This window comes from Capra hircus, chromosome 3 (genome assembly GCF_001704415.2).
Source record: "Capra hircus breed San Clemente chromosome 3, ASM170441v1, whole genome shotgun sequence".
In the NCBI taxonomy this organism is placed as follows: Eukaryota; Metazoa; Chordata; class Mammalia; order Artiodactyla; family Bovidae; genus Capra; species Capra hircus.
Genome location: NC_030810.1, coordinates 17,639,429 through 17,711,517, shown reverse-complemented (window position 1 = coordinate 17,711,517; position 72,089 = coordinate 17,639,429). Strand labels below are relative to the sequence as shown.

The 72,089-nt window shown below is 43.9% G+C and overlaps 3 protein-coding genes across 4 annotated transcripts; 1 reads left to right on the top strand and 2 right to left on the bottom strand.

Annotated features, from left to right (window-relative positions):
- LOC102182372 (olfactory receptor 2A12-like) lies at positions 888-1,820 on the bottom strand. The gene has a single exon (XM_013962859.2). It carries the CDS (start codon positions 1,818-1,820, stop codon positions 888-890), a length of 933 nt encoding a protein of 310 aa, XP_013818313.2.
- Positions 35,590-36,537, bottom strand: LOC102182659 (olfactory receptor 2A5-like). The gene has a single exon (XM_013962860.2). It carries the CDS (start codon positions 36,535-36,537, stop codon positions 35,590-35,592), a length of 948 nt encoding a protein of 315 aa, XP_013818314.2.
- Positions 59,082-66,265, top strand: LOC102183203 (L-amino-acid oxidase-like). 2 transcript variants are annotated; one of them, XM_018042749.1, is made up of 7 exons: positions 59,082-59,116; positions 60,786-61,000; positions 61,443-61,555; positions 62,956-63,157; positions 63,676-63,741; positions 63,955-64,091; positions 65,125-66,265. In XM_018042749.1, exons 1-7 carry the CDS (start codon positions 59,101-59,103, stop codon positions 65,915-65,917), a joined length of 1,542 nt encoding a protein of 513 aa, XP_017898238.1. In that variant the 5' UTR covers positions 59,082-59,100; the 3' UTR covers positions 65,918-66,265. The 2 variants fall into 2 exon arrangements, with proteins under 2 accessions (XP_017898238.1, XP_017898240.1); XM_018042751.1 differs by having other exon boundaries at positions 59,102-59,116; positions 60,894-61,000.

Below are 72,089 nucleotides of genomic sequence, written 5' to 3'. Positions count from 1 at the left end.
GGCTCCGTATACCATTGGCTTAATTTTCAATGTTGGTCACACATATTTATTATTTTCCTGTACCACTCTCATTGCCTACTACGTGATGTTCTACTATGTCCATATACCACATCAATTTCGGGTACCATGTTTCACGTTAGCTACATGCGTACTATTGATCCCAGTGCCTCTGTTGTAGATTACATTATCACCCACAGTGTTTGCTCCTCTCACTGTAGAGGGAATACATATCCATCCCCATGCCACATGATTCGCATTACTTTTCTGTGGGAAGAAAATACATCCTGCCCTTTTGTCAGAAGGCCTACACATAGGACTTGCTTTGGTCAATAAGATGTTAGCAAAGAGATGTGTGTTCAGTTCAGTTCACTTGCTCAGTTGCGTCCCATTCTTTGCGACCACATGGACTGCAGCACACCAGGCCTCCCTGTCCATCACCAACTCCTGGAGTTTACTCAAACTCATGTCCATTGACATGTGTGTTACTTCTGAGCAGAAACTTTAAGAGTCGTCATGTATTTCAGCCATTGTTCCTTTCTCTTTCTCATAAGTCTGATGTGTTCCAGATAGGGCCTCCTCCTTCATGCTGGATCCGAGAATCCAGTGGCAGAAGGCCACAGCCTACTTACAACTGATTGGAACAAGACAAATAAAGGGACTTTTACTGTGTGATCCCATGAGATTATGGAGTTGTTTCTAACTGCACCACAATGTTGAAAGTTGATCAAGACAGCCATCCTTGGTTTCATGTTCCACATTTGTTCCACTGACCAAGTACTGTGTTGGTTCTATTGTATAATGTTGGTTTCATATGTTATAGATGCTGTCCTTTTCCTCATCAAGGAACACTTTGCCTCAGACTTCTCCTGTCTCCTCAGCAGGCCAGTCTACCTCCCCATCACTCTTAGAAAAGCCCTCTTCATGTCCTTATTCCTCAGACTGTAGACCACAGGATTAAGCAGAGCAGTGAAGACATTATAAAAGAGTGATACCTGCTTGTCTTGCTCAGGGGAATAGCTTGAATTGGGCCTCATGTAGAGGTAGGTGGCTGGAGCATAGAAGAATGTGATCACAGTCAGGTGGGAGACACAGGTGGAGAAAGCCTTGCAGCGGGCCTGCATGGACTTGAACTTGAGAATGGCCTGCACAATACGGATGTAGGAGGCCACAATGAGCAAGAGGGGGGCAACAACCATGAAGACACTGATGACTAGGTCCACCATTTCAATGACATGAGTATCCATGCAAGCCAAATTTCGTACTGAAGGGCCTTCACAGAAGTAGTGGTTGACCATGTTGGGCCCACAGTATGGCAGCCTCATGGTGAAAAAAGTGTGGATCAGAGAGAAGAAGAAACCACAGGCCCAGGTCCCAGCTGACAGTCGTGTGCACAGGCCCCAGCTGAGGATGACAGTATAACGCAGTGGATAGCAGATGGCCACGTACCGGTCAAAGGCCATGACGACAAATAAAATGCACTCAGTCAGGCCCACAGCACCAAAGATGTACATTTGTAGCCAACAACCAGCAAAGGAGATGGTCTGAGATCGAGAAAGAAGATGAACCAGCATCTGGGGCACAGTGGTGGTGACACAGCCTGTATCCAGCAGGGAGAGGATACAGAGGAAGAAGTACATGGGAGTGTGGAGATGCATGTCCAGGCATATCAGGGTGATGATGAGCCCATTGCCAAGGACTGAGCTCAGGAAAAGAAGAAGGAAGGCACCGAAGAGGGTCCTGTTGGCCGTGGGGTCACTGGAGAAGCCAAGCAGGATAAATTCAGAAACCCAGCTTTGGTTCTGCCCTGGAGGCATCCACATGGTGGGCCTATAGGAGAATGATATGCATTTAAATATCACCTAAAATATGATAGCTTAGTAAGATCTGGAGGGAGGCAGCTGTAGTATTAATTCTCAGCCCACTACCTACCTACTACTTTTTATATTTACTTCACTTTCTGAACCTCAGTTTCTTCTTCTGTAAAATGTGGCTAATAATACTCATCTCTCAGGGTGTTTAGGAGGAGTTGGGGAGTTGTGTGTGAATCATCTCCTGCAATGCCTTAAAACACTAAATAGTAGTAAATGCTCATTTGCAATCTCCCCAGGCTTATTCCCAATCCCTCAGAGGGAAAATTGGTCGCTCAAATGTCTAGTAACAATCAACTTGCACAGTATCTGCTCCAGCCACCAAAACCTGCAGATGTGAGCTTCCTCTCTACCTTAGAGATCATTTGTCTGGATGTGCGACAAGCCTTTCCTCACCCTGTAAATTTTCTCTTTGACAGCTGACGCTAAGACGCATTACCAATAGAGGGCGGGGCTTCCTTGTTGGCTCAGGAGGTAAACTATTTGCCTGCAATGCAGGAGACCTGGGTTCGATCCCTGGGTCAGGAAGAGCCCCTGGAGAAACGAATGGCAACCCACTTCGGTATTCTTGCCTGAGAATTCCATGGACAGAGAAGCCTAGCAACGTGATGATGGTAGGAGGGAGGCTCTGAGGTTGAAGCTTCAATTCTCCTTCCTCAGTTGCTCAACTAGAGAGGCACTGGGTTGGGAGTGTCCAACCACAGTCACATACTCAGGCCACACACACTCTCCCTGCCCAGTGGTCACTTCTAGGAGTGCTCTGGCCTGTGGCTCCACCTCCACTCCCAGTAGCAGACTGTATCCCGTGGCAGTCACACCCTTTTTGAAATAGTCTGAACTCAGTCTTTTTTTTTTTTCTGATCAGGGAAGATAGATAGTGGTGTCAAGGGCAGGGGGATGGAGGGAAGTAACTTCTAAATCCTTAGTCCCTGTGTACTCTTCCTTAGCCATAAGGCAGTAGCTGCTTTTTCTTTTTTTAATTGCTACTTCTGGATCACTTCAAGTTCTTTTTTAAGGCTTTTAGCAGTTGTCGACCTTTAACTAGCTAACAATTCTGTATAGCAAATTTTCCCTGTTCACATTACTGGCATGTTCTGTCTCTTCTCAGGATTGAACTGATACAGATGCTAAATCTATGCGGAATGAATTTGATAAGGAACAGACTGTTACATAATTACAAGCTATCTATCCATAAAGTAATTATTAATTACAAAAGTAAAAAGTGGTAGCTATCAGCGGAGTAACTAGACAACATCTTAACTGAGTGATTACAATTAATGACACCGATAAGGAACAGATGGACACCTGGTGTCTCCATATGTGAAAACCAACAATGACTTATATATTGTTTCAGACCAAAAAAGCAAAACCTGAATCTAACCATGAGAAAACATCAAAGAAACCTAGGTTGAGAAATATTCTACAAAATAACTAGCTTCTGAACGTGAAAGTCGCTCAGTTGTGTTGACTCTTTGCAACCCCATGGACTTCTCCAGGAATTCAGTCCTGGAATTCTCCAGCCCAGAATACTGGAGTGGGTAGCCATTCCCTTCTCTAGGGGATCTTCCTAACCCAGGGATTGAACCCAGGTCTCCCGCATTGCAGGCGGATTCGCTGAGCCACCCTAGTCTTCAAAAAATATCTATCATGAGAGACAAAGAAAGTTCTAATCTGTAATAAAGGCAAGGAGACTAAAAAATGTATAACAGCTATCGCAAAATGTAAAACCGGAAGAGTGGAATACTACGAATAACATTAATTTGACAACTGGTAAGCCTGGAATTTTAATTAGATTAGTTTAGATAAGTATCAGTGTTAAAATGCCTGAGTTTGAACTACTATGTGAGAGAATATCCTTATTCTCTTATATTTTAGAAACTATTCTCTGAAGTATTAAAGGGTAAAGGAACATGATGTTTACAAATTATTCTCAACTAGTTCTGAAAATTACAGTAACAGCAAGCTAAAAAATTAACACATCTTGTCATGGGATATACAGGTTTCTTTGTAGTATTCTTTCAGGTTTTCTGAGGGTTTTTATTCTAATCCCAAAGTTTTCATTCCAATCCCAAAGACAGTCAGTTCCAAAGAATGTTCAAACTACTGCACAATTGCACTCATCTCACACACTAGTAAAGTAATGCTCAAAATTCTCCAAGCCAGGCTTTAACCGTATGTAAACTGAGAACCTCCAGAGGTTAAAGCTGGATTTAGAAAAGTCAGAGGAACCAGAGTTCAAATTGCAGACATCCATTGGATCAAAAAAACAAGAGCTCCAGGAAAGAAATCTGCTTTGTTGACTACACCAAAGCCTTTGTGTGGATCACAAAAAACTGTGGAAAATTCTTCAAGATATGGGAATACCAGACCACCTTACCCACCTCCTGAGAAATCTGTATGCAGGTCAAGAAGGAACAGTTAGAATCGGACATGGAACAACAGACTGGTTCCAAATTGGGAAAGAAGTACATCAAGGCTGTATATATTGTCATCCCACTTATTTAACTTCTATGCAGAGTACATCATGCAAAATGCCAGGCTGGATGAAGCACAAGCTGGAAGAGGAGAGTGAAAAAGGCGGTTTAAAACTCAGCATTCAGAAAACTAACATTATGGCACCTGGCCTCATCAGTTCAGTTCAGTTCAGTCGCTCAGTCGTGTCCGACTTTTTGCAACCCCATGAATCACAGCACACCAGGCCTCCCTGTCCATCACCAACTCCCAGAGTTCACTCAGACTCACGTCCATCGAGTCCATGATGCCATCCAGCCATCTCATCCTCTGTTGTCCCGTTCTCCCTCAATCCCTCCCAGCATCAGAGTCTTTTCCAATGAGTCAACTCTTCGCATGAGGTGGCCAAAGTACTGGAGTTTCAGCTTTAGCATCATTCCTTCCAAAGAAATCCCAGGGCTGATCTCCTTCAGAATGGACTGGTTGGATCTCCTTGCAGTCCAAGGGACTCTCAACAGTCTTCTCCAACACCACAGTTCAAAAGCATCAATTCTTCAGCACTCAGCCTTCTTCACAGTCCAACTCTCACATCCATACATGACCACAGGAAAAACCATAGCCTTGACTAGACGGACCTTAGTCGGCAAAGTAATGTCTCTGCTTTTGAATATACTATCTAGCTTGGTCATAACTTTTCTTCCAAGGAGTAAGCATCTTTTAATTTCATGGCTGCAATCACCATCTGCAGTGATTTTGGAGCCCCCCAAAATAAAGTCTGACACTGTTTCCACTGTTTCCCCATCTATTTCCCATGAAGGGATGGGACCGGATGCCATGATCCTTGTTTTCTGAATGTTGAGCTTTAAGCCAGCTTTTTCACTCTCCTCTTTCACTTTCATCAAGAGGCTTTTTAGTTCCTCTTCACTTTCTGCCATAAGGGTGGTGTTATCTGCATATCTGAGGTGATTGATATTTCTCCTGGCAATCTTGATTACAGCTGTGTTTCTTCCAGTCCAGCGTTTCTCATGATGTACTCTGCATATAAGTTAAATAAGCAGGGTGACAATATACAGCCTTGATGTACTTCTTTTCCTATTTGAAACCAGTCTGTTGTTCCTTGTCCAGTTCTAACTGTTGCTTCCTGACCTGCATACAGATTTCTCAAGAGTCAGATCAGGTGGTCTGGTATTCCCATTTCTTTCAGAATTTTCCACAGTTTATTGTGATCCACACAGTCAAAGGCTTTGGCATAGTCAATAAAGCAGAAATAGATGTTTTTCTGGAACTCTCTTGCTTTTTCCATGGTCCAGCGGATGTTGGCAATTTGATCTCTGGTTCCTCTGCCTTTTCTAAAACCAGCTTGAACGTCAGGGAGTTCACAGTTCATGTATTGCTGAAGCCTGGCTTGGAGAATTTTGAGCATTACTTTACTAGCATGTGAGATGAGTGCAATTGTGCAGTAGTTTGAGCATTCTTTGCCATTGCCTTTCTTTGGGATTGGAATGAAAACTGACCTTTTCCAGTCCTGTGGCCACTGCTGAGTTTTCCAAATTTGCTGGCATATTGAGTGTAGCACTTTCACAGCATCATCTTTCAGGATTTGAAACAGCTCAACTGGAATTCCATCACCTCCACTAGCTTTGCTCGTAGTGATGCTTTCTAAGGCCCACTTGACTTCACATTCCAGGATGTCTGGCTCTAGATTAGTGATCACACCATCCTGATTACCTGGCCCCATCACTTCATGACAAATAGATGGGGATAAAGTGAAAACAGTGACAGATTTTATTTTCTTGGGCTCAAAAATCACTGTAGATGGTGACTGCAGCCATGAAATTAAAAGATGCTTGCTCCTTGGAAAAAAAGCTATGACCAACCTAGACAGCATATTAAAAAGCAGAGACATTGATTACTTTGCCAACAAAGGTCTGTCTAGTCAAAGCTATGGTTTTTTCCAGTAGTCATGTATGGATGTGAGAGATGGACTACAAAGAAACGGTAAGTGCTGAAGAATTGATTCTTTTGAACTGTGGTGTTGGAGAAGACTCTTGAGAGTCCTTTGGACTGCAAGGAGATCCAACCAGTCCATCCTAAAGGAGATCAGTCCTGAGTGTTCATTGGAACAATGCTGAAGCTGAAACTCCGATACTTTGGCCACCTCATGCGAAGAGCTGACTCATTGGAAAAGATCCTGATGCTGGGATAGATTGAAGGCAGGAGAAGGGGACAACTGAGGATGAGATGGCTAAATGGCATTACCGACGTGATGGACATGAGTGAGCAACCTCTGGGAGTTGGTGATGGACATGGAAGCCTCGCGTGCTACAGTCCATGGTGTTGCAAAGAGTCATACATGAAAGAGTGACTGAACTGAACTGAACTGAGGGTTTTTATTTCCAGAAAAAGGTTTTGAAAAAATTTAAATGTGAAATAAAAATTATTTCGGAAAAATATAAAGTAAAATAATTTAAAGGGAGTTCTTCAGACAGAACCAAAGTGACAGAAACACAAAAATGCAAAAAGGAATGGAGAGTCTCTCGAGGAAAGGGTAAATATAAAGTAATAATGAATATAAATCAAAAACAAGTTTTGTGAGATATAAGACAAAAGACTAGAGATTATGGCAACAGTACACAGCAACAAAAGGGGTAAATGGAGTTAGGGTCTAAATACTTAGCATAATTGGAAAAATGGTAAAACTAATATCTAGCCTTTTTTCTGCTCAGTTGTGTCTGACTCTTTGCAACCCTATGGACTGCAGCACGACAAGCTTCCCTGTTTATATCCTCTCCCAGAATTTGCTCAAACTCCTGTCATTGAGTTGATGATGCCATCCTACCATCTCGTCCTTTGTCACTCACTTCTCATGCCCTCAATCTCTTCCAGCATCAGAGTCTTTTCCAATGAGTGCTTCTCTGCTTCAGGTGGCCAAAGTATTGGAGTTTCAGCTTCAGCATCAGTTCTTCCAATGAATATTCAGGGTTAATTTCCTAGGATTCACTGGTTTGATCTCCTTGCAGTCCAAGGGACTCTCAAGCGTCTTCTCCATCACCACAGTTCAAAAGCATAAATTCTTCAGTGCTCAGCCTTCTTCATGGTCCAACACTCACAACCATGCATGACTATGGGAAAAGCCATATCTTTGACTATATAGACTTTTGTTGGAAAAATAATGTCTCTGCTTTTTAACATGCTATCTAGATTGATCATAGCTTTTCTTCCAAGGAGCAAGTTTCTTTTAATTTCATGGCTGCAGTCACCATCTGCAGTGATTTTGAAGCCCAAGAAAATAAAATCTGTCACTGTTTTCATTGTTTTTCCTTCTATTTGCCATGAAGTGATGGGATCAGATGCTATGATCTTCATTTTTTGAATGTTGAGTTTTAAGCCAGCTTTTTCACTCTCCTCTTTCACCCTCATCAAAAGGCTCTTTAGTTCATCTTTGCTTTCTGCCATTAGAATAGTATCATCTGCATATCTGGGGTTTTAATATTTTTCCTGGAAATCTTGATTCCAGGAGACTCAAGCTTGTGAGTCATCCAGCCCAGAGTTTCAAATGATGTACTCTGCAAGTTAAATAAAGAAGATGACAATATGCAGCCTTGATATACTCTTTTCCCAATTTGAAACTAGTCCATTGTTCCACGTCCAGTTCTAACGTTGCTTTTTGTCTTGCATTCAGATTTCTCAGGAAGCAGGTCAGGTTGTCTGGTATTCCCATCTCTTTAAGAATTTTTCACAATAGTTGAGATCCACACAGTCAAAGGATTTAGCCTAGTCAATGAAGCAGAAGTGGAAGTTTTTCTGGAATTCTCTTGCTTTTTATATGATCCAACAGATGTTGGCAATTTGGTTTCTGAGTCCTCTGCCTTTTCTAAATCTAGCCTGTACATCTGGAAGTACGGCTTAAAGGATTTTGAGCTAACATGTGAAATTTTGCAGTAGTTTGGACAGTCTTTGTCATTGTCCTTCTTTGAGGCTGGAAGAAAACTGACCTTTTCCAGTCCTTTGACCACTGCTGGGTTTTCCAAATTTCCTGGCATATTGAGGGCAGCATTTTCACAGCATCATCTTTTAGGATTTGAAAATGCTTTGCTGGAATTCCATCACCTCCACTAGCTTCATTCATAGGTGGCCTTCCTAAGGCCCACCTGACTTCATGCTCCAGTATGTCTGACCCTAGGTGAGTGACCAAACCTTGTGGTTATCCAGGCTATTAAGACCATTTTTGTACAGTTCTTCTGTGTATTCTTGCCACCTCTTCTTAATCTCTTCTCAGATCTGTTCCACCATCTCCCACTCTCAAACATTGATTAGATTGTTTCTCTGTTTCTTAGAACTCCTGTGGTTTTTGGCAAGGTATAACCCTAGAATGTTCTAGATTGTTCTGATATAAAGTTTGAGTTCTAATACATTGAGAAAAATTTCTCCCTCTCATGGTAACTTTATTCCCACTCAGTGAGTTGGAATATTTATCATAAAATATGGATAAAGGGGTGAGTGGCAGGCTCCCCTGTGGCTCAGTCATAAAGAATCTACCTGCAAGGCAGGAGTTGCAGGAGACACGAGTTCAATCCCTGGGTCAGGAAAATCCCCTGGAGAAGGGAGTGGCAACCAACCCAGTATTCTTGCCTGGAGAATCCCATAGACAGAAGAGCATGGTGGGCAATAGTCCATAGTGTCTCAGAGAGTCAGACATGACTGAAGCGATGGGCAGGCATGCACAAGGGAGTGAGTATATAAACTTCTTTCAGAAATATTAATAGCTAATGTTTAGTGAAGACTTTCTGTGTGTCAGGCATTGCTACGTGAATTGATCTCATCCTCATAGCAACCCATTGAGGTAAGTACTAGTACCTACACTTTTAAGATGGGAAAAAACAAAGCCATAGAGAAAGTAAGTGATTCACTCCAAATTATACTGTTTGCGTGGTCCAACCTGGGATTTGAACCAAGGCAGTTTGGCTTCATGGAGAAGGCAATGGCACCCCACTCCAGTACTCTTGCCTGGAGAATCCCAGGGATGGGGGAGCCCGGTGGGCTGCCGTCTATGGGGTCGCACAGAGTCGGACACGGCTGAAGCGACTTAGCAGCAGCAGCAGCAGCAGCAGTTTGGATTCAGAGCCAACTCTTAATCATTAATTTCTCCTGCTGCAGGTGAACAGGCTCTAAGAGGGAGAGGCAAAGAATGCAAACTGCTCCCATCTGCTCCTCAATTTGAGCTTCTTGAGGCTTGGCACAAGATACTATAGAATCATGGCCTACATGTTATAGCCACCAGATGAGAAAGAATCAGATCTCTCCTAGGATAAGGGAATAAAGTGGCAGCCACAGACTATCTCTCATGATAGTCTCCTCCATCTGCTCCCATCACTTGGAGGTGGGAAACCTGGGGTTGTACTGAAGCAGAAGGCATCCATAACAAGAGACTTGGGAACTGATTACCATACTAGAACGTGGTAAATCTTTGTCAAAGCCTCCCTCTTAGTCAACCTTGATTTCCAAAGGGAATGGGGACAGTCATTTAGTGAAAATAAAAAGTCTCCTAAGATTCCATTAAGCCAACAGTCTCTGTCCTAATTCTAGTGAAGAGGGGAGTGGGAACTAATCATTGTGGTTGCTGATGTCTTTGGTGAAGGCTTCTCCCAGCATAACCATCATTTCCCTTTCATAATGTCTCATATCTGGACTTGGAGATCTGGAGCTCAAGAAATTCATCTCCTGCATCTAACTCCTAGAACTTGACTTGGCAAAGAGGACCTGTCCATATATAGTTCCTAAATGAAAAAATGGAAAAAGGAAGAGGCCAAGGAAGAAAGAATGGGGAGGGGACCGAGATGTGAAGTGGGGAGGAAAGAAGAATGAGGAACAAGGGAGAGGGCTAGAGGGATGTTGGGGAACAAGCACGGAGAGGACCCAGTGGCTGAGTGACATGGCTACCTCTGAACCCCAGGCCCACAGATGCCCCGATCACACCCATAGCCCCAGCCCAGTGACTACCTCACCCCTCACTCATTCACACATCACAGAGAGACTGTTACTTGTCCTGAAGGGGAAGAGACTCAACAGGAAGTGCCCAGGGCAACTGAGTCCAGTGAGGCAGGATTCCAGGCAACCCAGTCTCCAAAAAAAACACTAGGCTTCTGAGAGGTGGAAGGATGAACCCCCTGGCTTTTCTCTATGATTCAGCTGTTTGCGCTTGACCTGGCCAGCCCTGGCTCCTGAAGGCCTTTTCTATCATGTCCTCAGGGTTAAATGGAGGGAGCCTTGGCCCATCCATGCTTCTCTCAATGGACCAATCTGTTGAGGCTTTATGTCCTGCCTCCTTACCAGGCTTTTCTGAGAGAGGGAGGGGAGGGCCATCCTCCTGCTTCCACCACTGTCTCTGTCCCTGGCGGGGATGCCAAGATGGAATTCTCTGAATGTTGTCAACAAGAACCCCACAAGAAAGAGTCCTTTGGGGTTAGAGCAGGAGAAAACCCACCCCACTGGGGAGACATAGGGATCTGTCCTTTCTTTTTCCAGCTTTCTGAGAAATATGACCAGCCCAGGGGAGAGGAAATTACACCTGGTCTTCTTGCAAAAATGTCAAGAACTAAAAGCCTCATGTTGATTCTCTTCTTACTCCCAAACCTCTGTGCCCCAAACTTGTCAATTAGAACATGGCTGAGTCATACTCCTATTCTTTATGGTGGGAGATTCTGAGCAAATCAAAGTCTTCCTCTGTTACTGACCAGAATAACAACTCTACCTGAACTCTAACTGAATTTCTTCCTGCTGTCCCAGAGCTGGTTCTGATCACCAGCAGCGTTGGGCCAGCTGGGGCATTGGTAGGAGGATGAAGACTGGGCTGAATTCTGAGCCAGGTGGGCCGCAGGCCTCAAGAAGATGAGGGTGGGCTGGAAAGAGGGAAAAAGCTAGGGCTGGGGCAGTCCTAACAATGGGGGACTCTCTGTGGAGGTTGAGAATACCTCTGGGAAGGACTCTGGCAATTATCTCTAGTTTGCTAAGAGAGGTGCCCCAGAAAGTTTTCTGATTTTATGTCTGGGGAGGGAGCTAAGGGAAATGGCAGGAGGTGGTGATGGTAATAATGATCAAGAGCATCTTAATGGTCCTCTGGAGTTGGTGATGGACAGGGAGGCCTGGCGTGCTGCGATTCATGGGGTCGCAAAGAGTCGGACACGACTGAGCAACTGAACTGAACTGAGGACAGCCCCATACACAAAGCACTTTCATGTGCCTTTTCTCATCAGGTCCTCCCAGTACTCCTTGGGGGGGAGGTATTATGGGAGGGCAGTGTTATGGTCCTGGTTTTATAGATGATGACAATGATGGTGATTCACTGAGCACTTGTGATGGGCCATGTAGTGAGGGAGTCAGCGATACAGGTTCTGGTCATTCACTGCTCTCTAAGTGATAAAGGGGCTTCAAAGTCAACATGTCCAGTTCCTTACTCTCTTTTACAGCCATGAAAATTACAGCTCAGAGAAAAGCAAAGTCATCGCCCTGCAGGAGTTAGTGTAGGTGATTTCAACTTAGAAGTCCTTTTTCCCAGTCAGAGACCCATTCAGTGGACCACAGGCTCCTTCCTCTGCTTCATTCTCTAGAAGTCTGAAGAAAAACTGTCCACCTGTCCATCTCATCATGGGTGCCCTCAACATTTCATCCCTGGGTGTTTGTATCCCCTGATTGCTGTAAATCTTGTTTGAGCCAATGAAAGTACACAAAGTTCAGATAAAGTAATGGGATAGTAATAATAATGATAAAGAAAAAAACCAACAAAACAATAGCAACAGTGGTGATAATTATTATGGGTGCATGCATGCCAAGTCACTTCAGTTGTGTTCAACTCTTTGTAGTCCTATGTATTGGAGCTGCCAATCTCCTCTGTCCATAGGATTCTCCAGGCAAGAATACTAGAGTGGGTTGTCATTTCCGTCTCCAGAAATTATTATAATAATAGCAAAACCTTATAGGTTTTATTACTTGTGTACTTTACTTACAATAACCCATTTATATCCAAATGTCTTGAGATGACTTCTCATCTTCAACTTCACTGGGAACATTGATTTGAAAAACTCCTTACTGGGACACTACGATCTCCAAGCTACAGAGTTCAGAGTTCCTGAAATAGGGAAAAATATTCTATGAGTGAGTTACTGGGTATGAGAGTCTCAAATTCCACTTCCATTTCACTGCTAGATTCCCATATTGATGCATTCTTGGATAGGAGGAAACAGTGCCATATAGTCTCTGACTCAAGCATAAACTTAGCATCATGTTCACTTTAAAGACATGTAAGATAGTCCCTATTCTTTCAAGGAATTTTTACTGACGTATAACAATAACTGAGTCTAAATAAGCCATTCCACCTTTCAATTAGGCCACCTTATCCTAAGTGTATGAAAAAAATCTTCATGGTCCAGATAACCATGATAGTGTGATCACTCACCTAGAGACAGCCATTCTAAAAGATGATGCTGTGAAAGCGCTGCACTCAAAATACCAGTAAATTTGGAAAACTCAGCCATGGCCAAAGGACTGGAAAAGGTCAGTTTTCATTCCAATCCCAAAGGAAGGCAATGCCAAAGAATGCTCAAACTACGAAGGAATATGCCATATTCATGCATGGATTGGACAATTGAACATTACAAGATACAAAATTGATTTATGCATTAAATGCAATCCTAGTCTTAATGCTAATAGGTTTTCCTACAGAAAATTGACAACCTGACTATAATGTTTATATGGAATCTTGAAGGAAAAAAACCAAAGTTGGAGAACTTACCAGATATTGACTTACTATAAAGCTGCAATAATTAGGCAAGTAAGAAATTGACACAAAAATAAACAAATGGATTGATGGAACAGGGTACAAAACAGATCTATGAATATATAGTCACCTAATTTATAATAAAGTTGATACTATATTTCAATGAGGACTTTTCAACAAATTCTGCTGGATCATGCAGATATTCACACAGGAAAAAAAATGTTGAAACCTACCTCAAAAATTATATTGTCATCCTGCTTATTTAACTTATATGCAGAGTACATCATGAGAAATGCTGGGCTGGAGGAAATAGAAGCTGGAATCAAGATTGCCAGGAGAAATATCAATAACCTCAGATATGCAGAGGACACCACCCTTATGGCAGAAAGTGAATAGGGACTAAAAAGCCTCTTGATGAAAGTGAAAGTGGAGAGTGAAAAGGTTGGCTTAAAGCTCAACATTAAGAAAACTAAGATCATGGCATCCAGTCCCATCACTTCATGGCAAATAGATGAGGAAGCAGTGGAAACAGTGGCTGACTTTATTTGAGGGGCTCCAAAATCACTGCAGATGGTGATTGCAGCCATGAAATTAAAAGACGCTTACTCCTTGGTAGGGAAGTTATGAACAACCTAGACAGCATATTAAAAAGCAGAGACATTACTTTACCAACAAAGGTCCGTCTAGTTATAGCTATGGTTTTTCCAGCAGTCATGTATGGATGTGAGAGTTGGACCATAAAGAAAGCTGAGCACCGAAGAATTGATGCTTTTGAACTGTGGTGCTGAAGAAGATTCTTGAGAGTCCCTTGGACTGCAAGGAGATCCAACCAGTCCATCCTAAAGGAGATCAGTCCTAAATATTCATTAGAGGATTGATGCTGATGCTGAAACTCCAATACTTTGGCCACCTGATGTGAAGAGCTGACTCATTTTAAAAGACTCTGATGCTGGGAAAGATTGAAGGCAGGAGGAGAAGGGGACAACAAGGATGAGATGGCTGGATGGCATCACCAACTCAGTGGACATAGGTATGGGTGAACTTGGGAGTTGGTGATGGACAGGGAGGCCTGGCGTGCTGCAGTTCATGGGGTCGCAAAGAGTCAGACACACTGAGCAACTGAACTGAACTGAACCTCAAAAATTATTCCTGGTATATTATAGTTTTAAATGGTAAAATAGAATAATAAATTTTTAGAATCAAATGCAGAAAAATATCTATGTCATCTTGCAATAGGCAGAAATTTCTTAAACAGGGCACATAGAGAAAAAGATGATAAATTATATATTTTATGTATTATATTATAGATCAGTTCGTTCAGTTCAGTTCAGTCACTCAGTCGTGTCTGACTCTTTGCGACCCAATGAATCGCAGCATGCCAGGCCTCCCTGTCCATCACCAACTCCCGGAGTTCACTCAGACTCACGTCCATCGAGTCCGTGATGCCATCCAACCATCTCATCCTCTGTCGTCCCCTTCTCCTCCTGCCCCCAATCCCTCCCAGAATCAAAGTCTTTTGCAGTGAGTCAACTCTTCCCATGAGGTGGCCAAAGTACTGGAGTTTCAGCTTTAGCATCATTCCTTCCAAAGAAATCCCAGGGCTGATCTCCTTCAGAATGAACTGGTTGGATCTCCTTACAGTCCATGGGACTCTCAAGAGTCTTCTCCAACACCACAGTTCAAAAGCATCAATTCTTGGGTGCTCAGCTTTCTTCACAGTCCAATTCTCACATCCATACATGACCACAGGGAAAACCATAGCCTTGACTGGATGGACCTTAGTTTGAGAAGTAATGTCTCTGCTTTTGAATATGCTGGTTATGACTTTCCTTCCAAGGAGTAAGCGTCTTTTAATTTCATGGCTGCAATCACCATCTGCAGTGATTTTGGAGCCCCCCAAAATAAAGTCTGACACTGTTTCCACTGTTTCCCCGTCTATTTCCACTGTTTCCCCATCTATTTCCCATGAAGGGATGGGACCGGATGCCATGATCTTTGTTTTCTGAATGTTGAGCTTTAAGCCAGCTTTTTCACTCTCCTCTTTTCCTTTTATCAAGAGGCTTTTTAGTTCCTCTTCACTTTCTGCCATAAGGGTGGTGTCATCTGCATATCTGAGGTGATTGATATTTCTCCTGGCAATCTTGATTCCAGCTTGTGCTTCTTCCAGCCCAGCGTTTCTCATGATGTACTCTGCATATAAGTTAAATAAGCAGGGTGACAATATACAGCCCTGACGTACTCCTTTTCCTATTTGAAACCAGTCTGTTGTTCCATGTCCAGTTCTAACTGTTGCTTCCTGACCTGCATACAGATTTCTCAAGAGGCAGGTCAGGTGGTCTGGTATTCCCATCTCTTTCAGAATTTTCCACAGTTTACTGTGATCCACACAGTCAAAGGCTTTGGCATAGTCAATAAAGCAGAAATAGATGTTTTTCTGGAACTCTCTTGCTTTTTCCATGATCCAGCGGATGTTGGCAACTTGATCTCTGGTTCCTCTGTCTTTTCTAAAACCAGCTTGAACATCAGGGAGTTCCCGGTTCACGTATTGCTTGGAGAATTTTGAGCATTACTTTACTAGCATGTGAGATGAGTGCAATTGTGCGGTAGTCTGAACATTCTTTGGCATTACCTTTCTTTGGGATTGGAATGAAAACTGACCTTTTCCAGTTGTGGCCACTACTGAGTTTTCCAGATTTGCTGGCATATTGAGTACAGCACTTTCACAGCATCATCTTTCATGATTTGAAATAGCTCAACTGGAATGCCATCACCTTCACTAGCTTTGCTCGTAGTGATGCTTTCTAAGGCCCACTTGACTTCACATTCCAGGATGCCTGGCTCTAGATGAGTGATCACACCATCGTGATTATCTGGGTGGTGAAGATCTTTTTTGTACAGTTCTTCTGTGTATTCTTGCCACCTCTTCTTAATATCTTCTGCTTCTGTTAGGTCCAGACCATTTCTGTCCTTTATCAAGCCCATCTTTGCATGAAATTTTCCCTTGGTATCTCTAATTTTCTTGAAGAGATCTCTAGTCTTTCCCATTCTGTCTTTTCCTCTATTTCTTTGCGTTGATTGCTGAAGAAGGCTTTCTTATCTCTTCTTGCTAGTCTTTGGAACTCTGCATTCAGATGCTTGTATCTTTCCTTTTCTCCTTTGCTTTTCACCTCTCTTCTGTTCATAACTATTTGTAAGGCCTCCCCAAGCAGCCATTTTTCTTTTTTGCATTTCTTTTCCATGGGGATGGTCTTGATCCCTGTCTCCTGTACAATGTCACGAACCTCATTCCATAGTTCATCAGGCACTCATCTATCAGATCTAGGCCCTTAAATCTATTTCTCACTTCCACTGTATAATCATAAGGGATTTGATTTAGGTCATAGCTGAGTGGTCTAGCGGTTTTCCCTGCTTTCTTCAATTTCAGTCTGAATTTGGTAATAAGGAGTTCATGATCTGAGCCACAGTCAGCTCCTGGTCTTGTTTTTGTTGACTGTATAGAGCTTCTCCATCTTTGGCTGCAAAGAATATAATCAATCTGATTTCGGTGTTGACCATCTAGTGATGTCCATGTGTAGAGTCTTCTCTTGTGTTGTTGGAAGAGGGTGTTTGCCATGACCAGTGCATTTTCTTGGCAAAACTCTATTAGTCTTTGCCCTGCTTCATTCTGCATTCTAGGGCCAAATTTGCCTGTTACTCCAGGTGTTTCTTGACTTCCTACTTTTGCGTTCCAGTCCCCTATAATGAAAAGGACATCTTTTTTGGATGTTAGTTCTAAAAGGTCTTGTAGGTCTTCATAGAACCATTCAACTTCAGCTTCTTCAGCATTACTGGTTGGGGCATACACTTGGATTACTGTGATATTGAATGGTTTGCCTTGGAAATGGATATCATTCTGTCGTTGTTGAGACTGCATCCAAGTACTGCATTTCAGCCTCTTTTGTTGACCATGATGGCTACTCCATTTCTTCTGAGGGATTCCTGCCCGCAGTAGTAGATATAATGGTCATTTGAGTTAAATTCACCCATTCCAGTCCATTTTAGTTCCCTGATTCCTAGAATGTCGACGTTCACTCTTGCCATTTCTTGTTTGACCACTTCCAATTTGCCTTGATTCATGGACCTGACATTCCAGGTTCCTATGCAATATTGCTCTTTACAGCATCAGACCTTGCTTCTACCACCAGTCACATCCACAGCTGGGTGTTGTTTTTGCTTTGGCTCCATCCCTTCATTCTTTCTGGAGTTATTTCTCCACTGATCTTCAGTAGCATATTGGGCACCTACTGACCTGGGGAGTTCCTCTTTCAGTATCCTATCATTTTGCCTTTTCATACTGTTCATGGGGTTCTCAAGGCAAGAATACTGAAGTGGTTTGCCATTCCCTTCTCCAATGGACCACATTCTGTCAGACCTCTCCACCATGACCAGCCCATCTTGGATTGCCCCGCAGGCATGGCTTAGTTTCATTGAGTTAGACAAGGCTGTGGTCCTACTGTGATTAGAACATGGCCGGCTGCAACCGGTACACTAGGCACAGCCATGAGAAGCTAGCCCACGTCTGAGGTCAGGGGCAGAAGCCAGGAGGACCCCCATGCCTGAAGGGCGGTGGCCAAGAGAAGTTACCCCACGTCCGAGGTCAGGGGCAGCAGCTGAGAGTGCCAGGCTGTGACAGCATAGGAACAGCCGAGAGGAGCTACCCCGTGTCCAAGGCCAGGGGTGGTAGCCGAGAAGAGCTACCCCGAGTCCGAGGAGCAGTGGCTGTGTGGGCGCCCGAGGGCCTAGAGGAGCTATCCCACGTTGAAGGTCATGAAGGGCCGCGGTGGGGAGATACCCTTCGTCCAAGGTAAGGAGCAGCGGCTGCGCTTTGCTGGAGCAGCCGTGAAGAGATATCCCACACTCAAGGTAAGAGAAACCCAAGTAAGATGGTAGGTGTTGCAAGAGGGCATCAGAGGGCAGACACACTGAAACCATACCCACATTATATATAATTGCATATAATTGCATATATATGATTACATGTAATTATACACACAGATTATAGTAAAATGAACTTAAAATTTATATCCAGAATAAAAAATTCTTTAAAATAAACAAAGGCTACCAAATATAATAATGAGCAAAAGATTTTAAAAGGCACTTCACAAATGAGGCTATCTAAACAGACAGTAATCGAATGAAACTCAACATCATTAGTCATCCAGGAACTGAAAATTAAGACCACAACACAACACCACTACACACTTACTAGAATGGCTAAGATGAAAAATACATGGTGTTGGCAACAGTAACCAGAATTTTCTTACACTGCTGATGAGAGATTACTTTTGTATTATTCCTCTGGAAAACATCTAATGGTATCTCTTAAAATTGAACATATGCATTCCGTATTGCTTAGCAATTCTATTTCTAACTATACTTCTCCATACTTATGGACACACATATATATTCTAGGAAAACATTAGCTGCTGGTCCCTTAGTTGTGTCTGACTCTTTGCAACCCCACGGACTGTAGCCCACTGGGCTCCTCTGTCCATGGAATTCTCCAGGCAAGAATGCTGGAGTGGGTAGCCATTCGCTTCACCAGGGGATCATCCCAACCCAGGGATTGAACTTGGGTCTCCTGCATTGCAGGAAGATTCTTTACTGTCTGACCCACCAGGGAAGCTCATATTCTTGGGAAGACATGTACAGAAATGTTCAAAACACTAGAAAAAAGGCCCCCAATAGGGAACTACCAAGTTTCAATCAACAGTATAATGGATAAAAGCACTGTAGTATGTTTCTATAGAGGTTACTCTTTGGGAGGATAAAACCTCACAGGAGACATCAGGCCATCCTCAGTCTTCACTATCCCCAGGCCCAGCTCCTCACCTGACCAATGGACCACCTACATATCCCTCAAAGCCATCCCTTCCTTTGCCCTGGATTAGGAGCCCAGCATTTCTCACCCATAATCCTGCAGAAGTCCCTCCTTAGTCTCCATGCCTCTGGACTCTTTTCCTTTAGTACATTCTCCATATGGACTACTACTACAAGTTATTGTTCAAAATATAACACTGACCTAGCTGTCTCCTGTTTAAAACACTTTAAGGGTTCCCAATGCCAGAGAATGTTTGACACCCAGGTAGAACCCTTCCTAAATGACCTACACCCTTCAGACTTCTTTAGCCTCAGCACCCAACTCTGTCCCTCATCCCATCTTTTCCATACAAGCATGCCCAGAGTCATGTATGTCTCTACCTCTATCACATCTTCAGACCCTTGCCTAGGTCTTTATAAAGCATGGAAGAACACCAACCCCTGCATCCTTGCCGCCCACACATACTCTGTCACACACACAATGTTTATTCCCATATTAGGACTCAACTCACTTATCATCCCACCAAGAAGCCTTCCCAGACCCACTCCATCTCCCACTCCCAAACCTTGGTGGGATGCTTTCTCTATTTCTCAGAATCCATTGTGATTATTGGCAAGTTATAACCCTAGTAATCCTAGAAGGTTCTGATATAAAGTTAGAGGTCTAATATCTTGCAAAAAATTTCTCCCTTTCATGTTAACTTTGCTCCTACTCATTGAGTTGGAATATCTATAATAAGGTATGGATAATGGGGTAAGTTTATAATGTGCCTTTCAGTAATAATAATACCTAATGTTTAATGAGCACTTTCTATGTGCCAGGCATTGCTACACTAACTTTATCAAATTCTCCCAACTCTTTGAGGTATGTACTAGCACCTCCACTTCTACAGAGAAAAGAAAACTAAATCATAGAGAAACTAAGTGATTCACTCCCAATTATATGATTTGTATGATGAACCCAGGATTTGAATCAAGGAAGTTTGGTTTCAGAGCCAACTCTTAACCAGAATCTTCTCCTGGTTCAGGTGAACACTCTCTAAGTGGGAAGGGTAAAGAATGCAAACTGCCCCCATTGCTCCTCAATTTGAGCTTCTTGAGGTTTGGAACTAGATACTATAGAATCATGGCCTATGTGTTACAGCCACCAGATAAAATAGGATAAGACCCCTCCTAGGATAGAGTGCTAACGTGGCAGCCACTGACTATCTCTCATGATAAAGTTTTCTCCATCTGCTCCCATCACTTGGATGTGGAAAGCTATGGGGTCGCACTGAAAGCAGACGGCATCCATAGCAAGAGACTTGGGAATGAAGTACCATACTAGAACTTAGTAAATCTTTGTAAAAAGCCTCCTTTTTATTAGTCAACCTTGATTTCCATGGGAAAGGGGACATCTTCTAGTGGAAAAAAAAAAGTCTCCTAAGATTCCATTAAGCCAACAGTCTCTGTCCTAATTCACAACAGCCCAGATCTCTAGGGGACAGGGGAGTGGGAACAAATCATTGTGATCCTGATGTCACTGTTGCAGGCTTCTCTGGCATAACCATCATTGTCCTTTCATAATGTCTCTTAGCTGAACTTGGAGACCTGAAGCTCAGGAAATTATTCTGTTATTATTTTCTGTTTCTAGCTCCTAGAATGTGGTTTGGAACAGAACAACCATCCATACATACTTACTACATGAACAAATGGAAGAAAGAAGGAGGTCTAGGAAGAAAGGATGGGATGTGAGGAGGGGAAGAAAGAAGAGTGAGGAATGTGGGAGGTGCCTGGAGGGATGTTGGGGCAGAAGCACAGAGAGGATCCAGTGGCTGGATGACCTGGCTACCGCTGACCTCCAGCCCCCACAGATGCCTGGATCCCACCCCTAGCCCCAAGCACAGGGACCACCTCACCCCTCAGGCATTCACAGGTAACAGAGAGACTGTCACTTGTTCTTAAGGGAAAGAGACTGAACAGGAAGTGCCCAGGGCAACTGAGTCTAGTGAGCCAGGATTCCAGGCAGCCTAGTCTCCAGAAAAGCACTAGGCTTCTGAGAGATGGAAGGCTGAATCCCCTGCCTTCTCTCCATTGCTCAGCTCTTTGCACTTGACCTGGCCAGCCCTGGCTCCCGAAGGCCTTCCCTGCCGGGTCCTCAGGTGCAGGTAGAGGGAGCCCCAGCCAGCCCAAGTTCTTCCCAATGGGCCAAGCTGCTGAGGCTTTATGCCTCCTTACCAGGCTTTCTGGGGAGAACAAGGGGAGGCCACCCCCTGCCTCCTGCCACCACACACCCTATCCCTTGTGGGGATGCCAAGATGGAATTCTCTGAATGCTGTCAACGAGAACCCTACAAGGAAGAGGCCCTTGGGGACAGAGCAGGAGAAAACCACATCCCGGTTGGGGAGGCATAGTGACATGTCTTTATATTTTTCAAGTACCTTGTCCACTTGTAGATATCCCAAGAACTGAAGGCTTCATGCAGATTTCTGTCTTCTCACCCAAACCCGTGTCCCAACTTGTCAATTAGCCCATGTCTGAGTCACACTCATTACTAAACTACCTTGAACAAATCTTCCTCCATTCCCCACCAGAACAACACCTTGGACACAATGATACTTATGAGTTGACCATGGAGAACTATACAGATCTTGAACCAGGTCCTGGAAGACAGCATCTGAAAAGTATCATCAGTCACATGTTACATACAACGAAGTTGGAGTCCAGTGCAGGCAGGAACCTGCCCAGGGATTCACGTCTTCTGAGGGCAGAAACAGAATCTGAATCAAGATCTCTCATATCCTAGTGCCCGTTCTAATAAACTGCTGTTATTCTGAACCTGTTTGTACATCTAAAAATGATAACAATATCTTAATAACCTTAACATTCTGGGGTTGCAGGAGAATTTAATGAGATAATATGTTGAAAGCCCTGCATAGGTCTTGCCCATGCCTCCCATGACTGAGCGCCTGTCTTGCCTTCTGTCTGGGCCTCGGTTCTCCATTTATTCAGGAAGAGAAGGTTGGATACAGAGGTCCTGCTCAGTCAACCACAGGTCACCAGAGTCAATCACTGCCTTTTCAGAAGTGTGTGGAATGGTATTAAATGAGGTCATTATTAAAGCTAAATTACATAAACAATAATTAAATCAAGTATGTTAAAAACAAACTTCAGTGAACCTTGAAAGCACAATGCGGTGTGAAGAAAGTCAGGCAGGGAAAGACAAACATTGTATGATCTCACTTATACGTGGAATCTGAAAACATGGAACTCTTAGAAACAGAGAGTAGAGTGTGGTGGCCTGGGGTTGGGGGCAGGAAATTGGAGAGAGGCTGGTCAAATGGGACAAATTCTCAGTTATAAGATAATAAGTTCTGGGGATCTAACCCTCAATATGGTGACTATCGTTCACAATACTGTACCGTGCACTGGAAAGTCGCTATGAGAGTAAAGCTTTAACATCCTCACTATAAGAGCAACAACGAAATGGTAGTGGTGCAGTAAGGTAATGCCTGTGCTGTGCTTAGTCGCTCACTTGTGTCCAACTCTTTGCAACCCCATGGACTGTAGCCCTCCAGGCTCCTCTGTCCATGGGGACTCCCCCGGCAAGAACACTGGAGTGCATTGCCATGCCCTCCTCCAGGGGATCCTCCCAACTCAGGGATCAAACACAGCTCTGAAGAGGCAATCCAGGCAGGACCTATCTGTCCATTGGATGGATGAAGAAACTGAGGTCCAGGGAGGTGCAGTGACTTGCCCAAAGTCAGAAGCAATCCAAGATCATAGATAAGATGAAACTCAGGCCATCCTGTCTCCTTAAATGACAGAATTACTTAAAGACTGCCAAGCTTCATCCTACCTTCCATATCCCAGTAAAGTGATGTGACCTGGAAGAAATGAAAGTGAAAGCGAAAGTCACTCAGTCATGTCCAACTCTTTGCAACCCCATGGAATTCTCCAGGCCAGAATACTGAAGTGGGTAGCCGTTCCCTTCTCCAGGGGAGCTTCCCAACCCAGGGATCAAACCCAGGTCTCCCACAATGCAGGTAGATTCTTTATCAGCTAAGCCACTTGGGAAGAATACTAGAGAGGGTAGCCAATCTCCTCTCCAGCAGAAGAAATGAGGGATTTGACTAAAACCATGCAACTAGATAATGTTTCTGGCCAAAATCTTGGCTTTGTCTTCCAAAGACAAATAAAAAAATACAGAGACAGGGATTGGAGGAAATAGAAAAGTGGCTTTAGTTCTCATCCAGCAGAGAGGGGAACGCAGTAGGCTCCTGCTTGTAAGACTCCCCTCCAATATAAAATCTAGGGGCTTACATAAGAGAAAAGTTTGCAGTCAGGAGTTAATGATGAGGAAGAGGGGTGTGAGGGTCTTGTCTTCTCTTCTTGTATTGTTTCAAAAACAGTCATAGGCTGGCACAGTAACCCAGTAATTGAGTCTGGCAGTCTGGTCACCTCCTTTCTGACGTCAAGGCTGTATATTGTCACCCTGCTTATTTAACTTATATGCAAAGCACATCATGTGAAATGCCTGGCTGGATGATTCACAAGCCAGAATCAAGATTACTAGGAGAAATACCAATAACCTCAGATATGCAGATGATACCACCCTAAAGACAGAAAGTGAAGAGGAACTAAAGAGCCTCTTGTTGAAGGTGAAAGAGGAAAGTGAAAAGGCTGGCTTAAAACTCAACATTCAAAAAACAAAAATCATGGCATTCAGTCCCATCACTTCATAGGAAATAATTGGGGGGAAAATGGAAAAGGTGACAGATTTTTAGATGGTGACTGCAGCCATGAAATTAAAAGATGCTTGCTCCTTGGAAGAGAAGCAATGACAAACCTAGACAGCATATTAAAAATACTGAGACATCACTTTAACAACGAAGGTCTGTATAGTCAACGCTATGGATTTTTACAGTACTCATGTACAGATGTGAGAGTTGGACCATAAGGAAGGTTGAGTGCCAAAGAATTGTGGCTGTCCAACTGTGGTGCTGGAGAAGACTCTTGAGAGTCCCTTGGACAGCAAGGAGATCAAACCAGCTACTCCTAAAGGAAATCAACCCTGAATATTCATTGGAAGGACTGATGCTGAAGCTAAAGCTCCAATAGTTTGGTCACCTGATGCAAAGACCCAACTTCCTGGGAAAAATCCTGATGCTGGGAAAGATTGAGGGCAGGAGGAGAAGGGGACAACAGAGGTTGAGATGGTTGGGTAACATCATCATCTCAAAAGACATGAATCTGAGCAAACTCCAGGAGATAGTGAAGGCTTGCCTGATAGCTCAGTTGGTAAAGAATCTGCCTACAATGCAGGAGACCCTGGTTCTATTCCTTGGATGGGAAGATCCCTTGGAGAAGGGATAGGCTACCCACTCAGTATGCTTGGGCTTCCCTTGTGGCTCAGCTGGTAAAGATTCCACCTGAAATGCCAACGGCAACCCACTCTTGCCTGGAAAATCCCATGGACAGAGGAGCCTGGTAGGCTGTAGTCCATGGGGTCACTAAGAGTTGGACATGACTGAGTGACTTCACTTTCACTTTTCACTTTCATGCACTGGAGAATGAAATGGCAACCCACTCCAGTGTTCTTGCCTGGAGAATCCCAGGGACGGGGGAGCCTAGTGGCCTGCCATCTATGGGGTCGCACAGGGTTGGACACGACTGAAGCGACTTAGAAGCAGCAGCAGCAATACCAGAGACCTGGGTTTGATCCCTGGGTTAGGAAGATCCCCTGTAGAAGGGAAAAGGCTACCCACCCCAGTATTCTGATCTAGAAAATTCCACAGACTGTATAATCCGTGGGGTTGCAAGAAGTCAGACACAACTGAGCGACTTTCACTTCAAAGGAGATAGTGAAGGACAGGGAGGGCTGGCCTGCTGCAGCCCATGGGGTCACAAAGAGTCAGACACAACTGAGTGACTGAACAATAACAAATAAGACGAAGAGTGCTATAAGCTGAGCACCAGATACAGGATGTATTTAGCAGAGTCAAAGGATAATTGGTGAGAAATGTAGCTCCCGTAGAGTTAGAAGGGCAGAAACGAAGACTTAGTTACAGACATGCAGAGTTGGAAGCAGTTAAATAAAAATCTAAGAATGTTCAGGCTTGCTCACTGGTCTCTTTATCTTCTTTGTTCTCAGGAAAAAGAAAGAAAATTCATTCCTCTTTTTTTCTAATGGGAGAGCCAGCAACAGGCCCGGTGTGAGCCTGTTGGGCTGGGACTGTGACCACAATATCACAGACTTTAGTGCTTGAGTCTATGGCTCCACCTGAACTCTAACTGAAATTCTTCCTGCTGTCCCAGAGTTTGTTGTGATTACAGGCGGCACTGGGCCAGCTGGGGGTTGGAATGAGGGAGAAGACTAAACTCTGTATGCTGAATTTTGAGCCAGGTGAGCCTACAGGCCTCAAGGAGAAGAGGGTGGGCTGGCAAGAGAGGAAAAGCTAGGGCTGTGGCAATCCTAATATCCAGGGACTCTCTGTAATTAGCCCCAGGCTGAGAGTGCCTCTGGGAGGGACTCTGTGAAAATTAGCTTTCCTTTGCTAAGACAAGTCCCCCAGAAACTTCTTTGGATTTAAGTCTGCAGCAGGAGCTGAGGGAAATGGCAGGAGGTGGTAATGATCAAAAGCGTCTTAGTGGTCCTTTGGGACATCTTCACACACAGAGCTTTTTCTTCTATGTGTGAAAAAGCTTTTCTGACCAGGCCTTTTCTCACCAGGTCTTCTCAGTACACCTGGGAGGGAAGTGTAATGGTCCCCATTTTACAGATGATGGTGATGATGACAAACTCTTACTGAAGACTTGCTATGGGCCAAGTCCTGAGGGAGTCATTGATGTTGGTTTTGGTCATTTCACTGCTCTCTAAGTCATAAAGGGCCTTCAAGGTCAACATGTCCAGTTCCTTACTCTCTTTTACAGCCGTGAAAATTAAAGCTCAGAGAAGCAAAGTCATCAGCCTGCATGAGTTACTTAGGCAATCAGAACCTAGAAGTCCTGCCTCCCAGCCATGGGCTCATACCATTGGCCCATGCTCCGTCCTCTCCTTTGCTCTCTAGGAATTTAAGAAAGGCCTGCCCATCTGTCCAGCAATAATGAGTTAATGTAGGCATCTTATCATGCATGCCTGCCCTCAGCATCTTCATTCCTGGGGTTTGTATCCCTCAAGACTATAAATCTTGTGTGAGCCAATGAGAGTACATGTTGGTCAGACAAGCAAATAGGATAGTAATAATAATGATAAGAACAACAATAAAAAATGATGATCATAATTATAATAATAATGATTCATGCTCAGTTGTGTCTGGCTGTTTGTGATCCCCTGGACTGTAGCCCTCCAGGCTCCTCTGTCCATGGAATTCCCCAGGCAAGAATAGTGGAGTGGGTTGCCATTTCCTCCTCCAGGGGATCTTCCTCACCCAGGGATCTAACCTGTGTCTCTTGCATCTCCTGCATTGGCAGGTGGACTCTTCACCCTCTGGGCCACCTGGGAACCCATAATAATACTAGCAGAACCTTACAGGTCCTGTTTCTTATATGATTTACTTACAGTAATCCATTTAATATTCAAACGCCTCAAGATGACGTCAAATTGCAATTCAATGAGATCATTGTTTTGTCCACCAGCGGAAACACTCTCTACTAGGGTACGAAGATCTCCAAGTTAGCAGAGGTCAGAGTTCCTGGGAAAGGGAACAAATATTCTGTGAGTTATTGGATGTAAGACCAAGAGAATCCACTCCCATTTCACTGTTTGATTTCCAGGTCCATGAATTCTAGCTATGGAAGAACCAGTGTCATATAGTCACTGACTGAAAGTATAAACTTCATCACTTTATTTCTTACTCTTATTTTTTAAATTTATATTATTTCTGGTTGCATCGGGTCTTCATTGTTGCACAGGCTTTCTCTAGTTGCAGAAAGCAGGGGCTACCCTCTAACTGCAGTGCATGGGCTCTTCATTGCAGAGGCTTCTCCTGTCGTGGAGCAGTCTCCAGCAGTTGCAGCACAGGGGCTCATTAGTTGTGACTCTCGGACCCTAGAGCTTGGCAGGTGTCAGTAGTTGGGGATGCAGGCTCAGAAGTTGCAGCTCATGGGGCCTAGAGCACGGCCTCGGTCGGTAGTTGTGACTCATGGGCTTAGTTGCCCCATCATGGCATGTGGAAAATTCCCAGACCAGGGATCAAACCTATGTCCCCTGCATTGGCAGGCTGATTTTTACCCACTGCACCACCATGGAAGTCCCATGCTCACTTTAAAGGAGAATGTAAGATAGGGGCCTATTCCTTCAAGGCATTGTTAGCCATGAACAGCAATAACTGAATCTTAATAAGCCATTCCACCTTTTAGTTAGGGCAGTTTATTCTAAGTGTTAGAAGTTACATAAGGCCATTGAGTCTATAATTATGAGGCCAAAGCTGTAAAATGAGTTCTTTGACCAGATGCAATGCTGTGGGGGTTCCTTGATAGTGGATTAGGCACTCTGACTTCATAGATAATGATGCTAGCAAAAGCTCTATAATCAGGGGAAGGAAAGCATATCTAGAATCTACCTGTTCTTATGAAGACAGATCATTGCCCCCTCCATGATGAAAGAGATCCAATATAATCAGGTGGCAGCCTGCTCTCCTGGGGAATGGTGCTGTAGAGCTGACCTCTGCTATTTGCAGAAGAAGCACTCAGCAGCAGTGGTAGCCAAGTCAGCCACAGAAAAGGGAAGTCTATGCACCGAGCTCACATGGACAGCTTCCATCCTTGCCTTCACGGACATTTGGTTCACATGCCTACTCAGTAAATGTCTGGGGAGAAAGCCTGAAAGACATCCAGAGAGCGTGTCATTTTTTCCACCTGATTTATCTCCTCTGTAGCTGATCCCCTTCATGAACAGTCACAGGGAACACACACAGCCGATGTCCACTTGGAAGTTCATCCACATACGTCTGCCCTCTCCCCAGACTTTCTCGCCACCAATGTCTGAATCTTGTTATGGGGTAGTTACTTAATAGCTTTCTCTTGTTTTCTTATTTTCCTATGCAAATTAGCTGGTTTAAACATTCTGTTCTTTAAAAGTTTCAATTTTGGTAATCTACATTTCCCTAAGAAGTTGTTCATTTCATCTAGTCTGCAATTTTATTTGCATAGGGATCAGCAAACAGAGAAAGCAGATTTGTGGGACTTAAGTTTCTTGCACAGCAAAAGACAGCAAAAACGTGGTAGTTTACCAGTCTGCCCATTTACCAATCTACCAACCAATTTAATGATGTCAGAAACCTTGAGATCATTAGTGTAGAAATGGGTCAAAGGCGCAAAGAATTGGAGAGGCTGACATTTCAGGTTATCAGCAAAGTATTTCCCCCAAAGAGAGGACCTGAGTCCCACCAGACAGAATGGTGTTATGACCCACTTTGCTGTTTTCTTTCAAGGGAACAGGGGGAAAAGTAAAAAATAAAAATAAAACAAAAGCCAACAACTCTCATAAAGTCCAAGTTAACAGAGAATTAATTAATAACATTTTTAACCTTAAGTATCTATACACTATATACTCCCAAGTATCTATACACTTCCCAAGAACGGCTGGTTTGTGGACTGTAAATTCCATGAGGACAAGGGCTGTGACTTCCTGTCACCAGTGCCAGGGATCGGTGACAACAGTTGACAATCAACGGCACCCATCAGTGGACTGCAAGCAAAGACAGTGGTACAGGTAGTTTAAAATGTTGATAACTTCCTTGATTTCTCCTCTTTCCACCTACAAGCCAAGCCATCACATGCTCTTACTTCTTTCCTCAAAACATCTTTCAGCATCTCCGCACTCACTGCCCCATCAAGTCTAGCACCTTCAGAAATTATGCCTAGCTCTCCTCTACTGAGTGTTCCTCTTCAATCCAACCCCCTCATTGGTACTCTACAAATACTGTATTACCCTCTCTTGTTTACTCCGTTCCTTATCCCTCATTCTTAAAAATAAAGGTTGCTTCTATTTAAGATAAAATCTATCATCCTGAATTACAAACTCTCTTACTCTCTATCCTAAGTGAAAGAAAAATAAAACCACATCACACTTTAGCCACAAGACTCATCTCCCCACTACCCTGGTCCCTGGGACCAGGTAGACTTTGCACCTTCTGGAAGGAACTCCAAAAACCAGGAAGACCTCCTCCCCATTATCCAGGCAGCCACCTTCTCCACAAAGATAAACCAGGAAACTTTCAATAGTTGGAAGTCCCTTCCACCAGCCACACAGCTCCCTATCCTTTCCCCAGATGGAGGGAACACCAGCAGCCCACGGGACCCTTCACTTTCTGCCTGAAACCCTCTGGAACTGCTGTCTGGAACTTTGCCACCCCATTGACGCAGCAGAAGGCTTCCATTCAAATCAACACCCAGCCCAGCCCTGTTATAACTCTCAGTAAGTGCTTTGGAACCATACTACCACACAAATTTGTGCCTAAGTGCTAGAGGCAAAATTTCAATCCCACCAAAAGTTCACAGCTCTCTAGTCATTCATTATTCCTAGATGCCCACATGTCATTAAAACCTTTACTCATCCCTCAACTGCCCAAATCCCTACTTCTGCCTTTCCCCAGTTTTCTCTATCTTCTCAACATCAACCCCACCATCAGCAATCACCTCTCTCAACATCCTCTTCCTAGAATTCTCCCTGGGATACCGCATGCCCTACAGCTCTCCAAGAGGGAAGTTCTTTTTCCTCACTCCTGACCTATGAGTTCCCAAACATTCTCTTGGGGCTTCCCTCATAGTTCAGAAGGTAAAGAATCTGCCTGCGATGCAAGAGACCCAGGTTCATTTCCTGGGTCGGGAAAATCCCCTGGATAAGGAAATGGCAATCCACTCCAGTATTCTTGCCTGGAAAATCCCATGGACAGAGGAGCCCATGGGGTCGCAAGAGTTGGACACAACTTAGCGACTAACCACCACCTCATACCCAATGACCTTTTCTCCCACCCACTTTCCAGGCACCTCAAGTCACACTCACAGCAGAGCTGATCACCCATAAAACTGCTTCACTTCCCCAGTAAGAATCTAAGCATTCCCACTGCACTTTAGTAAACACTTCTCATATAGATCTAATAGACTGTCCTTCGCCTACCTCTCAGTGTTATCTCTGCCTCTCCTGCTCACTTGCCTGTGACCACATGAGCCTTCTTCCAGAGCTGCAAACAATGCAAAGTCCTTTCCGGACTTGGGGCCTTTGTACCTGGAGTCCTCTTGCCAGAAATGCCCTTCTCCTGGCTCTCTTTGGGTGACACTCATCCCCAGGTATGCTACATCTGAATTCCTGACCAAGACCTTAGATGTCAGCTCTTGGTAAGTAGGTTTCCTTCCTCCATTTTCTCTATATCCATAGAACACTATTTGTTTCCTAAGAGGTCTACAACTTCATTTTTCAGTAGCTAAGCTTAATTTCTATTTTGACCTATTATTCCACTGATTGGGGAAATAAAAGTAACTAGCATGACATTTCAGAGCAATTATATTCCAATTTTTTTAAAGGGGTAACCAGGGTTAGCTGCTGAGAGAGAAAAAGAGACTTCCCAGGTTTTGCTTCCTCTCTCCCTGATGTTAAGCTCTGGGGAGAGTACAAAGTGCGGAGATGTGCAGTGGTGATGGGGGTGGGGTGAGGTGTAGCCTGGTTCCTAGTGTCTGGCACCCACTGAGAGTCTCCCTCCTATGAGGCCATCAGTCCCCACAGGTCACTGTGGCACCTTCATTAGTTATGATATTATAATTTCATGACTGTAAACCTCTCTATGTATCTGTCTTGGTTTCCATGGGGCCTGGTACCGATTGGATCCCTCTTAATGAATGCTGAAGAAATACTGAAATTGACTCATTCCAAAATCTGGGTCACCAATGATGCATGAAAGAAAGTTGGATGCCCATGCTAAGTCTGAGGCTCAGAGCCCCAAGTGGGCTGCACCCAAGCGATAACATTTATTTTTCTATGCTTTTCTAATATATTTTAGGGTTCACAGAAGATTCACAAGTTTTTCTTGTGAGAAGAATCACACAAGATTCACAAGTGAATTCACAGAAAATTCACAAGTCACTCTACCTACTGTAACATAGAATTTTAGAGACACAGATGTCTTAAAGACCTTTCGACTTGAGGTGTTCCGTAAAGTGAGATCCAGAGAAAGGAAGTTTGTTGCCTTAAGTAACAAAAGAAGTTAGCAAGATTGGGACTAGAACCCAGGTCAATTAATGTCAAGTTCTGTGTCCTTCCACAAGATGATGCAATCAGCCCCATTAACTGTATTGGATCCATGCACCAAGTCCAACCCATGGGTTACTTTGGTCTCATATACCACTGGCTTAATTTTCCTTTTTTTAAATATAAATTTTTATCTGAGTATAATCGATTTATAATGTGTTAGTCTCAGGTACATAGTAAAGTGAATCAGTTATACATATAAATGTATCTACTGTTTTCTAGAAACTTTTCCCATAAAGACCATTACAGAGTATTGATTCAGTTCAGTTCAGTCGCTCAGTCATGTCCGACTCTTTGCCACCCAATGGACTGCAGCATGTCAGGCTTCCCTGTCCATCACCAACTCCCAGAGCTTGCTCAAACTCGTGTCCTTTACATCGGTGATGCCATTCAACCATCTCACTGTCTGCCATCCCCTTCTCCTCCTGCCTTCAATCTTTCCCAGCATCAGGGTCTTTTCCAGTGAGTCAGTTCTTCACATCAGGTGGCCAAAATATTGGAGCTTCAGCTTCAGCATCAGTCCTTCCCATGAATATTCAGGACTGATTTCCTTTAGGATGGACTGGTATGATCTCCTTGCAGTCCAAGGGACTCTCAAGAGTCTTTTCCAACACCACAGTTCAAAAGCATCAGTTCTTCAGTGCTCAGCTTTCTTTTTGGTTCAACACTCACATTCATACATGACTACTGGAAAAATCATAGGTTTGACTAGATGGACCTTTGGTGGCAAAGTAATGTCTCTGCCTTTTAATAATACTGTCAAGGTTGGTTGTAGCTTTTCTTCCAAGGAGCAAGCATCTTTTAATTTCATGGCTGCAGTCACCATCTGCAGTGATTTTCAAGCCCAGGAAAATAAAGTCTGTCACTGTTTCCATTGTTTCCCCATCTATTTGCCATGAAGTGATGGGACCAGATGCCATGATCTTAGTTTTTTGAATGTTGAGTTTTAAGCCAGCTTTTTCAGAGTATTGACTAGCGACTTGATTTTCAAAGTGTTGGCCACAGATACTTGTTGCCTACATGTACCACTTGTAAATAAATACCACTTAATTGCTTACCTTACCTTGATGGTTTACTGTGTCCATGTACCATGTCACTCACAGGTACTGGGTTTCATGTTGATTGCATGTACCCCATTGGTTCCAGTGCCACTAGGTTATATTATTTCCCCCTTTATTTGCTGCTCTCACTGTAGAAAGAATGCACGTCCATCCCGACCGCCACGTGACCTGCATTAGTTTTCTGTGGGAGGAAAATACTTCCTGCCCTTTTGCCATCAGGCTTAAGCATAGGACTTTTTTGGCCAGTAGGATGCGAGCAAGGAGATGTTTGTCACTTTTGAGCAGAAGCTTAGGAGGTACCATACTAATTGAAGTAAGTCACACAAAGACAAATATTATATGATATCACTGATAGTGGAATCCAAAAAATTATACAAATAAGCATATTTACAAAACAGAAATAGATTCACAGACACAGAAGATAAACTTATCTTTACCAAAGGGTAAAGGTCAGGGGAAAAAGATAAATATAGATCTTGGAATCAATATATGTCCGCTACTATATATAAAATAGATACCCAACAGGGGCCTACTTATAGCACGGGGAACTGTATTCAATATCTTATAGTAACATATAAAAGAAAAGAATCTGAAAAAGAGTAGACTTATACCTACATACATATAACTGAACAGTTTGTTGTATACCTGAAACTAACACAACGTTGTAAATCAACTGTGTGCTGTGCTTAGTCACTCAGTCATGTCCGACTCTTTGTGACCGCATAGACTGTAGCCCACCAGGCTCCTCTGTCCATGGGGATTCTCCAGGAAAGAATACTGGAGTGGATTGCCATACCCTCCTCCTGGGGATCTTCCCAACCCAGGGATTGAACATAGGTCTCCTGCATTGTAGGTAGATTCTTTACCATCTGAGCCACCAGGGAAGCCGAAATCAACTATACTTCAATTCAAAAAGAAAATAATACCTTCTCTTGTGCCTTCCTGTTTGGAAGTTGGGAGAAATGTTCCCTATCTCTATTTTTTCCTTGGTAATCATCACCATACATCCATTCACACTTGAACGAAAGTGAAAGTGAAAGTCACTCAGTCATGTCCGACTCTTTGTGACCCCATGGATTATAAAATCCATGGAATTCTCCAGGTCAGAATACTGGAGTGGTAGTCTTTCCCTTCTCCAGGGGATCTTCCCAAACCAGGGATTTAACCCAGGTCTCCCACATTGAAGAATGTGGAATTGAAGAACTGCAGGTGGATTCTTTACCAGCTGCGCTACAAGGGAAGCCCATTCACACTTGAACAGACTCAGTGTAAACATATTAGAGAATGAAATTAAATAACTAAAGACCAATTTTTATACCTCCATTTAAATATTGAGGCATCTTAATTTCTAAAAATTTTGTAACATAAAAAGTATAATTTTACCTACCCCTAAAGATGGAAATAGATGGGGAAACAGTGGAAACAGTGTCAGACTTTATTTATTTGAGCTCCAAAATCACTGCAGATGGTGACTGCAGCCATGAAATTAAAAGATGCTTACTCCTTGGAAGGAAAGTTATGACCAACCTAGATAGCATATTCAAAAGCAGAGATTACTTTGCCAACAAAGGTCCATCTAGGCAAGACTATGGTTTTTCCAGTGGTCATGTATAAATGTGAGAGTTGGACTGTGAAGAAAGCTGAGTGCCGATGAATTGATGCTTTTGAACTGTGGTGTTGGAGAAGACTCTTGAGAGTCCCCTGGATTGCAAAGAGATCCAACCAGTCCATTCTGAAGGAGATCAGTCCTGGGATTTCTTTGGAGGGAATAATGCTGAAGCTGAAACTCCAGTACTTTGGCTACCTCATGCGAAGAGCTGACTCATTGGAAAAGACTCTGATGCTGGGAGGGATTGGGGGCATGAGGAGAAGGGGAAGACAGAGGATGAGATGGCTGGATGGCATCACTGACTCGATGGACGTGAGTCTGAGTGAACTCTGGGAGTTGGTGATGGACAGGGAGGCCTGGCGTGCTGTGATTCACGAGGTCGCAAAGAGTCGGACACAACTGAGCAACTGAACTGAACTGAAAGACACGAAGAGTTGACTCATTGGAAAAGACTCTGATGCTAGGAGGGATTGGCGGCAGGAGGAGAAGGGGATGACAGAGGATGAGATGGTTGGATGCCATCACCAACTTGATGGACATGAGTTTGAGTGAATTCCGGGAGTTGGTGATGAACAGGGAGGCCTGTCATACTGCGATTCATGGGGTCACAAAGAGTTGACACGACTGAGCGACTGAAATGAGCTGAACTGAACTGAACTGAAAGATGCTTTCACAATGTGGTGCTGGTGAAGACTTGAGAGTCCCTTGAGCAGCAAGGAGACCAAACCAGTCAGCCCTAAAGGAAATCAACCCTGAATATTCACTGGAAGGACTGATGTTAAAGCTGAAGTTTGGCCACCTCATGAAAAGAGCCAGCTCACTGGAAAAGACCCTGATGTTGGGAAAGATTGGGGGCAGGAAGACAGAACAGGATAAGATGGTTAGATGGCATCAGCAACTCAACAGACATGAGTTTTATCAAACTCCAGGAGACAGTGAAGGACAGTGAAGCCTGGGGTGCTGCAATTCATGGGGTCGCAAAGAGTCAAACATGACTTAGTGACTGAACAATGACAAAATATAATTTTATATAGGATATTGCCATAAGTTTTTTTCTCCTATGCATACATATTTTACTCACATGGTTCTATGCTGTATATTCTTTGCAGTAACCTGTTGTATAACATATTATTCTATTGTTTGTCTGATTATTCTATCAGATTCTTCAAAAAAACGTATTAAAACATTAGGGAGGAAGGTGGGAGGCAGGTTCAAGTGGGAGGGGACATATGTATACCTATAACCAATTCATGCTGATGTATGGCAGAAACCATCACAATATTGTAAAATAATTATCCTCTAATTCAAAAAAATTTTAAGGGAAACATGAATTAAAACACTAACAAATATTTGAGAATATTAATACAAATCATGTATTAATATTTCAGCCATTATTCCTTTTTCTCATTCATAAGACTGGCATTTCCAGATAAGACCTCCTCCTTCAGGCTGGATCCAAGAATCAAATGGCAGAAGATCACAGTCTACTTACAACTGACATGGAAATTGAACAATAAATGAACTTTCACTGTTGTAAGCCACTAAGACTAGGGAGCTATTTCTCATTGCACCATAATGTAGCAAGCTGATCAAGATAGCTACGTTAGTTTCATTTCCCACCTTTGTTCAACTGACCAAATACTACACTGGTTCACATGTATAATGTTGGTTTCATACATTATAGATACTCCACCTTTTCTCAACATTGGGCATTCTACCTTAGATTCTGCCTGTCTCCTAATTCAGCAGATCACTCTGCCCTTCCCCATCACTTTGAGAAAAGCCACCTTGATGTCCTTGTTCCTCAGACTGTAGACCACAGGGTTGAGGAGGGCAGAGAAGACATTATAAAAGAGTGATACGTGCTTGTCTTGCTCAGGGGAATACCTTGAATTGGGCTTCATGTAGATGTAGGTGGCTGGAGCATAGAAGAACGTGATCACAGTCAGGTGGGAAGCACAGGTGGAGAAAGCCTTGCAGCGGGCCTGCATGGACTTAATCTTGAAAATGGTCTGGGCAATACGGATGTAGGAGGCCACAATGAGCAAGAGTGGGGCAACAACCATCAAGACACTGATGACTGAATCCACCATTTCAATGACATGAGTATCCATGCAAGCCAAATTTCGTACTGAAGGGCCTTCACAGAAGTAGTGGTTGACCATGTTGGGCCCACAGTATGGCAGCCTCATGGTGAAAAAAGTGTGGATCAGAGAGGAAAAGAAACCACAGGCCCAGGTCCCAGCTGACAGTCGTGTGCACAGGCCCCAGCTGAGGATGACAGTATAACGCAGTGGATAGCAGATGGCCACGTACCGGTCAAAGGCCATGACGACAAGGAAAAAACCCTCAGTCAGGGCCAGTGCACCAAACATGTACATCTGCAGCCAACAACCAGCAAAGGAGATGGTCTGAGATCGAGAAAGAAGATGAACCAGCATCTGGGGCACAGTGGTGGTGACACAGCCTGTATCCAGCAGGGAGAGGATACAGAGGAAGAAGTACATGGGAGTGTGGAGATGCGTGTCCAGGCATATCAGGGTGATGATGAGCCCATTGCCAAGGACTGAGCTCAGGAAAAGAAGAAGGAAGGCACCGAAGAGGGTCCTGTTGGTCGTGGGGTCACTGGAGAAGCCAAGCAGGATAAATTCAGAAACCCAGCTTTGGTTCTGCCCTGGAGGCATCCACATGGTGGGCCTATAGGAGAATGATATGCATTTAAATATCCCCTAAAATATGATAGCTTAGTAAGATCTGGAGGCAGAAGCTCTAGGATTTTAATTTTGAGCCCAGTGCTCATCTAGTGCCTCGCAGTTACTTAACCACTCTGAGCCTTAGGCTCTTCATCTATTCAGTTCAGTTCAGTTCAGTCGCTCAGTCATGTCTGACTCTTTGTGATCCCATGAAGTGCAGCATATCAGGCCTCCCTGTCCATCACCAGCTCCCAGAGTTTACCCAAACTCATGTCCATTGAGTTGATGATGCCATCCAACCATCTCATCCTGTCGTCCCCTTCTCCTCCTGCCCTCAATCTTTCCTAGCATCAGGGTCTTTTCAAATGAGTCAGCTCTTTGCATCAAACGTGGCTAATAGCACTCTAGGAGCTGGTGATGGACAGGGAGGCATGGCGTGCTGCAGTCCACGGGGTCGCAAAGAGTCGGACACAACTGAGCAACTGAACTGAACTGAACTGAATAACACTCATCTCTCAGGGTTTTTAGGAAGAGTTGGGGTGATATATATGAAGCATCTCATATTAACACAATGCCTTAAAACCCTACTTAGTAGTAAATGCCCATTTGCAATCTCCCCAGTCTTACTCCCCACCCCTCAGTGGACAAACTGGTCACTCAAATGTCTAGCAACAATCAGTTTACAGCTCTCCACTCCAGCCCCCAACCCTGCAGAAATGGCCTTCCCCTCTGCCTTAGAGATCATTTGTCTGGATGTGCTACAAGCTTCTCCTTACCCTGTAAACTTGTCTCTTTAGAAGATGACAATGGGAGGCATTTCCAAGAGAGGGAGATACCAGGACAATGAGATCATGGCAGCAGGAAGGCACTTAGTTTGGGACTTCAGTTCTCCTTCCTTAGTTATTCAGGTGGAGAGCCAGCTGGCTGGTGTGGACCAGTCATGTTCCCTACTCAGGCTACACACACTCTCCCCACCCGGTGGCTACTTCTAGGAGCACTCTGGCCTGTGGCTCCATCCCTACTCCCAGTAACAGACTGTATTCTTGTGGCAGTCATACCCTCTTTGAAAAAGTTTGAGCTCAGTCTTTTTTTCTCTGGTGGAGGAAGATAGAAGAGCAGGAGGAAGGAGGGAAGTATCTTCTAAATCCTTAGCCCCTGTGTATTCTTCTTAAGCTACAAGGTAGAAGCTCCTTTATATATAAATTTATATATATATATATATATATATTCCTACTTCTGGCTCTCAGAGGCTTCTCTTTTATCCCTTTCAGCAGTTATCTACATTTTACCAGTTAAAATTCTATGTATTAAATTTTCCCTGTTCACATTACTGTTGTGTCCTGTCTTCTGCCAGGATCCTAACTGATGCAGATGCTAAATCTATGGGGGGTGAATTTGATAAGGAATAGAATTTACACAGTTACAAGACATCTATCCATAAAGCAATTATTAATTACAAAAGTAAAAAGTGGTAGCTATCAAGGAAAAACTGGACAACATCTTAACTGAGTGATTAAAATTAATGTCACCAATAAGGAGCTCAGCCAAAAAAAAACAAAATCTAATCATGAGAAAACATGATTAGAATCTAATCATGAGAAAACATCATAGAAACCTACACTGAGGAATATTCTATAAAGTAATTAGCTTCTGATCTTTAAAAAATAACTATCCTGAAAGACAAAGAAGGCTAAGAATGTATAATAGACACAAGGCAATTAGAAAAATAACAACTAATGCAAAAGTAGACCTGCCAGGGGGAATGCTACAAATATAAAACTGGAATATGAATTAGATTAGTTTAGATAAGCGCATCAGTGTTAAACTCCCTGTGTTTGATAACTACTATATAAGAGAATGGGCTTCCCAGGTGGCACTAGTGGTAGATGCAGGAGGCGTAATAGACAGGGTTCAGTTCCTGGGTTGGGAAGATCTCCTGGAGGAGGGCATGGCAACCCACTCCAGCATTCTTGCCTGGAGAATCCTATGGACAGAGGAGTCTGGCAGGCTATGGCCCAAAGGGTCGCACTAAGTCAGATACAACTGAAGCAACTTAGCACAGATGCATGTAAGAGAATAGGATATTCTATTCTCTTACATGTTGGGAACTATTCTCTGAAGAATTAGAGGGTAAAGGAACATGATAGTTGTAAATTATTCTCAGAAAGTTCTGAAAATTAAAATAATAACTGCTAAAAATCAATAAATCCAAGTATTAGGAACATACAGGATTTCTTTGTAGCTTTCAGCTTCTTCGATGGTTAAGTCATTTCCAAAAAAAAGTTTTTAAAAATAATTTTTGATGTTACATAAAAACTTTTTCAGACAAACAAAATATGAGCTCATTTAAAAGGGACTTCTTCACACAGAAAGAAAGTGTCCGAAACAAGAATGCAAAAAGAAATGAAGAGTCCCTCAGGGAAAGGATAAATATGTGTTAATAATGAATGCAAATCAATAATAAAATTTTGTGGGATTTAAAACAAATCAAAGACAAGATATGGCAAAGAACAAAAGAACAAGAAATAGAAGGGGTAAGTAGAGTTAGTGTTCTAAATATTTAGCATAATTGGAAAAGTGGTAAAATGAACCACTTGCGTTAGACTGTTATAAGTCAAAGATTTATGTTAACATATCTAGGAAAAATCAATAAAAGAATAAATAATATATAGCCAACAACCTAAAATAGGAGAAAATGAACTAATAAAATATTCATCAATCCAGAATAACGCTCTTTTGAGTGAGGAAAAAGATCAAATATAAAATAGGTAAGTCAATAGAAAATAGTGGAATTTAGTATGTAGTTAATCACTTTAAATGCAAAAGGACTAAATATTTTCATCAAAGGTTATTTTCAAATGGAGTTTTTAAAACCTACATGTTATCCGCCAGAAATAGTATTTGCTCATTCTGCAACATGTAAATATGTCTAAATAACATGTTGCTCAACTTAACAATGTTACATCAATTATATCTCAATAAAGTTGTATTTCTTTTTGAAATACACCTTAATATAAGGTGAAGACACTCCAGGAAGAAAAATTGTCCTGAAAACATTAACCAAAAGAAACTTTGTAGCTTCATGAAACATTTATAGAAATTGACTGTGTGCTACATCATAAGTGTAAATTCAAAAAAATCCAAAGGGTGAGAATCATTCAGAGTATACTCTTAACCATGAGATAAGCTAGAAGTCAAAGTAAATATAACAGATAAGTACCAGATTCGTTCAAAATTATTATAGCATATACTTCTAAATAATTTATGGGATAGAAAAAAGCAAAATGGAAATTAGTATATGTTAAAATAAATAATGATGTAAATAACATTATCAGAGCTTAGGAGAAAGTCTATAGTCTTAAATGCATATGTTAGAATATGCTTAAAAGGCTAAAAATTAAACAACTAAACCTTCATCTCAAGAAACTAGAAAAGAAGTCCTAAATCAAAACCAAAAGATAGTTGAAAGAAGGAAATAATAAAGATAAGAGCATAAAACAAGGAAATAGCAAACAAAACTACAATAAATAAAAACTGACGGAGCCTGAAGTTCACTTTTTGAAATTATTTGTAAATTATTAGCAAGACTAATAAAGAAAATTATATAAAACACAAATCACCATCATTAGGGATGAAGAGGGGAACATCACTATACATTCTACTGTCATTTTAAAGCTAATTTTTAAAATTACAAACAATTTTATAACAATAAATTTGATAATGAAACAAAATGGACAAATGAAAACACAAATTACCAAAGCTGACAAACAAGAACTCAGAAGTTCTTCTGAAAACTTCAGAAGAAAAAAATCAGAAGAATCCACTATCTTTCCAAAAAGGTGAATCTATAATTTTAAACTTTCCTAGAAAGAAAACTCTAGACTCAAGATAGATTTACCGGTGAATTTTTCTAACATTTAAGAGAGGAATAATAGTAATCATAACAAATTCTTTCAAAGCATTAAAAAAAAACGTGAATATTAACCAACTCATAAGACTAGTTGGCACAGAGTTGGACATGACTGAAGCGACTTAGCAGCAGCAGCAGTATAAACGCAATACGAAAAATAAAACATATAAGAAGGAAAAAGCATAAATAAATCTCATGGGGACTGCTGCGAGATTCCTTTACAACATATTAGCAAATTTAATTTAGCAATATATTAAAACGGATTATATATCATAATCAGATTGGGTTTATTATAAGAATTCAAGGTTTATTTAGCAAACAATGTAATTCATCTGATTACAGGAAGTAAAGTAGGAAAATTAGGTGATTAACTTAGATATAGAAAAAGCATCTGGTAAAAAAAAAGTCAACCATCAATAAAGATTATAAATAAACTTTTTAGCTAAGTAGAAATAGAAGAGAACTTTCTTAATGTAAGAAATTCCTTAATAATAAATATTATCTCCAGTAAAGAAGCAGCAGCCTGCAGCAACTATCATACTACCTGATGAAACACTGATAACTTACTCTCTAGTACTAAAGTGAAACAAAAATGTTCACTATTACTATTTATTTTGACTATTCTATTAGTGGTCCTAGGTAGTGAGATAAATCAAGAGAAATAAGCAAAAAACCAAAGGATTGGAAAGAAGAACGATCATTATTTGCAGAACACCTAATTGTAAGGCAGAAAATTTTTACAAACCCAAAGAGAAATTGGAATTAATAAGTATACAAAAATCCAACATCTTTCTCTATACCAGGAGCTAGAAAATTACTTATAAGAGCATTTTAAAAAAACAAACATGTATTAATAACTTTAATAAAATATGTGTAGAAAAACATTATTTAGAGAAATAAAGGTAGAGCCAAGTAAATGGAGGAATATGCCATGTTCGTGCATGAGGGGTATGTAGGACCATGATTTATTGATTCAGTTCCCATCTAAACCTCGACAATTTTTTTCCACAGAAAACTGACATGTTGGTTGTAATATTCATATGGAAATTCTAAAGAATCTTGAAGGATAAAACAAAACCTGAAGGACTTACCAGATATTAACACTTACTATAGGGCTTCCCTGATAGCTCAGTTGGTAAAGAATCTGCTTGCAATGCAGGAGACCCCAGTTTGATTCCTGGGTTGGGAAGATTCCCCTGGAGAAGGGATAGGCTACCCACTCCAGTATTCTTGGGCTTCCCTGTGGCTCAACTGGTAAAGAATTCACCTGCAATGCAGGAGACCTGGGTTTGATCCCTGGATTGGAAAGATTCCCCTGGCGATGGGAAAGGCTACCCACTCCAGTATTCTGGCCTAGAGAATTCCATGGACTGTATAGTCCATGGGGTTGCAAAGAGTCAGACGTGACTGAGCAACTTTCAACACTTACTGTAAATCTGCAATAACTAAGCTAGCATGACATTGGCACAAAAATAAACTGGAGATAATATTTATGGAACGAAATAGAGTCCATCACAGACCTGTGAATATAGAGCCATCTGATTCATGACAAAGCTGGTTCTACAATGCAATGGGGAAAGCATGGTCTTTTCAACATATTCTGATGGATCCTGTGGATACTCACACAGGCAACAAAAATTTATTAAATCCTGCCTCACATGGTACACAAAAGCTAATTCCAGATATACTGTAGCTTTAAATGGTAAAGACAGAACAATAAATTTTTAGAATCAAACACAAAAACATATCTATGTCACTTTGTAATAGGCAGAAATTTCTTAAACAGGATGCAAAAAGCACTAGCCATAGAGAAAAAAAATGATAAATTATATATCTTGGTATAATCATATATACCACATAGAATTACATAAAATTATATATAGAGAGATATATAATTATATATCTCTATATATATATAGGCTTCCCTGGTGGCTCAGATGGCAAAGAATCTGCCTACAATGCAGGAAATCGGGTCTTAATTCACAACAGCTCAGATCTAGCCATAGAGAAAAAAAAAGATAAATTATATATCTTGGTATAATCATATATACCACATAGAATTACATAAAATTATATATATATAGTTATATATATATATATATAATAGATATAGGCTTCCCTGGTGGCTCAGATGGCAAAGAATCTGCCTACAATGCAGGAGATTGGGTCTTAATCCACAACAGCTCAGATCTCTAGGGGACAGGGGAGTGGGAACTAATCATTGTGGTCCTGATGTCATTGTTGAGGGCTTCTCCCAGCATAACCATCATTGTCCTTTCATAATGTCTCTTAGCTGAACTTGGAGACCTGAAGCTCAGGAAATTATTCTGTTATTATTTTCTGTTTCTAGCTCCTAGAACGTGGTTTGGAACAGAACAACCATCCATACATACTTACTACATGAACAAATGGAAGAAAGAAGGAGGTCTAGGAAGAAAGGATGGGATGTGAGGTGGGGAAGAAAGAAGAGTGAGGAATGTGGGAGGTGCCTGGAGGGATGTTGGGGCAGAAGCACAGAGAGGATCCAGTGGCTGGATGACCTGGCTACCGCTGACCTCCAGCCCCCACAGATGCCTGGATCCCACCCCTAGCCCCAAGCACAGGGACCACCTCACCCCTCAGGCATTCACAGGTCACAGAGAGACTGTCACTTGTTCTTAAGGGAAAGAGACTGAACAGGAAGTGCCCAGGGCAGCTGAGTCCAGTGAGCCAGGATTCCGGGCAACCCAGTCTCCAGGAAAGCACTATGCTTCTGAGAGATGGAAGGCTGAATCCCCTGCCTTCTCTCCATTGCTCAGCTCCTTGCACTTGACCTGGCCAGCCCTGGCTCCTGAAGGCCTTGGCTGTCAGATTCTCAGGTGCAGAGAGAGGGAGCCTCAGCCAATCCAGGCTCCTCCCAATGGGCCAAGCTACTGAGGCTTTATGGTCCTGCCTCCTTACCAGGTTTTTCTGAGAGAGCAAGGGGAGGGCCATCCTTCTGCCACCTGCTACTACCATCCTTGTCTCTGGTGGGGATGCGAAGATGGAATTCTCTCACTGTTGTCAACAAGAACCCCACAAGGAAGAGGTCCATGTGGACAGAGCAAGAGAAAACCACACCCTGGTTGGGGAGGCATAGTGACCTGTCTATTTCCTTTTCCAGCCTTCTGAAGGATATGACTGGCTCAGGGGAGAGGCTGTTATACCTGGTCACCTTGTACAGATGACAAGAACTGAAGGTCTCATGCCGATTTCCCTCTTACCTTCTAAACCGCATGTCCAACTTGTCAATTAGACCACGAATGAGTCAAATAAGGAATCTTATTGAACCACCTGGGGCAAATCAAAACCTTCCTCCATTCTGCAGAACAGCTTGGACATGACGATACTTATGAGTCCACCATGGAGCACACACCTTATGCAGATCTTGAACCAGGTCCTGGCAAAAGGTATCTGGAAAGCAGCATCCGCTTCATGTTACATCCAAGGAAGTCGAGGGCCAGTGGAGACAAGAAGCTGCCCAGGGACTCATGTCTTCTAAGGGCACAGAGAGAATCTGAATCAGGATCTGTCATGTTCTAGTACTCGTTCTCTTAAACTTGCTGTTATTCTGCCTCCATTTTCACCTCTGGAAAATGACAGGAATAATATCTTAATAACCCAGCTTTCTGGAGTTGCTGAGAGAAGTCAATGAGACAACATGGTGAAATTCCTGCACAAGTCTTGCCTATGCCGCCCATGACTGAGTTCCCATCCTGCCTCTGTCTGTGCCTCGGTTCCCCATCGCTTCAGGAAGATAAGTTTGGGCTCAGAGGTCCCTCTCAGTCAGCCACAGGTCATCAGAGTCATGCACTGACTTTTCAGAAATGCTGTGGGATGGTGTTAAATGAGATCATTACTAAAGTTGAGTATATAAACTATAATTAAGTCAAGTATGTTAAAAATCAATGGACCTTGAAAGCACTATGCTAACTGAACTAAGTCAGGCATAGAAAGACAAACACTGTATGATCTCACTTACATGTAGAATCTAAAAACAGAAAATTTATAGAAACAGAGTAGAGTATGGGTGCCAGGAGCTGGGGGCAGGTGGGGGGGCGGGGGTTAGGAAATGGAGAGGGGTTGCTCAAAGGGCACAAAGATAGTAAGCCCTGTGGATCTAACCAGCAGCATAGTGGTTCCAGTTAACAATATTCTATTGTACACTGGAAAGTTGCTATAAGAGTAAAGTTTTACACCCAAATAGCAACCACATGTAATGGTGAAGTGAAGGAATGCTTAAATTAACCTTATTGTGGTAACTGTTTCACAATATGTAAGTGTATCCATTCACTCATTGTACTCCTTAAAGTTACACATAGTTATATGTCAATTAAATCTTAATAGTTAGGAGTGAAAAAAGAAATGAAAAATCAGTTTATAAAATGAAACAAACAAGCAAACAAAAAGGGTAGAAACAAAAGCTCAAAATTCTTCACATCCTGATCATTCTACTACAAAATGCAAACATCTGTTTCATGTGTTTTAGAAGTTGTCTGCACCACGGGATTTTGATAATGGAAATGCTCTAATAATGGAGAGCTCCATAATCCCTCCCTGCCTCTGAGTTCAGTGACATCTTGTTTGCTTGACATCTGGCCACGATGGGTATATCTACCCAACACAGAAACCAGAAAACAATACAACTCCGAACTCCTCCCTCCCCTCCCAGGGTGGATTGCTAGGTGTTTACCAGCACGCCGCTGCTTCCAGTCCTGAGTCCTAAGAAGCCAGACGTCTCAGGGTGACCTAGTGCTGGAGGCTACCCACTCTGCTCTTGGCAGGGGTTGGGGGAGCCGGCAATGAGCAACCCTCGTCCAGGAGGAGCCCAGCCCAGCAGCTCAGACCCTCTCAGTGCAGTCCTCTTGCCTGGCCCTGCCACTGTCCACTGGACCCTCGCCAGCCTCCTCACAGCCCTCAGCAGGGCCGACCATGGTCGAGGCCTTCTTATGCAGAGCACGTGGAAGACCAGCTCTGCACTCAGGGAGCTCCCAGGCCCCACTGGCCCCCCCCACCTTTAGGGATGAAGGCCAAGCGCACTCAGAGCCTACTTTGCACAGGCCTTGGGAGGCAAGGATTTGACAGTTGAGAAAACAGTGTCAGAAAGGGTAAGGAACTTTCCAAACAAGATCAGAAAGGCTGATAACAGGAGGAGCCCAGAAGCACATGGAGGCCACTGCTACCCCACTTGGCTCTGTCTTCTGAGGCAAGATTCAGTTTCCATTTCTCTAAAATGCAGAGGACTCTTTTCTTCTCTCACAGGTGATGATGCAGCTCCAGTGATGGCTCACGTGAGCCCGATGCTCAGCGCAGAATAACCACTTCATGAAAGTTAATCCCCTCCCTGTGTCTACTTCCTGATCCCCCTTCCCATTCCTTCTTCCTGGAATCACACCTTACAGGGAGAGGACACATTCCCTCCTTCATGGCATCTCTGATCCGCTGTGTGCCCCTGAACTGTCCCTGAAGTCAGAAATACCTGAGCATTCCATCCAGGTTCTTCTGGTTCTTCATGAGGCGGAGGCAGGGGGCCTCTGATCCCAAGGCTCCCTGCAACTGTCAGCTCTTCCTCAGACTCAACTACAGTCTCAGAGGACTGCCCTGTGGGCATCTCCTCCTGTACCCCAACTTCCTTACCGCGCACCCCACACACACACACACACATATGTCCTCCAGCCTGATGGGCCTAGAGATTCAGGGAAGAGAGGGTGTTGGGCATAGAACTCTGGACAGATGAAAACTTGCCTTGTTAATCCTTTTCTTCAGAACCAGAATGGCAATGATAACCAACTCTTCCCTGAGCCAGGCCCTGACTCCTCTTTCCCCATGTCACTGACCCTCACTTCAGCTCTGAAGAGATAGCCCATGCAGGACCCATTTGTCCATTGGATAGATAAAGGAATTGAGGCCCAGGGAGGTGCAGTGACTTGCCTGAAGTCAGAAGCAATCTAGGATCAAAGATAAGATGAAACTCATGCCATTCTGACTCTTTAAATGACAGAATTACTTAAAAGACTGTCAAGCTTGGTGCTACTATCCATCTACTCTCCATACTCCAGGTGAGTGATACAATCTGGAAGAAATGAGGGATTTGGCAAAGACCACGCAGCTAGATAGTGGGAGAGCCAGCAACAGAGCCCTGTTACGAACCTCTTGGGCTAGGGCTGTGTCCACAGTATCACAGGCTTCAGTGCTTGTGTCTAAACTAATGGCTGTACCTGAACTCTAACTGAAATCCTCCCTGCTGTCCTGGAGCTGGTTGTGACCACCAGTGGGGCTGGGCCGGGGGATGGGAGTGGTTGGTATGAGGTGCAAGACTGGACTCTGGATGTTGAATTTTGAGCCAGGTGGCCCTGCAGGCCTCAAGGAGAAGAGGGTGGGCTGCAAGAAGGGAAAAGCTAGGGCTGTGGCAGTCCTAATATCCAGGGACTCTGTAATTAGCCCCAGGCTAAGAATGCTTCTGGGAGGGGTTCCATGGGAATTAGCTCTCCTTTTCTAAGACTGGTGTCCTAGAAAGTTTCTGGGTTTATGTCTGGGGAGGGAGCTGAGGGAAATGGTAGCAGTTGCTGATGGTATAATGATCAAGAGCATCTTAGCAGTCCTTTGGGACAGCCTTGCACACAAAGCACTTTCATGTATATTTTCTCATCAGGTCCTCCCAACACACCTGGGAGGGAGGTGTAATGGTCCCTGTTTTACAGATGATGACAATGATGGAGACAGAAACTCACTGAGCACTTGTCATGGGCTAAGTCCTGAGGGAGTCACTGATGCTGGTTTTGGTCACTTCACTGCTCTCTAAGTCACAAGAGGCCTTCAAGGTCAACATGTCCAATTTCCTACTCTCTTCTACAGCCATGAAAATTGAAGCTCAGAGAAGGAAAGTCACTGGTCTGTATGAGGTAGTGTGTAGGGGATTAGAACCTAAAAGTCCTGCCTCCCAGCCATGGACCCATTCCATTGACTCTATGCTCCTTCCCTGCTTTGTTCTCTAGAAATTTGAAGGAAGAGCTGTCCATCTGTGTAGTACTAATTAGTCAGTTGCAGGTATCTTATCATGCATGCCCTCAGCATCTTGATTCCTGGGTATTTATATCCCCCAAGACTAAATCTTGTGTGAGCCAATGAAAGTACACGTAGGTCAGAGAAGATAATAGGATTGCTACTGTTTGGTCTCTAAGTTGTGTCCGGTTCTTTTGTGACCATGTATACTATAGCCCGCCAGGCTCCTTCTGTCCATGGGATTTCCCAGGCAAGAGTGCTGGAGTGAGTTGCTATTTTCTTCTCCAGCAGATCCTTCTGACCCAAGGACCAAACCTAGGTCTTCTGCACTGGCAGGCAGGTTCTCTACCACTGAGCCACCAGAAAATCTCCTGAAAGCATTAGTCACTCAGTCATGTCCGACTCTTTGTGACCCCATGGACTATAGCCTGCAAGCCTCCTCTGTCCATGGAATTCTCCAGTAATGTCAACAACAAAATAATAGCAATGATGGTGATACTAATAATAAGAGCAAACCTTATAAGCATTGCCTCTTACGTGTTTTGCTTACAATAATCCATTTAATATTCAAAACATCCATATGAGTTAATATACAAAATATATAAACAGCTCATATAACTCAATATCAAAAAAATCCAATCAAAAAATGGAAGACCTGAATAGACAACTTTATAAAGAAGACAGATTGATGCCTAACAAGCAAATGAAAAGATGCTCATCATCACTAATTATTAGGGAAATGCAAATCAAAATATCAGTAAAATATCACCTGTTAGAAAGAATATCATAAAAAAATCTACAAATAACAAATGTTGAGGAGAGGAGAAACAGAACACTTGCACACTGCTGGTAGGAATGGAAATTGGTGCAGCCACTGTGGAAAGTAGTACGGAGGTTCCTTTAAAAATTAAAAATAGAACTGCCATATGGTCTAGCTATTGCACTCCTGGGTATATATCCAGAAAAACATGAATTTTAAAAGATACATGCACCCTCATGTTCAGAACAGCATTACTTATAGTAACTAAGATATGGAAGCAACCTAAATGTTCATGTACAGATGAACTGATAAAGAAGAAGTGATGTATATATACAATAAAATGTTATTTAGCTTCAGCCATAAAAAAAGAACGAAATTCTGCCATTTAGAGCAGCATGGATGGACCTAGAGAATATTATGCTTACTGAAATGTCAGACAAAGACAAATACTGTATGATAACACTGACATGTGGAATCTAAAAAGTAATACACATTAATGCATATGCAAAAAGAGATAGACTCACAGTTATAGAAAGTGAACCAGTTTTCTATGTTAAGAGGAAAGGGAGATTAGGGATATGAGATTAAGAGATACATATTATGTATAAACTAGATAAGCAACTAGGATATACTGCATAGCACAGGAAATTATAGCCAATATCTTCTAATGGCTTTTATTGGAGCATGATCTATAAAAACACTGAACCACTTTGTTGCACACCTGAAATTAATATAATATTGTAAATCAATTACACTTCAATTTTTAAAAATTCCTATGACAGGTGCTGTAATCTTCATGATTTTGCAGATGAAGAAACTGAGTCATAGGGATTTAGTAGTGTGACAGAAGTCCTATAGCCACTAACTGGCAGGTTAGGACTATAAACGGTGTGATGTTACAAGTTTAACAACTGGGACTTCCTGGTGGTCCAGCAGTTAAGAATCCACCTTCCAATGAAGGGGACATGGGCTTGATCCCTGTTTGGGGAACTAAGATCACGCACCTCAACTACCAAAGTCCATGTGCTCTGGAGCCCACGTGCCACAACTATAGAATCTGTGCACTGCAATGGAAGATCCCACATCCAGCTGTCCTGGTTCTGAGTCAAGGGCTTGTTTCCACTGCACCAGTCTCTCCCAGAACACATAACAGGAAAAGAGGAACCCCACATCTGTTGAGGCTCAGAAAAGTGATGTGACTTGCCCACCAACACAGCTCACAAGTAGTAGATACAAGAATTAAATCCTAGTGGACTGACTGCATTACTTCTGTGTTCCCGTCTCACCTGCAAAGCTCAGAGGAACCATCAGGAGCATACACAGCAGTGTTTTGAGATTCAGGATGTAGAACTAGGAGGGACAGGGGAACAAGAGCCCTGGGAAGTCAGCTGTGATAGGGTCACAGCTGAAGAGTGCTAGTGCTCAGACCTGTGCTGCCCAGAAAACCAGGAGGTAGAGTATATTAGTTTCCTGTTGCTGCTGTAACAAACTGTCACAAACTTGGTGGCCTTAAATGACACAAATGAATTCTCTTACAGTTCTGGAGGTCAGACACCCAAAGTGAATCTTGAGCTAAAATCACGGTGTTTGCAAGTTTGGTTCTTCCTGGAGGCTCTGGAGGAGAATCTGTTCCTTACATCGTCCAGTTTTTAGAGGCTACTTCGGTGTCCCTTAGGTTGCAACCACATCACTCCAACCTCTGCTTCCATGTTCGCATCATCCTCATCCCCTTCGACCTTCTTGCCTTCCTTCTAATAAAGACCCTTGTAACTATATTTAGAGCCCACCTGGTAACCCCAGGATCATCTCCCCATCTCAGAAGATTAATTTAATCACACACACAAACTCCCTTTTGCTATATAAGATAACATTCACAGGCTCCAGGACTTAGGACATCCTTGAGGAGCCATTTTTCAGCCTACAACACAGGGTCTCCAAAAAATCCCCCTCAGTCAGCTCACTCCCCGAGACCTTTCCTGGTTTGCTGAGGCCCCAGCAAGCTCATCAGCATGAAGCTAATCCAGCAGGTGAATGTGCTCTCTAGAAAGTACATGGAGTGGGTGTAAGAGACCCATGGTAACTCAAGGCTCCACCAGGATTTCCAACCCAGACTCTACTTTTGAGTGTGGGGCCGCCTCATCTCTTTGTCAGTGACAGTAACAACTGCAAAAGTCCCCAATCTCCCAGGAATGCAAGATTAGTTTAACACTTGAAAATCAGTTCATGTAATATACCATATCAATAGAATAAAACACAGAAACCACATAAGCTCTTACCATGTATTTCAATAGATGGAATAAACAATTTAAAAATGAAATTAAGCAAAGTCTATTTATAATAGAATCAAAATAATGAAATCCTTAGGAATAAATTTAATAAAAGAAGTACAAAACTATACTCTGAAAACTATAAAACATTGTTTAAAGAAATTAAGATGATCTATATACATGGAAAGACATCTCAGGTTCATGTATCAGAATAATAAACTCTGTTAAGATGTGAATATTTCCTAAATTGTCTACAGATTCAACACAATCGCTGCCATAATCCCACTGGCATTTGGCAGAAATTGGAAAGTTGATCCTGACATGCATAACAACCTTGATGGGTGGGATGGGAAGGGAGGTGGGAGAAATTTTCATATGGAGGGGGATATGGGTAAACCTATGGCTGATTCATGTTGATGTTTGATAGAAACCAGTGCAATACTGTAAAGCAATTATCCTTGAAATAAAAATAAATATAATTTTTAAAAAGGAAGGGGAAAAAAATCATATGGAAGTTCAAGGCACCTAGAACAGGCAAAACAGTCTTTAACCAATTTTAAAAGTTGCTACAAAAAAAAAAGTTACTGCAAAACTATAGTAACCAATAATCAAGACAGTGTGTTATAAGGATTTGCCTATAATTCAGTAGAATAGTATTGATAGTCCAGAAATAGATGTTCACATTTATGGTCAATCGATTTTTGACAAGGATAAATTTTCCAAGATAATTTAATGAGGAAAGAATAGTTCTTTTTTTAAAACAAAATTCACATTTTATTTAGGTTGAAATAAGCTATACAAAATTGATCTTCTTCACCAAAAATAACAGCAATATTTTCTGTATTATTCCTAGATAAACTACATTTTTGTAGGATTTCTAGGCTTTGCTTGTAAATTGAGATGAGGCAGTAGATACAGTCATGGAAAAAGACAGAAGGAAATGGACAAATCAGTTGTCGGTACCCAGGGCCTCTGATCCTTTCTTGACCATGAAACGGAAGTGTTCAACATACACCTGCCAAAAGGCTTATGAAGATGGAGGCTCAATAAAGGAATGTAAACAGCAATAACCAGATGTGGAACAACAATGGCAGGCTCTTCCATTCGAACTTTAACTTATTGCTTCAACTTCATCTGATAAAGACAAAATCTGCACTGAAATCCTTGTTTGACAAGCTCACATGTTTCTCTTACAGTCTGATAATTTTCTCAACTGTCCTTTACAGATTTTTAATAGCATACTTAAAACTTCTACTATTCAAAAGTCAATCATGAGCTTCATTGTAACATTTTACAAAAATGTGTTCCTTCCTCCCATACCTCCTCTAATTTTATTTTTTCAAAGATCTGATAACTTAATACCTGACAATTGGATCCACAGAGATAAACATAATGACTAAAACAACTTAACTAAAACAATTCCAAAGTGCCATTAGCAGAGGTCACATAAAAATGTAACATGGTGCTTTCAATGCTATATTCTGGAAGAACAGTTCGGTCTCCAAAGCATGGGCATTCAAACAGGCCATTTAAACAGGCAAATTATCAATGACTAATGAATTCAATGGGAGGCCTACAGGTCAAGATATTCAGTGATTATGTGGCCTACCCTTACAGTTTTTCTGTAAGATATTTTTAAATGTCTGTATTACAGGGTTTTTTTTCAAATATCAAATATAAGAGAAAGTCTAGGTTAAAAGTCTCTCAGATATTTTCAATGGTTTCTGAATTATCTGTCGGAAGCTCTGACTTACTTGTATAGAGTTTGATATACGTATCGAATATTAAATCCAAATTGTGGTTTATATCAAAATTTATGTTAAGCAAAGCCAAGTTACTTGACCTTTGATCTGTCAAAGTGTTCCTCAAGTACGCTTTGAGACGCTTCTGCCCAGTTTCATAGCGTTCATTCTCAACTGTCATCACAGGGAGAACACATAGGACCTGCAGCAAGGCATAAACATTGGAAGAGACTTGATGTCTGGCAGATGAAGTGCTTCATAAATAGCAGATGGAAGCTCTGCATCTTTCCCTCTGTGTTTCCATTTGATTCTCCAACAATGCAGCTCAGCAGAGAGTGTGTCAGGATTAGGTAAGTCGCTTCGGTACATGTCAGCATGGTGCTCTTCTGATGTACTGAATTTGAGCTGTCCCATGACAGAGGGTACCAGGGATAAGCATTTAAGAGCTTTCTGGTGCTGTTCTGAGAATATATCCTTCAGTTCCTGAATAATGTGTTTCACAGTTGGGACACTTAGAGTTTCTTTATTGTAACTCTCAGAGGTTAGCTGAGATTCCAGGTTACTATGCTGAGCTCTGCGAAATTTCCCTGGGAGTTTCATCTGAAAACAGTTTAGTTGTCAAATCTGTGGCTTCCTCAAGTCAAAATTCATGATAAACTTCAATATTTCCCATCACTTCATGTAGTGAATGTAACACTGCATTCAAGCTACTGGCTGCAAAAAAGACATCAGAGGTTTGCCCCTGAAGATTTTTCCCAAAGGCTCTTGTAAAAGATAAAACATTTTAAAGAACAACAATGGTAACGATAAAATCAAAATCTGTTACCACACTACAGAGCACAAATGCTCGGCCAGCTATACAGTTATTCCATCTAACACTTGTATCAATATTTATTCCATCTAAACATAAAACAAGGGCTTGTAGGAGGTCCACTAAGATTTCAAAAGCATCATGCCTGCCTGTCCACTGAGAATGGCAAATTTCCTTCAGTTCTTTGCCCCTATCTCCACTGTTCTGAAAGAGGACAAAAATTACACTTTCAAGCTCTAAAAGCAGTTGTGGTGATTGATGGAAAAAAGAACAAACTTCCTCAATTGGTCCTAATGAGACAGATATTCCCATAACAGGCACTGATTTTGCCAACCACATATTTAAGGCCCAAGAAGAGCAGAGTGTGTAGCCTGGGGATATTTCTGTAAAAGTCTAGAAGCAACAACTTTCATTTTGGATGAAAATCCACTAGACACAATGTAAGCCTGGCTGCAACAGTACTCCATGTTTAATCCCCATTTCTCAGTTATTATAGTGTGAAATTTCTGCATGAGCTTCATAAGGCAGAAAGCCTACAAATTCCTCTCTCAGGTTGTGAGCTTCATCAACAAACCTCACCAACACACACAGGTGCTCTTCCCCTGCGATGTCCACCACATCAGTGATGATGAAAAAGTGAGAGTCTCTCACTTCCCTGAGGGTTTCTTCCCGAACGCAGCTCTCACAGATCTCTAGCATCTGTTTCTGCTGTTTTGGAACAGAACAATGTGTTAGCTGCTGTTGTCTCAAAGCGCTTTCTCAGAATCTCTTCACCAGAACTGACCTGGCACTCTAGCAGCACTTGAAAGTTATCAGGAATAAAAAGACTTTCTTGGATTTCATCAGCTTCATGGCCGTCCAGAGGTATGTTTTGTTATCCCATAAGAATCAAAATTTTAGATAAAGATGTTAAGTATTCTTTGTTTTTCTTCTCTTCAAGAGTTAAAGGTAAATTGTCTTCATCCTGCTCTTCACCCACTCCTTGCTGCTGCTAAGCCACTTCAGTCGTGTCCGACTCTGTGCGACCCCATAGACAGCAGCCCACCCGGCTCCCCCGTCCCTGGGATTCTCCAGGCAAGGACACTGGAGTGGGTTGCCATTTCCTTCTCCAATGCATGAAAGTGAAGAGTGAAAGTGAAGTCGCTCAGTCGTGTCCGACTCTTAGCAATCCCATGGACTTAGGCACTGGAATTTTGAGCGTTGCTGTTATTTCCTTATGTTTGGTTCCTGTTCAAAAGTTTCATCAACAGGTCAAGGCCTTTTAAAAAGGCGTTCAGAAGTTGAGTCACTAACACGATCACTACTTTTCTGTTTCGCTGTCTCAATTTCATCTTCACTCAATCCTTTCATTTGTTTTCTGTGTCTACTATGCGGATTATTCAAATGGCCGGTAAGATCGAATATTATTGCTATTGCATTATCTCGGAGAACGGTCCCATAAGGACTAATTCTGCAGATCATACAAGTTTCAAAGTGTTTGGCACACGGCCGATAATGTTTATTTAGTTGATTAGGTATTTTATCTTCTAAGTCTGCTCGCCTACAGTTCACCACCTACTTCTGGCATCTGGCCAGATCCCGCGGGAACCTGAAGAAGGCCAGGTCAGACTGCATGCTCTTCCGCGTGCAGCTGGGGGCAGCGTAGAAGTTCAGAGTCGTCTGCCTGCCGGCCTGCCCAGCCCCACCACCCCTCTCCCCCCATCCGCCCTCGCCTGCTCAGAGCAGCCTGCCCGCCCTTCAGGGCCAAGGAGGGAAGAATAGTCCTTTTAATAAAATGTGCTGAGACAATGAATAGCCCGTTCAAAAGAATGAAGTTGGAACTCTACTTCACATCATTTACAAATATCACTTCAAAATGGAGTAAAGACCTCAATATACCAGCTGAAAATATAAAACTTATAGAAGACAGCAAAGAGTAAGTCTTATGATCTTGGATTAGGCAATAGTTTCTTAGGACCCCAAATGCACAAGCAACAAAAGGAAAAATGACGATTCTTCAAAATTCAAAACATTTGTGCTTCAAAGGACACCATCAAGAAAGTAAAAAGGCAACCCATGGAATGGGGCTGCCAGAAATATTTGCAAATCATATATATGAAAAGGATTTTATCTGCAATATAAAGATCCCTGGTGCTTAGTCGCTCAGTCATGTCTGACCCTTTGTGACCCCTAGGACTCTTTGTGACACTGTGGACTGTAGCCCACCAGGCTCCTCTGTCCTTGGGGATTCTCCAGGCCAGAATACTGGAGTGGGTTGCCGTGTCCTCCTCCAGGGGATCTTCCCAACCCAGGGATCGAAGCCAGGTCTCCCATGCTGCAGGTGGACCCTTTACCATCTTAGCCACCAGGGAACCCCAAGAATACTGAACTGGATAGCCTATCCTTTCTCCAATGGATCTTCCCTGCATTGCAGGCAGTCTTTACCAGTTGAGCTACCATAAAGAATCCTTACAATTCAATAAAAAAGACACAACTAACCAAATGAAAAAATGGGCAAAGGACCTGAATGACCATTTCTCCAAAGAAGATATACAGATGTCCATTAAGCGCATGAAAAGATGCTCAAGGTCACTGATCATCAGTTCAGTTCAGTTCAGTCCCTCAGTCATGTCTGACTCTTTGCGACCCCATGGACTGCAGCATGCCAGGCCTCCCTGTCCATCACCAACTCCCAGAGCTTTTTCAAACTCATGTCCTTCAAGTCGGTGATGCCATCCAACCATCTCATTCTTTGTCGTCCCCTTCTCCTCCTCCTTTCAATCTTTCCCAGCATCAGGGTCTTTTCAAATGAGGCAGCTCTTCACATCAGGTGGCCAAAGTATTGGAGCTTCAGCTTCAACATCAGTCCTTCCAATGAATATTCAGGACTGATTTCCTTTATGATTGACTGATTGGATCTCCTTGCAGTCCAAGGGACTCTCAAGAGTCTTCTCCAATACCACAGTTCAGAAGCATCCATTCTTCAGTGCTCAGCTTTCTTTATGGTCCAATTCTCACATCCATACATGACCACTGGAAAAACCACAGCTTTGACTAGACGGACCTTTGGTGGCAATGTAATGTCTCTGCTTTTTAATATGCTGTCTGGGTTGGTCATAGCTTTTCTTCCAAGGAGCAAGCATCTTTAATTTCATGACTTCAGTCACCATCTGCAGTGATTTTGGAGCCCAAGAAGATAAAATCTGGCACTGTTTCCATTGTTTCTCCATCTGTTTGCCATGACATGATGGGACCAGATACCATGATCTTTGTTTCCTGGATGTTGAGTTTTAAGCCACTTATCATCGGGGAAGTGCAAATGAGAAAACAATGAAATATTACTTTACCCCCACTAGGATGACTATAATCAAAAGCACAGATAATAACAAGTGTCGTGGAGAATGAGAAGAAATTGGCACTCTCATTCATTGCTGGTGGGAAAGTAAAATGGTGCAGCCATTTTGGAAACCGATCTGGCAGTTCCTCAAAAGGTGAAACACAGAACTAACATATAACCCAGCAATTCCACTTCAAAGTGTATGCCCGAGAAAAATGAAAACCTATATCCACATAAAAAGAATGTTTATAGCCACACTGTGTATAACAGCTAGAACGTGGGAAACCAGATTGTTGCCCTAATGGTCTGGGAGCGAGCGACAAGAATGAAGACAGAACACAAAATCTGGTGCCATGGGTCAGGAGACCTGCAGCCTCCACTGGACTGAGGTGCAGAGTCCACTCGGAGTCCAGGTTTTATTCCTAAGTACGGACTACAAGAATTTCTTTGGCCTTATCTTTCTCAAGACATATTCTGTTTCAGTGACATACTCCTAAATGTCATGGATTACACTGACATAGTCCAGATTTCCTTATTTTTATCCCAGGCCATTTCCTTTTTGGGCAAGTCTCAAGAACAATCAGCAAGTGTGTAGGCAGCGTTCATGCCTGGCTCCGACCCGGTGTTCCAAAGTCCATGCCTTCATGATCCCAGTCATACTCCCTCTGGGTCTGGCCTTGGGGTTTGTAACAAGGCTATTATTCTAAGAAAAACGTGAAAGATAATTATTAACATAGTTTCTTAATATGTGCTGTTTTTCCAGATTCTATTTCTGTGGAATTTCTCAAGGCTGAGAAAATACGTTATTAGGAATTCCCACTACACCAGATGGTCAAACCCAAAAGATGAGTGGATAAACAAAATGTGGTATAAATGAAATATTATTCAGTCATAAATGGAATAAGAGCCAGCCAGAAATGGCTATTATTCAGCCATGAAAATAAATGAAGTACTGATATATGCTGCAACATGGATGAATCTTAAAGATGTTATGTTAAATGAATGGAGCCAGCCACAAAAGACCACATATTGTGTGATTACATTTATATGAAATATCCAAACCAGGCAAACCCATAGAGGCAGGAAGCAGGTAGTGGATGCCTAAGGTTAGGGGGATGCAGAGAATGGGGGGTGATGGCTAAAGTGTATAGGATTTCTTTTTTTGTTGTTTGTTTATTTATTTTTAATCGAAGGATAATTGATTTACAGTATTGGTTGGATTTCTGTCATACATCAACATGAATTAGCCATAGTTGTATACATGTCCCCTCCCTCTTGAACCTCCCTCCTATCTCCCACACTTTCCCATCCCTCTAGGTTGTTACAGAGCCCCAGTTTGAATTTCCTGGAGAATAATGAAAATGTTTTAAGTTAGTTGTGGTAATAGTAGCACAACTCTGTGAATACACTAAAAACCACTAAATTGTTCACTTCAAATGGGTGAATTGTATGGTATATAAACTGTATCTCAATAAAGCTATTAAAAATGTAAAAGAATCGACAATATAATGAGAGCAAGAAAGCAAGAGTCCTCAACCTGCCCAGCCAGTCACACAGTTTCTCTTTAAACATCATTCTATCTGCCGCTTCTAGCAACTCTGTGATGGAGGAACTACCTCTTTTTAGAGATATTGCAGTTGTGTGACAAACCCTATCTCCAAAAGGAAAGAAGGGAACCAGCTTAGGTACCTACCTATGCCAGGCTCTCCACACATCATCTCATTTAATCCTTGAAATACCCTGTAAAGAAAGTATTATTGCCCAGTTTTACAGTGAAGGAAACCCGGCTCAGAGAAGCATACTATATGTCCCAAGACACACAGCTACAACACGACTAAGCAGAATTTGAACTCAGTCTGTTTGACTCCATTGCTGGCGCCCTTTCTCCAATGCCGCCCTAGTCCCCAGCATCTGAGTCCTGTGTCCCAGCTGCCGAACATGCCCCTCCCCAGCCCCAGGCCGCTGCTCTGTGACGGTTTCCTGCCCCTTCTCCCTGCACTGTACACAGAGGACAAAGACTCGCGCTGGCACCACGCCAGCTGGCCTGATTCCCCAGAAGAAGAAATTCCAGTGCCAGGGAAGCCCGCCTGTGCCTAAGGAAGCCCTGGGGGGCCCAGAGGAATGGAGAAAAACACCCACTCCCCACGGCAAATGGGCCAGACCAGAGACTCTACCCTGCCCGCAGAGGGAACACCTGAGAGGGGCGGGCAGAGCCCAGCCCTCCCAAGGGAACTCAGGGCTAGAATCCTCACCTTGGAGCAGAAGGCTCTGCAGTGAGGGGCATTCTCTAGTGAGAGCAGTCAGGAGGTCTGGCCTGTGCTGGGAGCCCAGACTCTGGATCTCCAAACCAGCCCAGAGGTTCATTCCCAATCCTTAGCCCTTCCTGAGAGGTGGTCCCAGCAGGTTTGGGATGGCCCACCTGGCATCCACAACCCCTTCCCATCACTGACTGTGATCTGAGCTGGGAGAAGGGGCTTTCCCTAGGAAGGGAGATGGGCCAGAAGGAAGATAGGGATGCAGACGATGAGGCGGGGCGGGGAGGTGGGGGGGGGGGTACTGAGTCACCACAGTCATCTTTACCTGACAGCCAGGCCTTGAGGGCAGGGCTTTTCTGCTTGGCCCAGCCAATTGGCCCCTAGGGTAGCCTGGTGGGATGAGGCCAGTGACTTCTGGGTGGAGCTGGCTCCTCTTAAAGAGGGAGAGTTGTACCAGACTCAGCCTGAGCTGCAGGGTCATGGTCAAGATGAGAGGTAAGGAGGGTTCTTCCTCTGAATCTGAGAGAGAGGCACCTGAGGAAGGAGGTATTGGACGCTGAAACAGGGCAGAAGAGCTAGACTGTGGAGTGGGGGTGGCCTGGGGGGAAGGTGAAATGGGTCCAAAGTGGAGTCCGGGCATAGGGCCAGGCTGGGGAAAGAGGGGTGGGTTCTGAGATGGGACGGGAGCTAGGTCAGGGGCTATGGGTAGGTCCAGGTGTTGAAAGTGAGTCGAGAGGATGGATACAGATCTGGAGAATGCATTTGGGGGTTGGGCCCACTCAAGGGGAAGGTCATGGGGACTGAGACAGAATGGCAATCACTCAGGGAGATGGGAAAACCTGTCCCAGGGGGAGAATGGAGTCCAGAGGTTGAGGTGGGCTGGGGGGTGGGGCTGCTGGGAGGCTTGACTCTCTGTCCCACGGGGCGTGGTCACTCCTCTCCCCTTTCCTGAGAAGTCTCCCCTTCAGAAGGCTCTTCTAGCATTGGGAGTGGCCTGCACTGGGAACCAGCAGGGTCCCTGCTCCTCCTCAGTGGGTGGCCCCTGAAGACCCCTTTTCTTCTGAGAGCTTCAGCTGTGCTACCAGCACAAAGACTGGACTAAGGGGATTCTCACCTGCCAAAAATCCTAAAGCTAGTGCAGGGGCATCAGTGTGCCACAGCTCCTGGCTGTTCCCTTTAGAGCAAGCGACACCAAGGAAGCCACACAGACTCTCTTTCAGGGTTCCAGACTCTTAGGGGAATATCTCTGTACACCAGAATAGTTATTTGGATAGGAGAAAACCAAGTCACTCTGGACTTACGTTATGTATTAACTATGGTTTTCAATCTTGACTGCACATTAGAAAACACAGAATGTTTTGAAAAAACTACTGTGAGGCTGAAGAAGAACAACAGGACTAGCAAGTTCCTGTGGGGCATGAGGAGTCATTGAGAAAGTGGTCACAATTCCCCTACTCCCCTTCCCCGAAGGGAACTCTGCTACACACACACACACACACACACACACCCTCTCACAAATGCACACAATTCCAAAGAATTCAGACATCCTCAGGCTCCCCAGTCCCACCTCATGCTCAAACACACAAGAGAATCAAACACAAGAACACAAGCAACCAAATTCTCTCTGAAACTCAAGCAAATGCATACATATCATTCTCCCTCCTCCAAACACAGGCCAACACGCACTGTTTCTACAACATCTCTCACTTTTCTGTGAGATTCATCCACACATTTACTCAGGGACCTACACTGTCCCGCAACATACTCATTGCACATAAAATCACAAACAATGCACAGTTACACAGGGCAATAACCGCAGACTCGCAACCACGGCAGTTTTATCATAGACAACCTCAAACACACACACACATTCACCCTCAGAAGCAGGCACATTACCCTCCAATAGGAAGCTGCAGACAACCAGGATTTTCTAATCACATCCACACACGTGAACATTCACAATCACACAACTAAAGCTAGCATAGTTCACACATCGTTCATATCCCACACAACACAGACACAGACACAATCACAAACACATGTTTACAACCGCACATTGGATAGACACTCCTGACCTTATCACTCCCACTCATCCACACAGACAAGCTCAGCCCAGGTAGGGCAGGGTACAGAGCCCCAGCCCCTATTCCTTTCTCTGCCCCAGGAATCCTGATCTTGGGGCTTTTGTTGGCCACTCCCAGCTGCCTTGGCTTCTATGAGGACTTGGCTAAGTATTTCCAGGACCCTGAATACGAGTCTATCCTTGTCACAGCCCAGGAGGGCCTCCACACCTCCCCGGTGCCCAAGCGCATAGTGGTGGTGGGAGCTGGCATGTCAGGGCTGACGGCGGCCGAGGCCCTGCAAGATGCGGGCCATCAGGTGAGCTGGTGTGGGAGGGGCCTCAATCCTTCACCTCCAGTTTGCTTCGTTGGGTGAAAAAAGAAAAGGAGTGGGGTTACAGACAACCCTTAGACAACTGAGCATAACCCACTGGGTCTCTTAGCCCTTAGTTATTGTTCCTCAAAAAACTGCATCCTCTGAGACTTAATTGTAACTTGTGTTCTTTTGGGAATAAAAGAAGAGAAGGGCTATGCTAGCCAGAAAGGGCCAAGAGGTGTTCTGACCTCTGTGACCCTGGAGCCCTTCTGCATCACCTACGTTACTCAGGTCTCTCTGGGAGGAAACTCCACTTTGCCCAGTTTGGTTATCCTGCACATTCCCACATTACCAGTGGGAATTCCAGAATAGAGCCTGTGGCCAGGGCAGGTGGGAAAAGGCAGTGCATGACTCTGGGAGTGACTGCAGCCTCTCTGGATACCAGGTAACCATCCTGGAAGCCAGCGACTACGTCGGGGGTCGAGTGATGACATTCAGGAATGAGAAGGAGGGCTGGTACTGTGAACTGGGGCCCATGCGAATCCCAAAGTCCCACAGGTAAGTCTCAGGAGAGGGATGGAGCAAAAGGCAAGGAGGAAGAATTAAGAGGAGTAGAGGATGGGCTGCTGCCATTGTGTCAGAGCCCATTCAGACTCACTGTCTCATGCAATTCAATCCTGCAAGTCTGGTCCCCCAGCTGACAGAGATGACCGAGGCTCAGAGCTCAGGGTAATACAGAAAGTGGAAGATCCCAAACTAATAATGACCATTTGCTGTTGTCCAACTCTTTTGTGACCCTATGGGCTGGAACCTGCCAGATTCCTCTGTCCATGGGATTCTCCAGGCAAGAATACTGGAGGGGATAGCCATTCCCTTCTCCAGGGAATCTTCCCAATCCAAGGATCCAACCCAGGTCTCTTGCATTGCATGCAAATTCTTTACAGTCTGAGCCACCAGGGAGGCCAGGTACTACTTTAAGCTATAAAATAAATAATAATAGTAGTAGCTGTCATTCGTGAACACTTCCTATGTGTCTGGCCCTGTGCTAAGGGCCTATGTGTGCATTATTTCATTTGACTCTCACAACCCTATAATACTTGTATTTTTCCTATTTACAAACCAAGAAACTGGGCTCAGAGATATTAAGTGACTGACCTAAGGTTCTCCTAGGAGGAAGTGACAAAGCTCCTCAAAATCAAGGAAGTCTTGGCACCAATGCTCAATTTCTAAATCAGAATCTGGAAGAGAACCTGGCCCCCAGTTCTGGGGCTTGTAGGACAAAAAGATCCTTTGCCTGACGCCCCACCACATGCCTCATTTTTTGCCTTAAGTGGAAACTAAACCTGAGATTTCCCTACAAACACTATCCTAAACAAAACCAAAAAATTAACAGTAGCAGTGCAAAGTAGGTGTCTTTAGATATGGCCTCAAACTTACTTAGGGGTTCTCTGGTGCCTCAGATGGTAAAGAATATGCCTGCAATGCAGGAGAACCTGGGTCAGGAAGATCCCCAAGAATACCCATTCCAGTATTCTTGCCTGGAGAATTTCATGGGCAGAGGAGCCTGGTGGGCTACAGTCCAAAGTGTTGCAAAGAGTCAGACACAACTGAGTGACTAAAACTCTCACTTTTCAAGCTTACTTAGAAATGGGATTTTAAATTCTGTCTGAAACAAAATGTCTTGGGCTCTGTAGCTGAGCTCTCTATGCTGGGATCTCCTTAAGGGCCTTCTTTCAGTCATGGGGGAACCTACTCCCTGTCTCCCTCAGTGCAAAAATAAGAGAAGAAGAACTGACGCAGCAGTAAGAGAAGCCGAGGTTAGAGGTGGGGCGGCAGTCGGTCTGGGCTCCTTGGGCGCACGAAGAAACTGGTTTTCCTGGAAATAGTTTCTACTGTGAGGTAAACAGGAATGAGATGTCACATGGATGAGGGCCACATTGCGCCTGTGTCTGTTCCAGGTTGGTCCACACCTATGTCAGGAAGCTGGGCCTGAAGCTAAACAAGTTCCTCCAGTATGATGACAACACCTGGTACTTCATCAACAGAAAACGCTACCGCGCCAGGGAGATTAAGGCCAACCCAGAGCTTCTAGGCTATTCCATGAACCCAAGAGAAAAGGGCAAGAATGCTATAAATCTTTTCTACCAGTCCCTTGGCAAGGTGACTTCTGCCTCCTTCCTCTCCCCACCATCCCCCGCTGCCACCCCAGGGTCAGGAAAAAACAGGTCTGGCCAAAAGTCACCTAGCAAGCTAGGCGACCATCCATCAGGCCACCTTACTCCTACCTGACACTCTTATGATTGGTCTATCTTCCTTCTAACACCCCCTAAGAATGTTGCCACCCGAGCCCTAGTGCCCAGCTCCATCTCTTCTGTCCCGTGTGGACCAATCATCCATTCCTTGGTTAAGCAGTAGAAGGAAGGGGAATCACCAGGTAATCCAATCCTTGGTAATGAATCAGTCTTCCTGGATTGAAGTAAATGTCTTCACCTTTAAATTAAATGAAGGAGAGATCTGGGGGAGAAGAGAAAATTTAGGAGGTGGAAACTCCCTCCCCCTTTTCCTTCCATCTACTTCCTCTTAGTCCCCGCCCTCTTCAAAGGATCGTCCAGAGAACCCAGAAGTCCCCCCTCTGGCTCTATGACTTTCAAGTTACTTCCCCTTGCTCTTCTCTACAGCTCAAAAGCCTGAAAGAATTAAACTGCAGCCACTTGATGTCCTTTTACGATTCTTACTCCACCAAGGTGAGTGAGGCAAAGTCCCAAGATAGGGATGAAAGCGGGTCTGTGCTCAACCTAGACCCCTGGGATTGTCCCCTCCTTACCAGGACCTTCTCCCAATGTCCAAGGCTTCACCTCCCTGGAGTTCCCTCACCCCTGCTTCAACCTTGCCTACCCCAGGCCCCTACTGAGGCCCCTTCCTACACACTGTGCCCTCTATCTGATGCTTCCATCCAGCAGGCTCACCTGCTGAAGGGAGGGATGCTGAGCCAAGGAGGAGTAAAGATGATCAGGGATGTGATGAATGAGGACGCTGGACACTACAAGTCCCTTCTGGAGTCCCTTCAGATGGACATGATCTTCACAGCTAATGAGTAAGGCTGATCTGGACCAGACCTTGAGTCTACCCCTTTCTCAAACACACAGAACAGAGAAAGGGAACTTTGATTACTGAGTAGTTCCTATGTGCCAGGTGCCATGCTAAGCATTGTCCAAGGATGATCACATTTAATGCTATGATCACTTGGAAGGTCAGTTCAGTTCAGTTCAGTTCAGTCGCTCAGTCGTGTCTGACTCTGCGACCCCATGAATTGCAGCACGCCAGGCCTCCCTGTCCATCACCAACTCCCGGAGTTCACTCAGACTCACATCCATTGAGTCAGTGATGCCATCCAGCCATCTCATCCTCGGTCGTCCCCTTCTCCTCCTGCCCCAAATCCCTCCCAGCATCAGAGTCTTTTCCAGTGAGTCAACTCTTTGCATGAGGTGGCCAAAGTACACTGTAATTCAGAGTCATGTTACCAGTGAGGGGGCTGAGGCTCAGAGAAGTCATGCAACTCAGATTCACACAAGCTGGGCAAGGGCTGGAACACGTAGGTCTGCAGGATGCCTCCTGGGATGCAGAATTGCATGGTGGCTGAAGCCATGGGCTTTCCTGCTAGATTGCACATGTCATTGTGAGAAAGTCCCTTTTTTCTGGGTGTTCATTTTCCAAACTAAAAGTAAGCAATGAACCCTTCCTCACAGAGGTTAGTTAAGGTGCCGTGTGTGAAGTACACAGACTTCCCAGGTTGCTCAATGGTAAAGAATCTGCCTGCAATGCAGGAGACCCAAGAAACGCAGGTTCCATCCCTGGGTGTGGAAGATCCCATGGAGAAGTAAGTGGCACCCCACTCCAGTATTCTTGCCTGGAGAATTCCATGGACAGAGTAACCTGGTAGGCTACTGTCCATGGGGTTGCAAAAGAGTCAGACACGACTGAGCATGCATGAAGTATCCACCACATACTGCAGGAGGCCCGTTTCCCCCCTTTTTGGACTGGGATTGCTGCTGGCAACTCAGAAGACTGACTTGGTGCCTCCCACACTACCCCCCCCCCACCCTACTTCCCTCTCTACACCACTACAGCTTTTCCGAGATCGCCGGTGGTTTTGACCAGCTTCCCAAAGCCCTTAACGCCAGCCTGAAGCCTGGCACCATCCGTCTGGGCTCCAAGGTGGAAAAGGTAGTGAGAGATGGGCCTGTGGTTCAGATTTCCTACCGGACGGGCGAAACCAACTCCACCCTACGCACCCTCACCGCAGACTTTGTCATCATCTCCGCCTCAGCCAAGGCGACGCGTCTCATCACCTTTGAGCCCCTGCTCTCCCAAGACAAGATGGACGCGCTCCGCTCAGTGCGTTATACCAGCGCCACCAAGGTGGTTCTGGCGTGCAACGAGTCCTTCTGGGAGCGGGACGGCATCCACGGCGGGGTCTCCATCACAGACATGCCCTCCCGCCACATCTACTACCCCAGCCACCACCTCCCCAGCGGCAAGGGCGTCCTGCTGGCCTCCTACACCGTGGGCAAAGACTCCCTCTTCTTCGCATCCATGCAGCAGGACCAGGTGGTGGATATCGTCCTGAGGGACCTGGCGGCGGTGCACCAGATTCCCAAGGAGGATCTGCAACGCATGTGCCCCTCTTCTGTGCTCAAGCACTGGTCTCTGGACCCCCTCTTCATGGGCGCCTTCACCGAGTTCACACCCTATCAGTTTGTGGACTATTCGCAGCAACTTTTCCAGCCAGAGGGCCGCATCCACTTTGCTGGTGAGCACACCTGCCTGCCCCATGCCTGGATAGACACAGCTATCAAGTCCGGCCTCCAGGTAGCCAAGAATATCCAGGCTGCCGTGGACAAAGAGATCACTGAGAGATAGAACCCTTCACCAACAGTCACAATCATTTCTAACCCTAAGAGAAATCCCTGAGGGAATCTGGCAGGGAGCCGCCTGTGAGGTGGGAGTGGAGGCAGAGACCCTGGCCAGACGTCAATGTTAGTTTCCCTGGCCCACAAACAGGATCCTCCAAATACCAGACAAAGATCCCAGCTGGAAATTAATCCCCTTTCCTGCTTCTCTCTCCTGCAAGCCCTTGAGAAGGATCAGCAGAGTTAGGGTATTTGGAGGGATAGGGGAAAAAAATCAAGGATGGAAGTACTAGAATCAGACCTTAGCTTGAATAATCAGTTCAGTTCAGTTCAGTCGCTCAGTCGTATCCGACTCTTTGCGATCCCATGAATCGCAGCACGCCAGGCCTCCCTGTCCATCACCAACTCCCGGAGTTCACTCAGACTCACGTCCATCGAGTCAGTGATGCCATCCAGCCATCTCATCCTCTGTCATCCCCTTCTCCTCCTGCCCCCATTCCCTCCCAGCATCAGAGTCTTTTCCAATGAGTCGACTCATGAGGTGGCCATAGTATTGGAGTTTCGGCTTTAGCATCATTCCTTCCAAAGAAATCCCAGGGTTGATCTCCTTCAGAATGGACTGGTTGGATCTCTTTGCAGTCCAAGGGACTCTCAAGAGTCTTCTCCAACACCACAGTTCAAAAGCATCAATTCTTTGGTGCTCAACCTTCTTCACAGTCCAACTCTCACATCCATACATGACCACAGGAAAAACCATAGCCTTGACTAGACGCATCTTAGTTGGCAAAGTAATGTCTCTGCTTTTGAATATGCTGTCTAGGTTGGTCATGACTTTTCTTACAAGGAGTACGTGTCTTTTAGTTTCATGGCTGCAATCACCATCTGCAGTGATTTTGGAGCCCCCAAAATACAGTCTGACACTGTTTCCCCATCTATTTCCCATGAAGTGATGGGACCAGATGCCATGATCTTTGTTTTCTGAATGTTGAGCTTTAAGTCAACTTTTTCACTCTCCACTTTCACTTTCATCAAGAGGCTTTTGAGTTCCTCTTCGCTTTCTGCCATAAGGGTGGTGTCATCTGCATATCTGAGGTGATTGATATTTCTCCCTGCAATCTTGATTCCAGCTTGTGTTTCTTCCAATCCAGCATTGCTTATGATGTACTCTGCATAGAAGTTAAATAAGCAGGGTGACAATATACAGCCTTGATGTACTCCTTTTCCTATTTGAAACCAGTCAGTTGTTCCATGTCCTGTTCTAACTGTTGCTTCCTGACCTGCATACAGATTTCTCAAGAAGCAGATCAGGTGGTCTGGTATTCCCATCTCTTTCAGAATTTTCCACGGTTTACTGTGATCCACACAGTCAAAGGCTTTGGCATAGTCAATAAAGCAGAAATATGTTTTCCTGGAACTCTCTTGCTTTTTCCATGATCCAGCAGATGTTGGCAATTTGATCTCTGGTTCCTCTGCCTTTTCTAAAACCAGCTTGAACACCAGGAAGTTCACGGTTCACATATTGCTGAAGTCTGGCTTGGAGAATTTTGAGCATTACTTTAATAGTGTGTGAGATGAGTGCAATTGTGTGTAATAGTAACAAAATATCTTGCATAATAGTAAACAAGCAAAAGAGAAAGGTTTCAACAACACCCAAATTTCTGACATCTACAATTAGAAGCCCCGAAAGGAACAGACAAACTCAAACCGCAGCACTGTTAAAACACAGATTAGCCACATGAAGCCACAGTGCAGCAAACCCCGTCGCTGAGTGCCTGAGCCGGGGGCCGCATCTTAGTTCAGCTGGGGTCAGGGTGGATGAGAGATAACAGTTCTTTTTTGCTCTTTTCTGAGCCTGCAAAATGGGACCTGGCTTCCTAGACATTTCCTGGTCCATGGACTTTTTCTCTCTGCCCTGATCTCCTCATCACCAATTAGAACTCACCTCCCTGCCTCTGCCTGTCCAGTCCGCACATCCCCCTAGAAGGATACCAATTACATTCTGGACGTTCCCTCCACACTCTGCTCCTCATTAACACCTGCCTGTCCTTCCAGGCCTAGCTGAACGTGTTCCCTCTCCCCAGATCCTTTCTTAATGACCAAACTTAGACCCCCAAGGACCTCTTTCCTTTGAACCACAACCTTTTCTACCTGGAGTCCCAAACATCTGGACTGTGGATCTTCTGGTATCACTACCTCTTATTTATCTGAGTAGACAGAAGTAAATAAAGCGGTAAACCCTCTCACTGGAGAGCTTTCCTACCAGGAGGACTCCAGATCAGCATGATGTCTTGAAAATGGCATATTTATAGGAAGAAGGGATAGAGGGAGGAAACATTTTCTTACTGCATTTGGTCTATCATTAAAACCCCAGCCTACTTAATTTGGGTTATCTATGTACCTCTATATTAGTCCGGAGAAGGCAATGGCACCCCACTCCGGTACTCTTGCCTGGAAAATCCCATGGACAGAGGAGCCTGGTAGGCTGCAGTCCATGAGGTCAGTCAGGGCTTTTTCCAATTCAGGTGCTGGAATTCAAACCCAAACTACCTTAGGGAAAAGGCAATGCTTTGGCTCGCATATCTGAAAAGTCCAGGATGAAGCTTCCTTCACCAAGACTAACTGGGTTCAGGAACTGATGAGTCATCATTAAGCTTCTCTCTTTCCACCTCTTGACTCTGCTTTCCTAAGTTAGGGTCCATACTGAGTTGAGTGATGTTCCCCAAAGTTCATATCGACCCAAAACCTGTGAAGGTGATTTTATTTGGAAATAGTCTTTGCAGATGTAATCAAGTTAAGATGAGGCCATACTGGATTTGTATGGTCCCTAATCCAGTAACTGGTGTCCTGATAAAAGGGAAATTTGAACACAAACATACACAGAGGGAAGACAGCCATGTGAAGATGGAGGCAGATTGGAGTGATGCACCTACAAGCCAAGGAATGCCGAGGATTGCAGAAACCTCCACAAACTAGGAGGAGGCACGTAACAGACTCTGCCGCAGAGCGCTCCGAAGGAACCAGCCTTGTGACACTGGTCTTGGACTTCTAGTCCCCAGAGCTGAGAGAAAATAAATCTCTGCTGTTTTAATCCACCTAATTTTATGGTAATTTGTTTCAGCAGCCCTAGGAATCTAATACAGCTTCCTTCGTTCTTCTGACAAGAAATACAGTCAGAAGCAACTCCAAGATTATATCTTCATAGGTTGCCATTCAAGGGTAAAGAAAGGGCTTCTTTCTCCCAGGTTTTTTCAGTTGCTAAGTCGTGGCCCACCCTTTGCGACCCCATCAAGTTCCCATCAAGTAGCCCATCAAGTTCCTCTGTCCAAGGGATTTCTCAGGCAGGAATACTGGAGTTGATTGCCGTTTCCTTCTCCAGGGGATCTTCCTGACCCAGGGGTTGAACTCACGTCTCCGGCTTGGCAGGAGGATTCTTCATCACTGAGCCACCTGGGAAGCCAGAGCATTCATTTATATTTTCATCCTGCCCATCCATGCTTAGTTGGCCCCACCTCTCAACCTAGAAAGTAGATCTTGTGATCAGCAACCAGTGGAAGGGATGAATGGGACAATCTTCTAAGAATTATAGGCTGGACAGACAAATATAACAGATGGGCTAGGGAATACAGCTGAGCCATTCCAGCCCTGGGTTAAATCAGCTCCCTTGGAGTTTCCAGTGCAAGATGATTCACCGTCAACAGTCATGATGCACATGGTGAACTCCCTAGAACCTGTCTACACCAAAGGGGAGTCACTTTCCAAACTGTCTTCTGGGCTGTTTATCTTTAATAACCCCATTAGTGTCATGACAAAGGCCATGCCTTCTTGAGGCTCTTAGAAAAGAGGAGGAATCCTGACCCAGTGAAGTCCAGGCAGAGAAAGAAGAAGGTGGAACTGGGGGAGAGCAAGGTCCCTGGGGAAGGGCTCACCATAAACCCCTTTGGCTAAGAGAAGGACCCTGAAGAAACAAATCAGGGAAGAGCAGAGGCAAGAACAAGGAAGCAAAGGGCTCTTTGCTGGCCTCTGCCCATTGGATATAAAACTGAGGCCCCAGGGGCATGGAAATCAGCTGTGCAAAGAGGATGAAGTAGGGGGAGAGGAGGATAGAGGACGGAACCACAGACCCAATCTGTAGTTTGGAGGGAAATGACTCCCAGCATTTGGATGGGAGTATTAGGCAGAAGAGAAAATGTTCAGAGATAGTTTTTTTGTTGTAGAACTGCCACATGAGGTTCTCAATGGCAAAAATCTGAAATGAAATCTGAGTGATTTAAGTTGAAAAGGAATTTGAGGAAGACCATCAGGAGGCTCACAACACTGTCAGGAATATAAGTGGGAAGACGCCAAAGGAGACCTGTGACCTGAGCCACGGCCGAGCTCCTGCCACAGGGGCAGCCTGAGAGATGGCAGTGTGGCCAGGGAATGCTGCTTTGGCTATTGGGACCACCACCATGCTCTTGTCTACTGCTGCCAGAGCTATTTCTGTCTAATGCTTTTTCATTTCCCCCAGATTCAAAATCATGGATGGGAGCATGCTAGCTGAGCCTAGGTCAGCACCCACTCACTGGCTTCAGGGTCAGGGAAAGCAAGTAACCAACAATACTCTAGCTTTTGGAGTGGGGAGTGAAGTATTGCCTTTCATCAGACCTTACTGTGGTGGGTTCTCCAGGCACAGGAAGCGGGTATTAATGCTGGCAACCAAAAGGCAAAGGCAAGGTAAGCCCCTAAGGGAAGGACAGGGCACAGACCACCTCTGCACGTGAGCCACTGAACCTCTCTGAGTCTCACTTCCTCGGCTGATCAATCAGGATAATACCCCAGCATATCGTGGCTGACAGGATTAGAGATCGTGTACCTGGAAGCACCTGGAGATTCGTATCTGCATAGAGCATGCAGGAAGCCTTTGCCTCCAGTGCACTGAGAGAGGAATTATTCCCAGGTTAAGGGCGAGGACACAAAGCTTAGTGGGATAGAGTGACTCGCTGCAGCTTCTACAGCCAGGCGTTGGAAGAGAATTCACAGCCAGGACTGCCTGACTCAGAAGTCTAGCTCTTGCCACAGCACATTGCTGCTAGTCTGGAGAGAGAAATTGTTAGTGCAAGTTCCTGTGCCCGACACACAGTGAGGCCGAACTGAAACATCAAAGTTTGGAGCAGAGAAAGGTTTATTGCAGGGCCATGTAAAAAGATGGGGGCTCATGCTCTAAAAAGCCCTGAACTCTCCAAAGGGTTTCAACAAAGCATTCTTTAAAGCCAGGTGTGGGGCAGAGGGCAGGGGCGGTTGGGTTGCCAGGTCTGTGATCAGCTTGTGCAGAGTTCTCTGACTGGGTGATGGTGAGATAACACGTGGTGTTACAGGGGTTAACATTAACATTCCTTAGGCTCCAGGAGGTCTGGGGCTATATGCTCATGGTCATCAAGTGGTTAATATCTTCCATTTGATGGGGGGCCAGGGGCTCAGATCTATAAAGCAACGCAGGAAATGTGCATCAAATACTGTTATTTAGGTACTTCAGGGGCTTTCCTGTGGCTCAGACAGTAAAGAATCTGGCTGCAATGCAGGAGACCCGGATCCAATCCCTGGGTCAGGAAGATCCCCTGGGGAAGGGCATGGCAACCCACTCCAATATTCTTGCCTGGAGAATTCCATGGACAGAGGAACCTGGTGGGCTACAGTCCACGTGGTCACAAAGAATCGGACACAACTGAGCAACTAACACTTTCACTTTTTTTGTTTTTTCAGGTACTTCAGAGGGAAGCTAAAGCAGAGAATATGAGGGAAAGGCCTGTCCTAGGAAGGCTCCATGGGGTCCTACTTGGTTACAAAATGACTGGCCTGAAAGAGATGGGACAAAATTTAGACCATGAAGACACTGAGGCAGGCAAGGTGTTAGGAGCCTATGAGGGCAGAGATGAGCATGGGCTAGAATATTATCTCTACAAAGCTATGCTCCCTCATTTCCTTTCTACATGCTTTATTGAGAGGAGAAAGAAAAGAGTGGAGTAGTGACTCTTAAAACCAATAGCCTCACTCCAGATCTCTACTACAAATTTCAGTGAGTAACCTTTTCAATTTCTGCATCAAAACCTGGGAACACTCATAGAAGGGTGAGTGCATAGAACAGCTGTATGTAACATATGCCTGAACCAAAGCAACAGTTGAGAATGACTCCAATAATTCCCAAG

What these genes read in the sequence shown, in the direction of transcription:
- LOC102182372 (XM_013962859.2), bottom strand. Translation starts at nt 1,820, where the DNA reads ATGTGGATGCCTCCAGGGCAGAACCAAAGCTGGGTTTCTGAATTTATC.
- LOC102182659 (XM_013962860.2), bottom strand. Translation starts at nt 36,537, where the DNA reads ATGTGGATGCCTCCAGGGCAGAACCAAAGCTGGGTTTCTGAATTTATC.
- LOC102183203 (XM_018042749.1), top strand. An exon ending in TGCAAGATGCGGGCCATCAG is followed by an intron (nt 61,001 to 61,442) that starts GTGAGCTGGTGT and finishes TCTGGATACCAG; the next exon opens with GTAACCATCCTGGAAGCCAG. An exon ending in CGAATCCCAAAGTCCCACAG is followed by an intron (nt 61,556 to 62,955) that starts GTAAGTCTCAGG and finishes TGTCTGTTCCAG; the next exon opens with GTTGGTCCACACCTATGTCA.